Here is a 57,934-nt window from a genome sequence, read left to right on the forward strand (position 1 = left end):
AAGTTCAATTAAAGTGTCTTTTACGGCTACATCCCACTTTTCTGACCCAGAGACGTTTTTTTCGACCTCTTCCAAGCGCCGGGTGGCTTCTTCAACCTGGCTTGTGACGTCTTGCAATTTCTGGTTAATGTCAGCGGTTAAATTGTCTAGTTGGGCTTTCATGTCCATCTTAAAGGAAGCTCGAAAGTCGCTCAGCTCCTTTTTCATTTCGGTTTTCAGGTCGTCCATCTCTTTAGTCATGATTTCGCTCATTACCTTGCGTATAGAGCTGATAGTAGCTACTTCGCTCACTTCTTCAACGTCAGCGCTGGTTTCTGAGTTGGTTAAGCTAGCGGAGTTAGCCCCACAGCTAGCAGCTGCACCTTTTTCAGTTTTCTTCTCCGAGGGTCCTTTTGGCCCGGACTTTACCCTCTTTTGTTTATCCCCGTTCATTATTTATGTGTTTCCGATAGGAATTAACAAAGAGAGACCTCGAGTTTAGGGGATAATATAGGCTGATATCAGAGCATTCTTTTATGCGTCCATCTGGTAATTCGCGCCACCGGAAGTCCCTGTACACTTTATTTCTGATCTAAATAAAACACTTAAACCACTGACCAGGGTTTTCTTTTCTTTTGATAGATACATAATCAGCACCTTGTTGTTAAAGTAAGCAGAAGTTGACATCTTAAAGTTCCTCTCTTAAACTTGAGTAATGACTTGCAGTCTCGCCTGCTCTACAGAAAACAGGATATGGCTATCACTGCTCTTTGCGATAAGGGTCATGATGTGATGAATGCTGATGTTTTTTCCTTTTTTGGATTGACTTGCTACTGGTTCATATGAATTACGTAATCTGCTCAATAAAGAGGCTGCGTAGGGGTTGAGGAGTTGGAGTTGACACCAGACACTCTGAGTGCTGAACCACTGTCTCTCCCCATCGCGATGAAGCTGACTTCACTCTGAGTTCTTTGTGTCTTATTTTATGATAGAAAAATACTCATCACTTATTAATTACAACCACATACAAGCAATGCAAAGATTTACAAACGTCGTAAACCCACATGTTTTTCCTCAGTAGAACATAAACAACATCTGATGCTGAAACTGAGACATTCTACTATTTCATGGAAAATATGGTGTGTTTAACAAGTATTGTTAACTGGTAACAGTTAATATTTATTTTATTTAACCATTAATCCATTCATATTTTGACTGTACAAAACTAAAACATGTTTATTTATTTTTTCTTTCCCATCCAGAAACTGTGTCAAGGCAGCAGCTTCATGGTTCAGCCAGTCAGAAGGAAACCAGACATTTTTTATTTCTTCTTCTTTGTCCTGTCTGATCCTGTCCTGAGCAGTATGACTGAAGCAGCTCGCTTTCAGCTGCAGGACGTGTTCAGACACTATTCAGGTGTGCAGGTTACTAAATAATGTGAAGTGTGGACCTAAACTCCTTCACAATGATGTGAGAGACTGATGATGATGATTTCTTCATATGTAAAACCTCAGAGTTAAAAGATGGTTTTTGTTTAAGATATGAAAACCTGATCATTTCATTTATTGACCATCATGAACACAAACATGTTTCTGTGTTTCCAGATTTAACCACTAGGTGGCAGCAAACCACAATCCTCTCATCAGCATCATTGTGTAAGAAGACACCTCTGTATGGTGAAACTTTTCAGTGTGTTCATCATGTGGGTTCATATAATGATAACATGAAGCAGCAGGAGACATTAAAGCTCATACAAGAAGTTTTTATTCTACATGAAATGCTTCAAACCAGAAACTTTGTGAGACCACAGGATAAAAAGTCTGAATAAAAAAAAAACACTTTAGTTAAGGTTGTCATGGTGATCAGTGATGTTAGAAATGTGTTTATGAAAGTCTGAACCTCCATCTAAAGAGATGAATCTGGGAAAGTGTGAAGCTTCATTGTGAGTTTTAATCACATCTTTTCTACCACACCAGTTTTCCTTTGACACTGAGAAAATATGAGTTATAAAATATACAAGGACCCACCCCAACATCCATCCTTACCAAGCCTGCTTACCTTTTAGGTAATTATTCTCCAAACAAACCAACCAAACTGAACGCTGGAGGAAGGTTTGTCTGTTTCCTCTGTAATGACAAGAATTCACGGTTAACAATCAAGATCAGCTGATTTACTTACAGACGTGTTGACAGGTGAGGACAGTTCATCCATCCATCCGTCCGTCCATCCATCCATCCATCCAGCCAGCCAGCTGGAGTCTATCTCAGCAGTTAGCAGGTGAGAAGCAGGAAACAACCTGGACAGGTCTCCAGTCCATCACAGGACCAACACAGAGAGACAAACACTCACACACACTCCTTCAGAGGATTTACAGGGACCAGTTAACCCTTACATGCACGTCTTTGGATGGTGGGAGGAAGCCGGAGTGAAGCCACGCATACACAGAGAGAATATGTAATCTGATCTATCATTGATTTTCAGCTTGTCTAATCTTTTCATTTAAGAATGACTCCATAAGAGAAAAATAAAGGAATAAATTCACAACATTTACTAAACAAACAACTGACAACAGTGAACTGTCATGATTCGGATGTTTGGACTCAAAAAATACTCAGGTTCCCCAGGGATAGGTATATGATCTTTATTGTACAGAGATGAATAATGAGATTGTGCAATCCGGCTTTTCTCAGCTCAGGGGTCTGTGGACACACAAGATGGAAGTTAGGAGGCAGGCAGCTGATGAGAACTCTGAGAGAGATTGAGAGTTCACGTACCAGCAGTGGGAATCCAATGGGGCGCAGAGTGTTGAATCCAGGGGTTGGAGAAGGGCCGCCGGGAGGAAAACTGCGGGAGGAAAGCTGCTGAACAGAGGAGAGGTTAATGGAGGGATACAGGTTGCTGGAAGGAGCACCTGAATGAGCGGACCGCAGAGGCCGGGTGTGAATGGTCCGGTTGGGGGCAGATATATCAGTCCGTGATCCGAAATCCAATCCTGTTTGACAAGCCAGGGGTCAGAAAGCCAAGTAATCCAAATCAACAACTAAAGCAGAGTACCAGACAGGGAGCAGGCAGAATCAGAATCCAGGTCCAAAGTCAGATCAGCATCAGGAGGGCAGGCGGGATAATACAGGCAGGATACGTGCAGGGAAGAACCAAGACGATCTGGCACTGGAGGGATGTTGCAGGGCTGTATAAATAGTGCTTGGGACAGGTGAAGCGCATCAGCCCTAATCAAGAGCTGGTGGAGATGAGGCGTTCAGGGCGGCTGGAAAAACTGAGCCTCACACCACAGATCATGACAGTGAACAGCAGGTAATAAATCCACATGTGTAATGGTGGGTTTATTGGTTGTAACAAACTATTAAATCTGAAAGAATAACTTAAAAATAAGTAAATAAATCATTTGATAATAATTTATTGTTGAGGTGAACTTGATTTCTCTGCTGGTATTTCAACAGTTTGCTTTCTTTCAGTTGCTGAGCGCAGCGTTATCACAGGTAAAAAGCTGAAATATTTTAATTAAAAAGATGAATAACCTCTAGGAGATTTACATTTAAATCTGTAATTATTCTGCTTTGCAAAGGTTAAATAAAAACAGGGGTTGTAAGAATAAAAACTAATTATTCTGCTGGTTCGTAAGTTTCCACTTTATTTATTTCTATTAAAAGGAGCAAAACTAATGATTGACAGCAGATTAGATCCATGCAGAGTTAAATAGTTAAACCTTGATGCTGAACATGTTTGTCTTGTGTGATTTCATGTTTTTCCTTCAGTGTTATTAAAGCTCCTCTCTGCTGTTTCCTCTCAGCTACAATCTGATCCACAGTGTGGATTTCCTGAACCTGAGCTCACACAGAAGGAGGACCTGAGAGGTGGAGAGATAACATCATAAACACTGTGCTGCTTCTTAACAACAGTAACAAGATATGAAAAAAGAAAAATGGTGATTCTTATGTCTAACAGCTAATCAGGAGCAGTTTTATGCTCCGTCTCCTCACGTATTACATGTTGATAAACTGACTTGCTTTGATTCATTTTCACATTTAATTATCACATGTTCACAAGTAAAGGTAGAAAAATAAAGTTATTTTTATCTTTCATTTCTACATTAATCTACATATTATGTTCATAAGCTGTTATTTCTCTGGAGAATCATTAAAACTTTACTACTTTTCACTGAAAAAAAGAAAGCATAGGAAAGATGTCAGTTTGAATTATTTTTATTATTTAATTTTTGCAGTTAAATAAGGGTTAAATAAAAGAGAAACACACAAAAACAAAGAAACAAAATAAAAACATTTTAGACCAAAAACACTTGAATAAAATCTGGTTCTGTGTTGAGTTTGAAGTGTGAATGTCACAAAGATCAGCTGCTGGACTTTATTCTGCTACGTGTAATATGATCATATGAAAGTTTTCTACATGGTGAAAGTAAAAAGCATGGTTCAACAAGAAGAAGACATCTGTAACACATCTGTAAAACACAATCCCCAACGCGTCTGCAGTCAGTTAAACCTTTACAATCCTCTACTTACATACTTTGAATATTAAAACTTGTACAGAACGAAATTAATCCAGAAATTTAACAAGTTCTTCATGACGTTCAGAATAAAAGTGCTTCATGGAGATATTAAATACAAACTCCTGTGGTTTCAGTTCCTTCTCGTGTCTCAGTGTTATTAAAGCTCCTCTCTGCTGTTTCCTCTCAGCTACAACCTGATCCACAGTGTGGATTTCCTGGACCAGTCTTCTCATGTCTGGTCCTGATGCTTCACTTGTGTTGTTGTGGAGTCAGAAAGCAGGATCAGTCTGACCTTTGACCTACATGATGACACAGCTGTGAAGCTGGAGCACATGATGAGAGCTGATGTTCATTGGACGATCAGAATCAGGCTTCATGGACAGTATCCAACCGCTGGGAGTCTGTCTTCAATCACGTCGTGTTCTTCCATGTGACAGTCAAAGTAAATGTTCAGAAGAGTTTCTGAATCCCATCATCAGTCGGTGTTTCATGCTAACAAATAGTCTCAGACATCTGGAGCAGTTCTGAGGGTATTTTGTTCACCTGAGTCCAGAATGCAGCTGATTGGTGTTGGTGATTAGTTTCAGGAGCTCATAGGATTCTTAACTTCCACATTAGGGTGGACCATACTTTTTTTTTTTTTCTTTTTTCTTAATCAGTCAAGAGAGGTGTTTATATTGTGTACTTTGGTGTGTTAAACACAAATCTGAGTTTTTATGTTTTTAACTCTGATAACCTTAACCTACATCAATTTGCAGTTGATTTTATAATTTTTTTAATGTTATGCTATTCTTCTGGGAAAAAAAATATTTCATTTTGAAGTTAGGGCTTTTATATTGGTAACTTCAAGTCGGGATGGCAGCTGGAGTAGCCATCGTGTTGAGGAAATCTTGATTTTGAGGTGACTGGTGAGATTCCAAACATTGTCTATGCTAGTGTAATGTATGGCATAGGGCTGAGGCCAACTGCAGCTCTGATTGATGCAGGAATCATCACAGAAGACAATACAAGTAAAGTGATTGATAAGAACAAAGTCAAAAGAGCACAGGAGAAGTTGACGGTAGAGCTGGGAAAAGAGTTTGATAAAAAATGCAGGGAGGAGGGGGGTCTCCTGCATTTTCTTTAGTGGGTGGATTGACCTGACAAATGTGATGACGGAAGCTGGAGGCAGAGACCAATCTTTTCCTTCAAAGATCAAGGAAGAACACTATAGTGTTGTTAGTGAGCCTGGTGGCTACTACCTGTTCCACTTTACCCCAGAGAAAGCAACTAAAGAGGAGTCACATGCAGAGCAGATCGCTAAGGTCATGTTTGCCTGGCTGAAAGAGAGGGGTTTTGATAAGATCTTGTGGGCCGCTGGAGGAGACTTGACAAATGTCAACACTGGTGTGAAAGCTGGAATAATGAGGAAGCTGGAGCTGCAGCTGAGGAGAAAGCTAGTATGGTTGGTATGTAACCTGCTGTGAAGGCCGTGCTCTTCAATGGGTGGCGTGAACACTGCTCTAGGCCAGAGAGCCGTTGCTAAGGCAATGGACAGGGAGCAGAGGCCCTTATCTCGACAGATAACTCACACCTGCTGGAAACCCATCGCTTTTTGCTCTCAGTGAGTGAAGGAGGGAGAGAAGTTTTATTAAAGTTTGGATCTATGACTGTTATGGCACAAATGATGTGAGATGATGTTTTTAATCAAAAAAACTGAGTTTATGGCCTGATCAATACTCAGTTATGTTTTTCTATGTGTTATGCATTACCTATTCACATTTCATATATTCCTGTTTGCTTATTACTATTATTATTTGCTTATTATCCTTAGATTTTAGTGATGTTCATTAGGTTTTGGTTTTGATTAATAGAGCTACAGCTTAGTTGTTATTATTCTGTAGCTTACAGAGAGTGCATTCACAGATAAGATGCAAATAAGAGACAGAGTTTTTTACACTGCTGAGGAAGTGAAGAGAGGCCCAGAAGGTCTGGGAGACTAAGAAGGGAGTTACTCCTTATCTGCTTGCTCCAAAGCAAAGCGGAATTCCCCAGCAAACTCAGAGAATATTAACAAGCAGCCTTTGTGTAAAAACTGTGAGAATACATAGATAATGGGGCAGGGAAAAGTGTCTTCTTTCCTTCAGCTCTGATGCAACCCAGAAGGAGGGACCAACTTGCAGGATGCTCACGTATGCTTTTCTGCTGATGGAAAAATACTAAGTGGGTTGGTTCTGAGTTGTTTTCTGTCATGGAAAAATACTGAAGGGGTTGGTTTTTCTGCTAGTGGGAAGGTACCAGATGGGATGGTTTTTAAGTTATGTATATATACTGGTGATTTTGTGAAGAGAGAGGAATTGTCCGGAGATTTTGAAGAGACTTCTACAGATTTTCTACGGAGACTTAGTGGTTAGATTTTTACAGAACTTCATCCCTTTTGCTGGGATAGATTTTACCCGTTTGCCAAGGGAGATTTACTTATTATTGAAGAAAACTTAGACCGCGAAAGCGGAAAGCACTCCTTGTGAGAAAACTTTTACTTTATACTTATTTCTTATATTCTGCTTTTAGCCCTCACTGAAAGGGAAACCCCGAAAAGGGAATTTTATTATTTTTTCTTTCTTTTTATTTTTTCTGTATTGTACCAATAAAAGAAAACTTGAATAAAAGGGTTATAGTTAACTTCGGTTAACTTCCCAACCAAACTTATTTCTCTTATATTTGTCCACATCCACTGAGGAGAGGAGAGGACAACACAACGAGCAGGTGAGCCCCAGATTCCCCAATACCCGAAGAGACATAAGAATTCGCTAGGTTAATACTTCGATACCAGGTAGTGATCCTGTTAGGACGATAGTACGGTAGCTTCATACTCCTAGACCCAAAGGTTGGCTTATCTACCAGAATAACTCCTCAGGCCTATCTCCGCATGAGCGGACGATAATAATCAGGAATTCTAAAGGGGTAAAATTGCTTATTCTCGCGCCACAAGAATCGAGGTGGAAAGGTTCGCCCATCACTTCGCGACTGGAGTCTCACCGGTCGTTAAAGATCCAAGAGAGGAAACAACAGGACGTGAGCCTGAAAGGTCGGTCAAAGAACTGGCAATAGGGTAAATATTCGTCACCGGTTTCAACACTGCACACTGGTGAACTTCCCCTGCGCCTCATTATTCACCTTGATGGCCCTAATCTGTCAGCCAACACATTTTCCAGGCCAATAGGAAAGCTTCTTCTACAGACTTGGATATCAATCCAAACTTCAGCCAACAGACTTCTCAGGCTCTGGGTGTGAAAGCATGGACTTAAGGAAAAGAACCGGAAGAATCTGCAATTCATTTTGGAATTTAAAACTGGTGTGTATCATTCATGTTGGTTCAACGTGAAAGTCAATCATTCCTGTATCGAAGAGCCATGGGCACATTTTGTTTCAGCTGGACTGCCTCAAGTCTCAGAGGAAGGAGGAGCTGGACCATGTGATCCCAGCTGTGAGAAGATCTGCTTGGTATGTCCACCATGAAGCCATCCTCCAAACACTGCTTTGCTCTGAGGATCAGACAGAAGGGGCTAAGGGGTTGGAGAGAATCCTGGCCATCAGGGGAGATGGAGACCCAGACATTTAGATGGGGGACTCCTCTGTCAGGCACAGAATGACACCTGACTTTAACTGTGATGCTTCCAGCATTGGAGATTTGATCAGCTGGACGTTAAAAACTTCATCAACACCCCCATGGAGGTGCCCAATTGGCCTTGTCAAACACAAAGCATTGAGAGGGTTGTTAAAATATTAAAATGCTAAGTACTTCTCACAGGAAAAGAGGGATGGAGGCATCAGGGCACAGGAGACCAGCAGGAGGCTGATGTCCAAAAACGAGTCAAAGCAGGACTTGTGCAACCGGGTAAAGTTCAGGAATTAAAGAGATTGATCTTAGTAATTGTATCCAGTGATATACATGCAGTTCACCTGTTAATAAATATGTACATTTGATTTTGCTGTATCAATATGAGTGTTTTCCCTTATATCTTTTAATATCTTATAAAGGGGTTTGAAAGGGTAAAACTGACTATTTAGAAATACAGATTGATGTAGGTTAGAGTCATCCAAAAAATAAACTCATATTTGAATTCCTCATATAAAAAGACATCATTTAAACACCCTCATGTTAGGATTTCCTTTAGGAACCAAAGTATGCCGTCCCTACTAACACATACATAAAAACTACAATTAAAACTATAGATGGTAGAAGTAACAACAGGATTGTACCAAGTGATGTTTTATCCTTTGGTTTTTCTGCAGCTGCATGAAAACACACAAACAAAATCAAACTCTTTGATGTGTGAGTGTTTACAGGAAGATGAACATTTACACTGATGTAATAGTTGCAGAACTAATTAGGGAATTTATACGTTCGTTCATTTATACATTGACCAAGTTACAAACATTTCTAATGTCTGTAGTTACCATGGTAACAGCTTACTTACCTTCTACAGGTATCGGTCCATACGTTGTGCTTTCTTTGTGAGAGCTTGGGGTCACATTCAGAACAAAATTAACTGTGGAATAAAATCTGGATCAGTGTGACGACACAACAAGAACACACACCTCTGCTGGTTTAAACTGATAAAACCTGTTAACTTACACTCAGCCTGAAGCTCCCATCGCCTTAACTTCTTGTTATAATGAACCATTTCACATCTGTACCTTCCAGAGTCTTCAGCTGTGACTCTGGACAGATGAAGTGTGACTCGTCCTTCTCTGAGAGCGTCTCTGTCACACTGAACTCGTCCTGAAAACTGCTGATGCTGAAACTCTGGAAGCTCAACACCATCCATCAGTTCATAGAAAACTTTCTCAGGCTTTGAGAGAAGAACACAGTTGATGTTGGTGAGAAACATGTCTGTTTGGGTCTGACTGTCCCATCTGATGGTGATGTTGTCGTCCTCCTCTGCCTGATAGAAAGTTGTTTTCTTTCTTAACTCTCCTGCAGTGGACAGATAGAGGTCATGTATTAACTCGCGTTAAGAAATGACATTTCACTCTGTTTTCTAAGAGTTGTAGCTCTGATTTTTGTTTTGTTTCTATTAAGCAGTTAGAGAAGCTGATAAGTAACTTCAGTATAAATCCATTCAGATTCAATGTGAATTTATATTTTTCTTTTTTATCTTTTCATCCTGGTGGAACTTTCACATCCTTAAACCTCATAAACCTGAAGAGCGACGTCAGTATTTATAATCAAAGACGTATATTAACCAGTAATCTGGTTTTCATTGTTTTTCTGAAGCTGAGAGATAAAAAGTTTGTGAACAGTTGTGATTTTTAGCTTTTCAGAAAACTCTCTGGTTTTAGAAAAATGTGTTTTAACTCATGTAAATAGGAAAGAAAGAAAGAAAGAAAGAAAGAAAGAAAGAAAGAAAGAAAGAAAGAAAGAAAGAAAGAAAGAAAGAAAGAAAGAAAGCAGCAAAGTTCAAGAGCAGCAGCAACATTTGTGTTTTTTATGTAAAGAAAAGAAAAAAGGAAAACAGAAAATCCTAAATTTGCTTTGGGAAGAAGAAAATCTTTTAGGAAAAATGAGAAAGTTGGTTAACTCACCGGTAACGTTCAGTTGACATTTTTCAGAGCTGAAGCCGTAATCTGTCTTCACATCACACACATACAGACCAGAATCATTAGTTCTGAGTCTGGACACATGAAGTCTGATTCGTCCTTTTCTGAGGACGTCTTTGTCACTCTGGACTCGTCCTGCAAACTGTCCATCCTGAGACTCTGGTACCTCAACTCCATCATGGAGCCCTTTCAGAACAAGAAAGGGCAACAGCAAGAACACACAACTACAGAAAATACAGACATTAAAGCAACAGATCAAGAAGAGGAAGGAAACGTTTAGAAAAAGGTGTCAAATGTTGAAGTTAAGGTTGACAACAGACCTGTCAAAAAGTTTCCCAAGAACTAAAACTCTGAGAGAATTACTGAAGCACAAACTTCCCTCTGATTTCAGAAAGACCCTTGTTTCTCATAACACGCTTGTGCAGCATATTCAGGAAAAATAAAAGTCCTCAAGTAACATACATATTAGTACAGGCAATGTTTTTGTGCTTATATTGCTTAGTTATTTGGGTTGTCAGTTATATTGCAATGATACAGAAAAGCCACTGGTATGTAACTGCAGTTTTACCTGGTAAGTGGAACTTTGTAGGTGTTTCTGTTTGTTCTGGGAAATGAATGTTTTTGTTATTGAATGATTGCTCGCTGACTCTGGTGTGGAAATGTTTGTCTGCACTGGTTCTAGAGCGTTCAACAATCTGTGATTGTCCTGCAGATTGTACAGTGCTGCCATCTTCAGTAAAGGAAGATAAAAGTTATATTACTAGTCCAAAGAGATCTTTTACACTGCACACAGCCATCAAAATATCTCCTGTTAGCCAAAGCTAACAGTATCAAAGTGTTGTCTCAGCCAGGTTACTCAGAAAATACAGACTTGTTTCCATGGCCAGAAATGCTTTTAGTATCTCACACAAACTGTTCAACAAGACTGCCGACAACCAAAATGACAGGTTCACCTATCATAGGAAGGATAGTAAAAAGACTATAGAAACAATCTAAATCTTCTTAAGCTGAGATGACAACAGTCGAGCATCAGCAGGAAAAAAAATAAACAATTACAAAATTTAAAGAGAAGAAACAAAAGAGGTTCCTCTCTGACATTATGTTGAATTTGCATAAGAAACTGATGCTGGAGATGCCCCTAACATAACTTACCCCTAACATTAACAACAGAGAGACCTGTGTTTGTAAAGTGCATGAAAATACTCTAATGAAAGCAAACAGACTCAAGCAGCTTGGAATTATTAACTCACAGAGCTTGAACAAGGTGGCAGAAGACTTGTGCTGTGACTTACAAACAAAAGCTTTTATGTTCAGAGAATGTCTCTCATATATTAACAAGTCCGTTTCACACACCTCTAATAGATCCAGGACAGGACTTACATGGTGGTACCAGTGGCTCACAGTTTCCTCAGGGAAGAGTTTTCCAAACAGTGAAATCTATTCTCTGAAAAAGGGTGGAGACTTACATGTAGAGGTGTCGTGCAGAAACAAAGAGATATGTCTGAGGCACAATCCATAAAATATTCAGGTCCTGAAGTCAAAGCAGAAATTAAAAAACAGAAATCCAAACCAATAAAAACTGTACTCAGACGAAGGGTTCGGGGTCAAAACCAGGCAGGCAGTTTGAGTCCAGAAAACCAGAATCCCAGTCAGAAACAGACGGGGATCAGATTACACACTCATGTGTGCAGGGGGGCAGAGACAGAGAACAGGGTCAGGTTCAAAACAGGTCAGATAATAAAATGCTGGAAAGTTGCTAACTGACAGGCTGGTTTACAGACATGTTGGTGAGGCACTGGGATGACAGTCCTTCTTATAAGGAGAGAAACAGATGAAACAGATCAGTGGCTGACTGCTTCTCATTAGCATGCTAACATTTCAGCAGGAAATCTTCCTGCATCGAGACCTGATGAAGCAACTCAGTTTTACTCCACTCATCTCTCTGATCTGAAATAACACATTTATTTTGTGGAAAATTAAATCTTTGAAGTTTCTGATGGAGAGATAAATTTGGTTAATGTACATTTAATGTACGTTACATGTACACTAACATTTAACATTTAATGGTAACTTTCTTTAGTACAGTATTTAATAACATAAAAGGTAAAGAAACAACTAGTAATTAATGCTATTTACTGGTAAATATGATAGAAGGCTGCTTTATTATTTACCTCCAGATGTCTTTGATTTGCTGGATGATTTGGACTTTAATGGGAAAAACTATCTTGTTTTCTGAACTGCTGAACTTTTCTCCATATTTATTAAAAAGTAAAGATGTATTTAAAAAGGTTAATTTTAGATTCAGAACGAAATACCTCACTTTACTTATTTCATGTGAAAGACTCATTTTAGGATGATGAAAGACATTAATATGTTTCTGTAGAAAGAAATCTGCATTGACTAAATCAATGAGAAAAGAAGATTCTCAGTCCCCCGCTGTAGAATATAATATTATTCTAGGTTGTAATAGATAATAAATTAGGATTTTCTGTTCCTGTGTTTGTTCATGTTTTTACACCAAAACCAACAAATGTTTCTCTCATGTGTGAATGAAAACCTTGTGATGCTCATGGTGGTAAAACTTTGTCATTAAGAGTTACATTTTCTTTTTCAGCAGCAGCTTTTCAAGAAAAAGTTAAAGTGAATTTTCTGTGTGAACCAGATAAAATGTTGCAGTTAACCATGAAAACCTCAGCTGACACTTGGGAATCAAAGCTGATGTTCAACATCCCTCCACACACACCGAGCTTCATTTAACTTAAAGACTTTTCAGTAGTTAACAACACATGAATGTTCAGTTTCAGGAAAGTTTTACAGAAATTTCACAGTCCAGTTCTTTATGAAGTGACCTTGTAAATGGTGGAAAAAGAGCAGCTTCTATCACAGTTTTACCTCCATCTAGAAATCTGATGTCTTCTTTCTTCTCTTAAAAACAGTCATGAGTTTTTATTTTATATGTTTGGTCCTTTACAGCAGCTGCTGGTCAGGATCAACTTCAGAGACCAACTGAGAATCAACAACCAAACAATCGAGGAAGAATCAGCCTCTTTGCTGCACTGGGCCTGATAGCAGCAGCAGCAGCAGCAGCAGCAGCTCTGATGATCAAACTCATCTCAATCATTTGTTTTATTAAATCTACTGAGAAGATGACAAACTTCAGATCAGCTGTTTAACAGAAACCTGAAGGTCCATGATGCTGATTTTCATCCTGACAGACCTCTGACCTTTTCTCTTTTCTATCTTCACCCACTGAGACAAGCAACCAGGATGAGAGACAGAGAGATGACCCACATCTGATTAGAGACTGAGGAACTCGTGGCCTCTTCTCCACTGATGTATAAATGTAAAAATATTTGTAAAAGGTGGAAAAAGAAGAACCATCATCCCTGAGACTGCTGCAGGGTTTTAACTCAAGATGGAAACAAACTTGTCTTGGTGCTTCATGTGGTTTCAGCAGAGCAGATATGGATTTTAGACCAGAACCATTCAGTGTCTTGTACAGCAGCATGTGTCTAAATGACTCTCCCCTTTTTCCTCCTTTGTTTACAATGAAAAATGTTTTTCTGTCATTATCTCCCAGTACATGAACTCTGTATCTCTCTTTAGACTCGCTGATTCAGACTCCTACGAAGTAGCTGTGAAAAGTGAACATCCTGAAACTGCAGCTTCCAGTTCCTTACTGGAAATAAAACACTCCACCACTGTAATAACACATGGATCAGGTAGATGGCAGCAATGCAGCTTTAACAGAGTCCCATGTTGACTCAGACAGACTGCACACTCATCTGCTTCTAAAGCTTACATGTTGTGGGCATCATGATTATTATCCAGACTGGTGATGCCTTCTTTAAGCTGACGGAGTGACTGGTGTTCAGCTCTGATTCAGTCCAGATGAGTTAGTCTGAAGGAAACTGGAGCTTCAGTCTGACTGTTTTACCTTCAACCAGGAACCAGAGAAAACTGCTGCCATTTCACATCTCTGAAAAACTATTTTACCACTTTCAACGTTTCTCTCATTAAACTTTTATATGATCTATTCTACAAATGGATGTTTCTGACTGACTGGAGATGCATCCCTGTTCTTACAGCCTCTACTGGTTTTCTACCTAAACTATGAGAGCAGAAATCTGAATTTAAGGGACTAAATTCATTTTATATCAACCCAGTGACATAAGTGACTGGTCACAATAGTGACCATAAAAAATATTTTTGTTTACAGAGCTCTAAAAATGTTTCTGAGTGATTTTTCAACTCTGTTTCAGTCAATAATGAAATAATATAGTGTTTAGATTAAATGTGTGCAGTGTCACATGTTTAGAGTAAACTGTCACATGATCAGACCTGTTTACTTCCTGGTTGCACATTGAGGGGAAGATGGCTGCCTCAAACCTCACAAAGAAGAGGTTAGTAAAGTATGTTGAAATTAACATAGGACAAAGATTTTTGGTACACATGATCTTTAAAGTGTCTAGTAACAATATATGTTATTGCATTCACTCAGATTTGTTAGATGTGTGTGCAGAATGAGTAAACATGTCACAATAGTGACCGGTGGGATACTACATTGAATTTAGGTGCACAATTATTTATATATATAGAAAATTCTTGCCGTGCCTAACTTTTAACTTTTTTCTTTCTGTTAGATATACTTTGAGTGAGGTTCTTGATATGTTAGACATAAGTGATGGCCCAGACAAGGCATGCAACATAGCAGTTATCCCTCAAAATGAGAAAGATGCCATCCTAAGTGATTGTGATAGTGATGAGTCAGACATGGACTATGAGGGGGAGATAGGCCATTTGCCATACCGGATTTTGAATGCACTTGCTGAACTTATGGGCACAGATGATGACCTCCCCCAATCCACTAGCCCTCCCCAACCACCTGGCACAGTTTGTACTGAAGAGTCTAAGACCTCTGCAAGTCATACCAGGCAGCCACAAGAGCCAAGAGCAAAGCTACTAATGATCAAACATGAAGTTCAAGACAGGAAAATCAATGTTGATGAATTTACCCTACCCACCACTAATTCTCCACCACCCTCAGCTGAAGATGAGCCAGGGTCTTCTAGCCACCAGAGAGGCCAGTCTGGGAAACTTCTAAGGTCTTCTAGCAGCCAGAGGGCCAAAACCAAAGAAACACCAAGGTCCTCTAGCCACCAGAGAGGCCAGTCTGGGGAACTTCCAAGCTCCTCTAGCCATCAGAAGGGTCAATCAGAGGGGCCATTGGTGCAGCTTGAAGTAGTCAAGAATAAAGATAGAGTGTTCAAAAGATCAAAGAGGCCAGCCACTGCTAGCATTCCTGAACACAAAGCATACAGTCCAAATGCTGCTGAATGTATCAAACAAAGTTCTCCTGATCCAATGGGTGTTTTCCTACTAATGAATCGACCCACACTAAGAGAGATCACAGTTGAAATGTCCAACCTCTACTCAACCCAGACCAAAGACAAGCAACTAGATATGAGTATGGATGAGCTCCTTACATTCTATGGGATCCTTCTGGCATCTGGGTACAGCACTGTTCCAAGAAGACATATGCACTGGTCGCTCGACAGGGATGTACATAATGAAAGCATTTCAAATGCAATGTGGAGAAATCGGTTCAATGAAATAATGGCCTCACTACATTTTGTTAACAACACAAAGATCACTGAGGATCCATTTTTCAAGGTTAGACCCATCTTCACTGAGCTCAACAAGTCATACAAAGTCCTGCCATATCCAGAATGGCTGTCAGTGGATGAAAGCATGATACGATATTATGGTCGACATGGATGCAAGCAGTTCATAAAAGGCGAACCAATTCGTTTTGGTTATAAGATCTGGAGCCTTGCCTCATCCAGTGGGTACATGCATCATATGGAGCCATTTGCAGGACGCCATACGCTCCTACCAGAGACTGGGTTAGGCCAAGGGCCAAGTGTTGTTCTTGGTCTTGCAGAGCAAGGTGAGGTGCCACAAGGTTGTAAATTCTACCATGACAACCTCTTTACTTCCCTTGCACTCCCGGATGAGATAACTAAGAGAGGATATGGCAGCTGTGGGACAATGAGAGAAAACCGTCTCCTTGATGTTCCCTTCAAACCTAAGAGCGAATTCATGAAGTTACCCAGAGGAACCTCTGAAGTTCTAACACAAGGAGAAAAGCTGCTGGTCCGCTGGAAGGACAACAACATTGTCACTATAGCAACAAATATGGAGGAGAAGTATACTGACACAGTTGTCAAGCGATGGAACAAAGAGCGTCGTTCCTTTGACCAAGTCCGACAACCGCAAAGTATCAAGCAATATAATGAGCACATGGGAGGTGTAGACCTACATGACCAACAGGCCTCAAGATACAGTATCGCAATCAGGTCCATGACGTGGTGGTGGCCCATCTTTTCATGGACTCTCAACAGCGCACTTGTAAATAGCTATTACTTTTACAAGTTTGTTATGGGAGGTACCATTGACCTGCTGACCTTCTCACGGATAGTAGCGCAATCTCTTATGCAAAGGTTTGGCACAAAGCCACTAAGCCATGGAAGGAGATCTCTACTGACTGCCTCTGTTCAAGATCTGGCAAGATATGATCAAGACTCTCACTGGCCAACCAATACAGGGAATCGGTTCCTGAGGTGTCATTTTTGTGATAATTGCACCACCTATGCCTGTGAGAAATGCAATGCATCACTACACATTGAGTGCTTCAAGAAATATCACGGCAAGTAGAAAAAGCTTGAAAGGACTGTCAAGTAAAGAATACTCAGGTCATCGAATGGTGAAAAGGCGCAGTACAGCAGACTAGGTTCATTCAGTCATTGCTGTATGAAAGTGGGAAAGATAAAGGTTTATCGTTCATTGTTTTTGTTATGCATTTTTATGCAGGTCTCTACCGTTACCTTCATGTTCTATATTACTGCAGTTAGAGTATGACTGTTTATAGGTAAATATAGTTATACACAAATAAATCAAGCATTTTGTTCAAGAGCCGGTTCTTTATACATTTCTCTAATTTGCCATGGTATTTGTTAAAACTTGAATGTGTACTCTACAGAGGACATTGCACCTCGCATGTTTAATGTGAATGGATCGCATGAGCCTAATTCACATTATCAAGTGAATGTTGCACTAAAATGTTATAACATTGCAATTTATATTGTACAAAAGTACAATTTCAAATGTTGCACAAATGTAATGGTGTTGCAAGTTATATTAAAATAAAGAAACAATGTTGACATATTGTTATCTTTATCTTTAAGCAGAAAGCACCTCTACTTGAGAGTACCACACATTATCCCACTGTGACCTTGCATAAAACACACTTTTTCTTATATTTTTCAATGTTATTTTTTAAAACATATTGATTAGTTCAAAGGGCTACCACCAACACCTGATTTAAATAGTTTTATGTCTGGGAAAAATTTGGTATTAAATGGGTTAAGATCCTACATGAAACAAAAAGCTGCAGAAAGCTCCACTGATAGCAGCAGATTCTACATGGTGATCATCTAGAAAACATCTGCTGGGATTTATTTATGGAGACCAACAACAACAAAAAAGCATTCATCCCTTTTATTTGAGTTTTGATGAGACTGTTCCAGTTTTTGTCTCTACTTTCTGTCTTTTATCAGTCACACAGATCCAGAGCAGGACTGAGATCCTGAACTGAGCCGATGAGTTACATGAGAAACTGATCCAGAAGTGAAGGAGCTGCAGAAACACGGAGCTTCATAACAAACTGTAGATGTGACTTAAAGGCTGCTTCACTGTCATCCTGTAATTTATAATGATGACAAACAACAGGGCTGCAGGACGAGGACAAGTCAGTTTCAAAGGTGTGTTTAATAAGTTTTGTTAACCGGCAACAGTTATTATTTATTTATTTAACCATTAATCCATTCATATTTTGACTGTACAAAAAATAAAACGTGTAATCCCCCCCCCCATCCAGAAACTGTGTCAGGGCAGCAGCTTCATGGTTCAGTCAGTCAGAAGGAAACCAGACATTTTTTATTTCTTCTTCTTTTTCCTGTCTGATCCTGTCCTGAGCAGTATGACTGAAGCAGCTTGCTTTCAGCTGCAGGATGTGTTCAGACACGATTCAGGTGTGCAGGTTACTAAATAATGTGAAGTGTGGACCTAAACTCCTTCACAATGATGTGAGAGACTGATGATGATGATTTCTTCATATGTAAAACCTCAGAGTTAAAAGATGGTTTTTGTTTAAGAAACCTGATCATTTCATTTATTGACCATCATGAACACAAACATGTTTCTGTGTTTCCAGATTTAACCACTAGGTGGCAGCAAACCACAATCCTCTCATCAGCATCATTGTGTAAGAAGACACCTCTGTATGGTGAAACTTTTCAGTGTGTTCATCATGTGGGTTCATATAATGATAACATGAAGCAGCAGGAGACATTAAAGCTCATGCAAGAAGTTTTTATTCTACATGAAATGCTTCAAACCAGAAACTTTGTGAGACCACAGGATAAAAAGTCTGAATAAAAAAAAAACACTTTAGTTAAGGTTGTCATGGTGATCAGGGATGTTAGAAATGTGTTTATGAAAGTCTGAACCTCCATCTAAAGAGATGAATCTGGGAAAGTGTGAAGCTTCATTGTGAGTTTTAATCACATTTTCTCTACAGCACCAGTTTTCCTTTGACACTGAGAAAATATGAGTTATAAAATATACAAGAACCCACCCCAACATCCATCCTTACCAAGCCTGCTTACCTTTTAGGTAATTATTCTCCAAACAAACCAACCAAACTGAACGCTGGAGGAAGGTTTGTCTGTTTCCTCTGTAATGACAAGAATTCACGGTTAACAATCGAGATCAGCTGATTTACTTACAGACGTGTTTACAGGTGAGGAAAGTCCATCCATCCATCCGTCCATCCATCCATCCATCCATCCATCCAGCTGGAGTCTATCTCAGCAGTTAGCAGGTGAGAAGCAGGAAACACCCTGGACAGGTCTCCAGTCCATCACAGGACCAACACAGAGAGACAAACACTCACACACACTCCTCCAGAGGATTTACAGGGACCAGTTAACCCTTACATGCACGTCTTTGGATGGTGGGAGGAAGCCGGAGTGAAGCCACGCATACACAGAGAGAATATGTAATCTGATCTATCATTGATTTTCAGCTTGTCTAATCTTTTCATTTAAGAATGACTCCATAAGAGAAAAATAAAGGAATAAATTCACAACATTTACTAAACAATACAACTGACAACAAACAGTGAACAGCAGGTAATAAATCCACATGTGTAATGGTGGGTTTATCGGTTGTAACAAACTATTAAATCTGAAAGAATAACTTAAAAATAAGTAAATAAATCATTTGACAGAACAGTTTATTGTTGAGGTGAACCTGATTTCTCTGCTGGTATTTCAACAGTTTGCTTTCTTTCAGTTGCTGAGCACAGCGTTATCACAGGTAAAAAGCTGAAATATTTTAATTAAAAAAATCAATAACCTCTAAAAGATTTACATTTAAACCTGTAATTATTCTGCTTTGCAAAAGTTAAATAAAAACAGGGGTGGTAGAAGTGATAAACAAATCATTCTGCAGGTTCATGACTAAGTTTTCACTTAATTTATTTCTATTAAAAGGACCAAAACTAATGATTGACAGCAGATTAAATCCATGCAGAGTTAAATAGTTAAACCTTGATGCTGAACATGTTTGTCTTGTGTGATTTCATGTTTTTCCTTCAGTGTTATTAAAGCTCCTCTCTGCTGTTTCCTCTCAGCTACAATCTGATCCACAGTGTGGATTTCCTGAACCTGAGCTCACACAGAAGGAGGACCTGAGAGGTGGAGAGACAACATCATAAACACTGTGCTGCTTCTTAACAATAGTAACAAGATATTAAAAAAGAAAAATGGTGATTCTTATGTCTAACAGCTAATCAGGAGCAGTTTTATGCTCCGTCTCCTCACGTATTACATGTTGATAAACTGACTTGCTTTGATTCATTTTCACATTTAATTATCACATGTTCACAAGTAAAGGTAGAAAAATAAAGTTATTTTTATCTTTCATTTCTACATTAATCTACATATTATGTTCATAAGCTGTTATTTCTCTGGAGAATCATTAAAACTTTACTACTTTTCACTGAAAGGAATAAAGCAAAGGAAAGATGCTCCTTTCATTTATTTTTATTATTTCATTTTTGCAGTTAAATAAGGTGTTAAATAAAAGAGAAACACACAAAAACAAAGAAACAAAATAAAAACATTTTAGACCAAAAACACTTGAATAAAATCTGGTTCTGTGTTGAGTTTGAAGTGTGAATGTCACAAAGATCAGCTGCTGGACTTTATTCTGCTACGTGTAATATGATCATATGAAAGTCTTCTACATGGTGAAAGTAAAAAGCATGGTTCAACAAGAAGAAGACATCTGTAACACATCTGTAAAACACAATCCCCAACGCCTCTGCAGTCAGTTAAACCTTTACAATCCTCTACTTACATACTCTGAACATTAAAACTTGTACAGAAAGAAATTAATTCAGAAATTTAACAAGTTCTTCACAACGTTCAGAATAAAAGTGCTTCATGGAGATATTAAATACAAACTCCTGTGGTTCCAGTTCCTTCTCGTGTCTCAGTGTTATTAAAGCTCCTCTCTGCTGTTTCCTCTCAGCTACAACCTGATCCACAGTGTGGATTTCCTGGACCAGAGTCTTCTCATGTCTGGTCCTGATGCTTCACTTGTGTTGTTGTGGAGTCAGAAAGCAGGATCAGTCTGACCTTTGACCTACATGATGACACAGCTGTGAAGCTGGAGCACATGATGAGAGCTGATGTTCACTGTGATGAACCATCAGACTCTTCATGGACAGTCTCTGACAGCTGAGAGTCTGTCTTCAATCACGTCGTGTTCTTCCATGTGACAGTCAAAGTAAATGTTCAGAAGAGTTTCTGAATCCCATCATCAGTCGGTGTTTCATGCTAACAAATAGTCTCAGACATCTGGAGCAGTTCTGAGGGTATTTTGTTCACCTGAGTCCAGAATGCAGCTGATTGGTGTTGGTGATTGTATTCGAGAGCTCATAGGATTCTTCACTGCCAGATATATATAAACTACATTTATAACTATAGATGGTAGAAGTAACAACCAGATTGTACCAGGTGATGTTTTATCCTCTGGTTTTTCTGCAGCTGCATGAAAACAAACAAACAAAAACAAACTCTTAGATGTGTAAAGTGTTTACATGAAGATGAACATTTACACTAATGTAATAGTTGTAGAAGTAAATAAAGAATTTATCCGTTCATTCATTCATACATTGACCAAGTTACAAACATTTCTAATGTCTATAGTTACCATGGTAACAGCTTACTTACTTTTCCAGGTATCGGTCCAGACGTTGTGCTTTCTTTGTGAGATCTTGGGGTCACATTCAGAACAAAATTAACTGTGGAATGAAATCTGGATCAGTGTGACGACACAACAAGAACACACACCTCTGCTGGTTTAAACTGATAAAACCTGTTAACTTACACTCAGCCTGAAGCTCCCATCGACTTAACTTCTTGTTATGATTATTCATTTCACATCTGTAGTTTCCAGAGTCTTCAGCTGTGACTCTGGACAGATGAAGTGTGACTCGTCCTTCTCTGAGAGCGTCTCTGTCACACTGAACTCGTCCTGAAAACTGCTGATGCTGAGACTCTGGAAGCTCAACACCATCCATCAGTTCATAGAAAACTTTCTCAGGTTTTGAGAGAAGAAAACAGATGATGTTGGTGAGAAACATGTCTGTTTGGTTCTGTCTGTCCCATCTGATGGTGATGTTGTCGTCCTCCTCTGCCTGATAGAAAGTTGTTTTCTCTCTTAACTCTCCTGCAGTGGACAGATAGAGGTCATGTATTAACTCACATTAAGAGATGACGTTTCGCTCTGTTTTCAAAGAGTTGTAGTTCTGATTTTTGTTTTGTTGCTATAAGCAGTAAAAGAGGCTGAAGAGTAACTTCTGTATAAATCCATTCAGATTAAATGTGAATTAATATGTTTTACTTTTTAATCTTTTCATCCTGGTGGAACTTTCACATCCTTAAACCTCATAAACCTGAAGAGCAACGTCAGTTATTTACAATCAAAGACGTATTTTAACCTGTAATCTGGTTTTCATTGTTGTTTTTCAGAAGCTGAGAGATAAAAGGTTTGTAAACAGCTGCGATATATATATAACTCATTTAAACAAGACTGAGGTTTGAACAGAACCATGAGCAGATCTTTGACTGGTGGTTCTGGACTCTGGTTAACTGGTTCATGGCTGGTAGTTCTTAGAGAAGTGGGTATACTTGTATGTCCTGCACTAAACCACATGTTAGGATGGAATCATTATAAAGACACTCACCACAGACAGAGGAGGTCAGGTGGAGAAGCAAAAGGATCAAGGTCATTTTTGTCTGTAGGAAAAAGTAAAATGTTAAAAAAGGGGATTTTGGAGGGAATAGAGAAACATTTTAGTATTTCTGAGACATACAAACTCAGAATAACTCAGATAAAAACAGCAATTTAGCTAAGACCAAGAGTTAAACGCATCTAAATCCTATAACGTTATTGTGGCAATAATAATAATATTAATAATAATAATAATAATAATAAGAATAATTAATATTATTATTATTATTATAAACTGCACTTTAAATTCTTAACTGATCAAATCATATTTATATATTTATCTGTGAATTTAAGCAGGTTCCACTTTCTGGTTTATGCGCTCAATAAACTTTTTTTGTTGTTCCTTTTTGCATCAATTCTATTATATATTAGTATATTCATTCCCTTGTTTTACTCTGTTTAATTCAAAGCAGCGAGTTAACTTTACATTTTTAGTAGATTACCTGCAGTATTTCATGTAGTAACTTTGTGGTTTTCCTGCCAACTTGACAAGCTGATCATAATCTATCATGTCATTAAACTTTATGCCTTCTTCTTTTAACGTTAACTTATGAAGACCTCAAAACAACAAAACCACAGTTAAAATTCATGTTTTAAGCTGCAACACCTGTGATGACTATCATGGTTTATTGTGTGTTATGGTTTATTGTGAGAGGGCACTATTATCATTGTTTCTTGTGGTTTGTGATGTGCTAAAAATCCTGATAAATGCTGTGAAAATGTCAATATTTAAGTTATTATTGACAAAAAAGACTTTATACTTGGTAAGTATTTAACTTCATAAATTGTTTTTTAACTTTAAAAGCTTTGATTTGTGTTAAATGCTCACATTTTTATTTTTATTGTCCTAATTTACATAAATTTTATCTATATTGTATGAACAACACTGAATGTGACGCAGTGAAAACAAGTTTCCTGTTTCTCTGAAAATATCAGCTGGAATATATTTGTGTCACAAGAGGGCGCCAGTTTATAATTAAACTAAAGAGAAGCAAACCTGAGAAGCAGAAACACTTTGACATAAACTAATTTATTTATTTAGTCATGAGAAACTGTAAAAATAATTACCAGCTGGATTTATTAAATTCTATGTAACTCAGAATGATGCCAAAGATTAATTCAGTCTGAACTTTAAACTATTTTCTAAGAGGAGACGATGTATTATTGTATCAAAGATGTAGATATGGTTAAATATGGACAAATAAATTAAATTACTTGTATGTAAATAGTTAATCTGTTTATGTTCTAATGAGTTCAGTCAAGTTATACTTTTCAGTCTGTTACTGGAGACAGATGTGTGAATGTAAATGTAAATACTCTGGAAACTTAAAAAGTGACGAACAAGCAAAAGAAAGCAAAATAAAAAAAACCAAACAAATAAAACAGATGAAATATCACATGTAATAAACACTGATCATGAGAAGAACGGGTGAGCTAAAAATGAAAGTAAATTATTGAAACAACAAGTCCAACCACACCGTCTTCAAAACATATCCTGTCTGCAAAAGAAGAGGAAGATAAAACAGTTTTGATAAAACAGCAAACTTTCTCCGATTAGAGCAAAACAGCAGATGTTTCTGAACATGACAAAAGAAGGTAAATATATTTATATGGTCAGCATAGACTTTGTCCTACTGTTAGCTTACTATGTTATTAACTGTAATTTAATCCCACTACACTGTGAGAATGTTAAGCTTTAAAAACCACAACAGAGAAAACGTGCAGAGTTAAAAACACGTCAGGCTTTAATGAGACATAAAGATACTCACTGTCTTTTCTTTCAGGTCCAACACTGCTGTAGTTTAGACACCAGGAGAAGATGCTCCATAAAAACTGCTGAAGAAACACACTTTCTGTTCTTGGGAAGGTTTCTGTCTCTCTGCCATCTTAATTGCACCCAGTTGCACAAATGAAGCGTTGCTCCACTTTGTTTACAAATTCAAGCATGTAGACTGGTCTGAGCAGAAACATAAAGACACGCCTACATCCTGAAACACTCTTAATGTAAACACAATGTTAACACACTCAATGCTTTAATGGAGACGTTGATGGAGGTTCTGATTTTATATTTAATTTTCAGTCTGTTTTTGTGTTTCATGAGTTTGTCTGATGAAACTATCTGACTGCAGGAACATCCTTATGTTAACCAGCATCCAGTGTGTGTGTTTGTGGTGTTTAAGCAGCTGAATCTCATGTTCATCATGTTGCAAACAGACACAGAGGAGGAAGTGTTTTTCTAAACTAACTTCCATCTTCAGACTGTGTTAATCAGTAAATAGAAAATTTAGTTTCACACCATTAAACTAATCTTTAACCAGTTTCATTTTTAACCAAACTAGTTTTTCTTCTTGATGCTGTGAATCAACAGCTTATTCTCCATATCAGTATTTTATCAGAATTACCACTAATGATACTTTGATGTGCTTGTTTCTACATATTTTATCATGTAACTCTGTATTTCTGTACTGAAATGTGAGTCAGTGAAGCCTGAGTCTGATCCTCCATCACAGTGAACATCAGGTCTCATCATGTTCCAGCTTCCCAGATGTGTCATCATGTAGGTCAAAGTTCAGACTGATATTAAAACGTGTTTCCTGCTTTCTGACTCCTCAATAACACAAGTGAAGCATCAGGAACAAACATGAGAAGCCTCCAGTTCAGGAAATCCACACTGTGGACCAGATTGTAGCTGAAGCAGCAGAGAGAAGCTCTCTGGAGAGGATGTGTTTTACACAAGTTTTATTCACTTTGGTTTAGTTTTCATCTAAACATATTGATTATATGATCAGTGACAACATGATCAGAAGAAAATCTAAGAAGAGTTGATATTCCAGTCACTGGTTTCTGTGAGCAGGTTTAAAGCTTTACTGCAGGAACTCTGCACATCTGCAGTGAAAGGAGCTTTTTAAAGCTGTCAATCATTTCAGTTCAACAAGCTACATAAATCTGATCCATTAATAAATAAAGTAAGAAAACATAAAAGAAGATAAAATGCTAAAAACATACTGATGTTGACATGTTAGAGATAAAAATAGGAGACAGATAACAGAGTCAGGAGGAATTTAGCTGCTGTGTGTAACATAACAGCAGAATATAAATGTGTGTTGGTAAATGTAACAAATGGTAATTAGATAACGTCTCATTTACAGAGACTACAGGTCCTCAACTCAGCATATATCTGTCTGCAAGGAGACGTGTACACTCTTAGAAACATGAAACAGCACTTTCAGTTTGTGAGCAGCTTTAAGTTCAATGAGGAGACAGAGAGAGAAAGAGAGTCAGAAAGAGAGTGGTGGGGGAAATCCCCCACCATTGATGCAGGTTGAGCAGCTGTGGTGGTGCTGAGATCTGTTGTGTAACATCATCAAATGGATAACTGACTGGATCATTTGAAAGCTGAATGTATGCATGAAGCAGAGGCATAGAAGAAAAAAAAACATCACTAATAAAATCCTTGTTTCTCTTCCTCATCACAGCATTTTATTTATAACATTTTAGCCGTTGTTAAATGAGTATTTCCTTATATGTAAGAAATGGTTAAAACATTTTAAACATTTGCTGCTCGCTGGCTCGTGAGTTCTCTATGAACTGACCTTGTAAATGGGAGAAAAGGAGCAGTATCTATCACAGTTTTACCCTCATCTATAAATCTGCTTCAGCCAGTTCTTAAAACAAAACAATAAGACGTTCACTGCAATGAAGCATGTTGACTGGGTATTTACAGAGCTGTAGTGTAGAGACTATAGACTTTTCTAGTAAATGCTGCCCTCTACTGGTGAAATTTAGCTACTTTTAGTTCAAAGTAAACTATTGGGCGCTGAAGCCACCCCGCCCCTCCTCCCAGTATAAAAACGGAGAGGTGGGGTGTGTCTGGTCTGGCGGAGGCCACCCCGCCCATAGATATCTACAATAAAGTCTTTATTGTAGATATCTATAGTTGAGACATCTAGTATTTACTGTGTGCCTACAGGTCAGTCTAAACAATCTGTCACTGTGGATAAAACTAAAGAACTAATTGTTGACTTCAGTCGGTCTCTACACAGTCATACTCCACTATACATTAACACCTTTCCAGTTCCAGATCGTCCAGAATACAACGTTTTGGGGCGTGCACACTGCAGACAACCTCACATGTACAGAAAACACCAAATACATTACAAAGAAAGCCCAGCAGCAGCTGTACTTTCTAAGGAGTCTGCAGAAAGCCCGCTTCCCAACCTCCATTCTGATAACCTTCTGCAGAGGGACCATTGAGAGCATCCTCAGCTGTTCCATAACAGTATGGTTTTTTCTTTCCATCTTTCACACAACGGTAGAAAAACACCAAGTGTGCATGTGGTGTGAATGAATGATGGATTCACTATAAACTGCTTTGGGTACTTTGAAAAGAGCAAAATAAATATAATTCATTATTAAATAAATGTTGATTCATTTATCAATTAGAAGACAAGTAAGTGAAGAAAAATGTCTGTATCCAGACAGGGATCTGGATAATCTGATCATCTAACATATAACCACCTTTTTTTTCTTTATTCTATTTAATGAAAACTAGCAGATGGCCTGTGGAGGTGTTTTCTAATGTTTTGGACATGGCTGCACTGAATGCAGGGTCCTCTACCGGAGCTGCATCGATGCCAGAAGGACCCGACGTGTGTTCATTATTTAGCTGTACGAGCAACACAACACACTCTAGAAAGGTTCCTGTTTGGTGGAATATTCCTGAGTTTTATTCATCTTTTAAACCTTTTCTTAAAATAACTAAGAGAAAAGAGCATAACTGTCCTTCATTAAGTAATTAATATATAATTACTGATAATCTCCTGATAATCATTTAAAAGAAAATCAGTGTTGACCAGAGAAAAAGGAGCTTATGTGAGCAGTAAAATCTTTGTGAAGCAGGAGAGTTGATTGTATCAGATGATGAAAGCAGAGAAGCAGCTGATCACAGTTTACTGAGATGACTGGTGTTACTGGTTGGTGTGCTGAAGGTCAGCATTGATTGATTGATTGATTGATTGATTGATTGATTGATTGATTGATTGATTGATTGATTGATTGATTGATTGATTGATTTGAACAAAAGACAAAAAATGGAAAACAAAAGAAATATGCAAAAGAAGAAACGTTAAATAAGTCTGAGTGGGAAGAAGCCAACTCTTATTTCCATATATATGTTTTAATATTATGGGATGATCATGTTGTTATATGATGATTTAAATAAGTTTATACATGGACGTTGCTTGTGTTTGTCCTCCAGCTCATTCCACAGTTTTTCCCACATACAGACACAAAAACTCTTCTCTGGGTGTTGAGTGGTAGTAACGCTGACTAACTTCATACATGATCTGTGCTGTATGATGAAGAACCAGGTCCTGCAGTTTAAGTAACTTTGATTGTAAAAACAGAGAACTTGTGTGATGAAGAAACACAGCTTTGTGTTTGATAGGGACGACACTTTTCTGCAACACTGACAGTCAATAAAGATAATTTTTATAATTGTTTCCCCAGATCTCTGTTCAGTAGGTGAAATATGGAAGAACTAATGAGTAACACAGAATATGAAGTGAACTGTAATTTAAAAGTTGCTTTATTTTATTTATGGTTGCCGTTTTTCTTGCTACTTGGTTTTGTATGTGTCTAATGTTTGGCTTCCAGTGAATCATAAAACATTAAGTCTCCAAATGAATAATAATCTTCATATTTCTACTCACATGAACTGACATATTATCTGAAGTGGTTTAAAACAGAGCTGGAGCCACATTTAATAAAGAAAGTGTAGAAAAGCAGCTCCATTAGAAGCTTCATTCAGCTGGAGACCCGACACTTTAATAAACAGGCTGAAGCATCCAGAGTCCAATAAAATACACACATTTACAAACACAAAGTAAAATAAAATAACCTCGAAAAATAATAAAAACTGATAAAACCTGAAAAATATCTAATTAGATTCCAGGTGTGTACAGATGCTTTAAGAAGATAAACCTGAGTTCCTCTAACGATGAATAAAAACTGGATCTTTACATCAACACATTTTCATCTGAATGAAATCACACTGATCATTTATTGATCAGCTGGTGACGCGTCCTGCAGCCCTGTTGTTTGTCATCATTATAAATTACAGGAAGACAGTGAAGCAGCCTTTAAGTCACATCTACAGTTTGTTATGAAGCTCTGTGTTTCTGCAGCTCCTTCACATCTGGATCAGTTTCTCATGTAACTCATCAGCTCAGTTCAGGATCTCAGTCCTGCTCTGGATCTGTGTGACTGATAAAAGACAGAAAGTAGAGACAAAACCTGGAACAGTCTCATCAGAACTTAAATAAAAGGGACAAATGCTTTTTTGTTGTTGTTGGTCTCCACAAATAAATCCCAGCAGATGTTTTCTAGATGATCACCATGTAACTACAGAATCTGCTGCCATCAGCGGAGCTTTCTGCAGCTTTTTCTTCCATGTAGGATCTTAAAGACCCTCACTTATGTTTTTCTCCAGTCAGTCAGAAACATCACAATTTGTAGAATAGATCATATAAAAGTTTAATGAGAGAAACGTTGAAAGTGGTAAAATAGTTTTTCAGAGATGTGAAATGGCAGCAGTTTTCTCTGGTTCCTGGTTGAAGGTAAAACAGTCAGACTGAAGCTCCAGTTTCCTTCAGACTAACTCATCTGGACTGAATCAGAGCTGAACACCAGTCACTCCGTCAGCTTAAAGAAGGCATCACCAGTCTGGATAATAATCATGATGCCCACAACATGTGAGCTTTACAAGATGAACCCACACAAATGTCACGTCAGGTCTGAAAAGAAGACGATCACATGTTGCATCAGGTCTAAATGAGGTCCTGATGAGGCTCGTTCAACCAAAACTATAGAAACAAAACATACATAGTTTCTCAGTAGTGAATTTTATTCTTCAAAATTCAGAAACTCGTCAAAAAATATTTTGTCGTTTCACTGAAGGCTTCTAACATTTCCTCTCCAAAAGACCATCATGTCTGAGAGCAGACTCAGGACCAGTTCTGTGGCACCACCTTTGGATCCTGTGTTGTTTTCTGAGATATGAGATGGAGCAACATATCCTGATGACACCTGATAAAAACTGAGACCGTTGAGGAAACGGTAACTACCGCTACAGAAACTGCAAGTGCAGTTGTAGCAAGAGTGGCTGGCCTGGATCTTAGCGTCTCTCTCTCTCTTTCCCCGCCGCCACCCTCCCCTGGCCCTCCCCCTGCTTGTAGCCATTGAAAACAACTGCACAAAACTGACGTTACTCCATCTGCGATCGACTTGTTTTGCCTCACGTCAGGTCCCGGATGTGTGGCACAAAAGTTTGAATTTCAGATCTGAATTTTTCAAATACAAAAGTTTCAACTTTACCACAATACACATTAAAAAAAAACAAAGATTCAATATCAAATATGGTCATTTGGATTCAGTTTTTTGAAGCAATTATTCAAACAGGCATATTCAGATTCAAATTGAATGATTCAAATTCAAATATAAAGAATTCAGATTCGCTCCCCAGTGGCACAAAGCTTATCCCAGAGTTTAGTTAAGAAACATGGGCTGTTGCTTTTCCCTCTATTACAATGATTAGCTTAATGTATTTCTATAAATGCAGTTAGAATGGCAGTTGCACAGTGATACTGTATATTGCTTGGTCGCTTCAGTTAGCTCTGTAGTTAGCTTGCTAGCAGTAGCAGGGACAATTTAGTTAATAAGTCAATGGGGACGAGGAATCGTGATTCACGAGTCAGTAAGGTGATTCTCGAGTGTTGAACGATTCGTTCATGACTTGCACAACACTACTCTGAGCCAAGTTCAAAAGCAGGCAAATTGCCACACTATTTTATATTGTTTATTTGATGTTTTTATAGGTTGGACGGCTCCGTCAAGCTTAATGTAACCACTTCGTCATGCAAAATAGATCAGAAAAACAATTTTTTTAAAGAAAATAAAATGATATTTCAGATTGAAATCAGATATGCTGAGTCAGCTAGCTTACCATGTAGTAACTGGCAGCCATTTTATGTTGAAATTTACCACCCTGTCACATTTTTCATTGTGAATGGGTAGTATTTATTTAATTTAACTTAAATTATGTTGTAAATTAATATGTATTATTGGTCGTTGTATGCATATTGTCTGTGATGGGGTGGTACAAGAATGATTCCCGGCTCTGACTAAATATAGATAATATTATTATTACAGGTCAAATTAAAATATTTTATACCTGAGGTGGGAAAATATGTCTTTTTGGAGGTTTACCCTATCTTTTATATTGTGCATTTCTTAAAAAAATGTTTGCCTTTGATGAAATTTTTTAATAAAAAATGAAAATGGCACCTGTTTCATAGAATGACTCATTTACATATCTGAGGCTAAATGTAGGTACAGGCATGTTACTTGAATGTAACAAATTCAAAAAGAGCTCATATTTTCCAGTTTGTTTATAAATTTAGTGTAAATTAACAGTATAAACTGACCACAGAGACATGATTTGAGGATGAGGAGCAGCAGCCTCCTGCAGATCATCTTCTCCCTGTGAGAGGAGACAGAGGTGAAGAGTCATGAACACATGAGGTCAAAGTTCAGTCATTCCAGGTAGAAGAAGGAAAATCTCCAGTCTGACTTCATTCAGTCATTCCAGCATCTGATCCTGTTCATCATCCTGTTTATTTCACATCAAAGAACTTTCTGACTGAACTACATGAACTACAACCACTGAACTAGAAGCTGTCAGCTAAGGTCATTAGCTTCCTTAGGGCAGCTAAGGAAGCTAAATGAGGGCAGCTAAGCAAGGAAGAGTACTCGTTCTCCAACTGGGAAGTTGGATGATCGATTCCAGGCTTCCCCCGACTACATGTGTCATAGGGCAATACACCCAATCCTAAATTGCCTCCTGATGCGCCTATCATACCCCTATCACAATCATATAGGGGGGTGTGTCAATGTGAGAGGTAAAGTGTTTTGATCAGTCAGGCTGACTGGAAAAGTGTTATTTAAGTACAATTCCATTTATTTTTTTTCAAGTAGAACATGAAAACATGTACTTGCCTGTTTCGTATGGATGGCTACCAACGCTTTACATCTTCTAATGACAGCTTTGTTCCGGCTCCTTTTACAAAGGTAAAAGTGTGATGGCTTTCATGTCTTTGCTGAAGGAGGTCCGCAGTTTTCTGCTGATTGTAACCCAGTGGAAGAAATGTATTTTTTTATTATATGTGTACTTTTATTTATTTAATTTTGTTATAAAAGTATTCTGTGGTTTATACGGGTCAGTGAAAGCAACTGCACATGAATAGTGTTTTATTGGCTGTGTTTCTGAGGGATTATGAACATATATTGATGCTGAGCGGCTGCAGCAGCCTCCTTTAATGTCTCCAGTTCACTTTCCTCTATAAACTGTGTTGTGTTTCTATAGTTTTGGTTGAATGAGTCTCATCAGGACCTCATTTAGACCTGATGCAACATGTGATCGTCTTCTTTTCAGACCTGACGTGACATTTGTGTGGGTTCATCTTGTAAAGCTCACATGTTGTGGGCATCATGATTATTATCCAGACTGGTGATGCCTTCTTTAAGCTGACGGAGTGACTGGTGTTCAGCTCTGATTCAGTCCAGATGAGTTAGTCTGAAGGAAACTGGAGCTTCAGTCTGACTGTTTTACCTTCAACCAGGAACCAGAGAAAACTGCTGCCATTTCACATCTCTGAAAAACTATTTAACCACTTTCAACGTTTCTCTCATTAAACTTTTATATGGTCTGTTCTACAAATGGATGTTTCTGACTGGAGAAAAACATAAGTGAGGGTCTTTAAGATCCTAGCCTCTACTGGTTTTCTACCTTAACTGTGAGAGCTGAAATCTGATTATAAGGGACTAAATTCATTTTATATCAGCTCAGTAACATAAGTGAGGGTCTTTAAGATCCTACATGGAACAAGAAGCTGCAGAAAGCTCCACTGATAGCAGCAGATTCTGTAGTTACATGGTGATCATCTAGAAAACATCTGCTGGGATTTATTTGTGGAGACCAACAACAACAACAACAAAGCATTTGTCCCTTTTATTTAAGTTCTGATGAGACTGTTCCAGTTTTTGTCTCTACTTTCTGTCTTTTATCAGTCACACAGATCCAGAGCAGGACTGAGGTCCTGAACTGAGCTGATGAGTTACATGAGAAACTGATCCAGATGTGAAGGAGCTGCAGAAACACGGAGCTTCATAACAAACTGTAGATGTGACTTAAAGGCTGCTTCACTGTCATAGAATAGAATAGAATAGAATGCCTTTTATTGTCATTATACACATGTACAACGAGATTAAGCCATCCCCAGTGTCAGTGCAGAGAGAGCAGTATAGAAATAAATAATAAATAAAAGATCTAAGGTATAAAATATTTACAGAAATAAAACAGATGTGCACACTCTAGTTATTTGCAGATATAAGTATGATGTCTATGTCTGAAAAAATAAAATATATTGCACGTTCAAAGTATTATTGCACGGATCATGATATGTTGTACATGTCATGTGACAGAATGTATTGCACATATGTTGTTAGTGTCCAGCGTATTTCAGATTTGAAGTCCTACAGGAGTTCAGGGCAGTTATTGCTTTTGGAAAGAAACTGTTTTTGAGTCTGTTTGTTTTAGTCCTGATGCACCTGTAGCGCCTCCCAGAGGGCAGCAGGGCAAACAGATCAGAGCCAGGGTGGGAGCTGTCATTTATGATGTTTCTAGCTCTGCTGAGGCAGCGGGAGGTGTAAATGTCCGTCAGGGAGGGGAGAGGGCAGCCAATGATCTTCTGTGCTGTCTTTACCACTCTCTGTAGCCTCTCCTTGTCTGCTACAGTGCAGCTGCCGTACCATACTGTGATGCAGTATGTCAGCAGGCTCTCAATGGATGAGCGGTAGAAGGTCAGCAGCAGGTTGGAGTTCAGTTGGTGCCTCCTGAGGACTCTCAGGAAGTGTAGCCGCTGCTGAGCCTTCTTGGTGATTGACGTGATGTTCTCTGACCAGGAGATGTCGGCCGAGATGATGACGCCAAGAAACCTGATGGTGTGGACCCTCTCCACACACTCGCCATTTATGTAGAGGGGGGCTGGGTCTGTGCTGAACCTCCTGAAGTCGATGATGATCTCCCTGGTTTTCTTGGTGTTGAGAGCGAGGTTGTTCTCAGAACACCAAGCAGCCAGCTTCAGGATCTCCTCCCTGTAGGCAGCCTCATCACCCCCGGAGATGAGTCCGACCACTGTAGTGTCGTCAGCGAACTTGACGATGAGGTTGTCATTGTGGGCCGGCCTGCAGTCATGGGTGTAGAGGCAGTACAGGAGGGGGCTCAGCACACAGCCCTGTGGGGAGCCGATGCTCAGCGTGCTGGTGGAGGAGAGGTGGGGACCTAGTCTCACAGTCTGGGGTCGGTCTGTTAGGAAGTCCTTTATCCAGGCACATGTGAGAGGGGGGAGGCCAACAGTGTCCAGTTTTGTGCATAATCTGTCCGGGATTATTGTGTTGAACGCAGAACTGTAATCCACAAAGAGCATCCGGACGTAGCTCTGCTGCTGCTCCAGGTGGTTCAGCGCAGAGTGAAGAGCTACAGCTATGGCGTCCTCAGTGGATCTGTTCGCGCGGTATGCGAACTGGTGGGAGTCGAAGTCTGGGGGGAGATGGTCCTTGATGTGCTGAAGAACAAGTCTCTCAAAGCACTTCATGATTACCGGAGTGAGGGCCACCGGTCGGTAATCGTTCAGGCTGGTGATGGGAGATTTCTTCGGCACCGGGACAATTGTGGAGGATTTGAGGCAGTGTGGGATGACTGCCTGAGCCAGGGAGAGGTTGAAGATCCTGGTAAGGGTGGGGGCGAGCTGGTGGGCGCACGCTCTGAGCACCTTGCCAGGTACTCCGTCTGGGCCAGTAGCCTTCTTGGTGTTCACCGCCAGGAGCACCCGTCTGACATCGTGCTCCTGGATGGTGAGTGGGGTGGTGCGGGAGCCAGATGGGGGTGTCGGTGTGGGTGGGGGTGGGGGCATGGTTGGAGCAGATGCATGCTGCTGAGAGTCGAACCGGGCAAAGAAGCAGTTTAGCTCCTCTGCCAGTGTTGCGCTCTGATCTGCTGTCGACACATCACAACCTCTGAAGTTAGTGATGTCCTGTATGCCCCGCCACACCTCCCGAGTGTTGTTGCTGGACAGGTGGGACTCTATGCGCATCCTGTGGTCCGCCTTGGCTCTTTTTATGCCTCTTTTCAGGTCAGCACGAGCAGCACTATACAGTGCTCTGTCCCCTGACCTGAAGGCAGCGTCCCGGGCTCTGAGGAGTGCGCGGACCTGGCTGGTCATCCAGGGTTTCTGGTTAGGGAAAGCCCTGATGGTTTTGTCCACAGTCACATTCCTGATGCAGAACTGAATATAGTCCAGTACCGTTCTGTATCGTCCTGTAATTTATAATGATGACAAACAACAGGGCTGCAGGACGCATCACCAGCTGATTTATATACAATAAACTCTATTTGCAGACACATATCCATAAAACACACATACAGAAAAAATAGTAAGAAAAGAGAAAAAACATGATTCATGCACATTAAAACACATAGACTGTTAAAACTAGCACCAGAGCAACAGAGGCCCAGATCTACCATACAAGACAAGACCCCAGGTGTAGACTGTGCAAAGAGGCCCCTGAGACAATCCAGCACATAACTGCAAGATGCTGGCAGGGAAAGCTTACAAGGAGCGTCATAACCAAGTGGCTGGTATAGTGTACAGGAACATCTGTGCGGAGTACAGACTGGAAGCCCCAAAGTCAAGATGGGAAACACCTCCGAAGCTGGTAGAGAATAACCAAGCTAAGATCCTGTGGGACTTCCAGATCCAGACCGACAAAATGGTAATGGCAAACCAGCTGGACATTGTGGTGATGGACAAACAGCAGAGGAAAGCCGTTGTGGTTGACATCGCAATACCAAGCGATTGCAACATCAGGATAAAGGAACATGAGAAACTGGAGAAATACCAAGGCCTGAAAGAAGAACTTGAGAAGGCCTGGAAAGTGAAGGCAACAGTGGTGCCCATGGTTATCGGAGCCCTCGGGGCAGTAGCCCCCAAACTGGAAGAGTGGCAGCAGATCCCAGGACAAACTTCAGACATCTCGGCCCAGAAGAGTACAGTCCTAGGAACAGCCAAGATACTGCACAGAACCCTCAAGTTCCCAGGCCTCTGGTAGAGGACTATGGCGTTTATTCAGTTCCAAAAGCAGCGCGCTTGAAAACCGCCCGCGCGCATAAAAACAATGCAAGCGCACGGGTATCACCGCGCGTGAGTGCGTGATATGAGCGAGTAAATTAGTACCTGCGAGTTCAAACACACGTCGCGAGGAGGCATTTCTGCATTGCGAGGGAATAACACAGTATTTGCAAGCAGAGAATCACCCTCGTGAGAGCTCATCAATCCACTGTGTTCACATATGTGGACCAATGTCCACGCAGCAGTGACCTGCTCGCTCTCAGTTCTGTCACTGCACGATCGGCTCAACAGTCCTCCCTAGCTCGACTGCTGGAGTTTTGAGACTCTGGAGGCGGAGACTTTGGCTGATGTGCTTTATCCTCTGATTGGTCAGTTTTCGGTCTCTCTCCTCTCCAACAGAGCCTTCGATATACTCAGAGTTGCGACATCCGTTGACTTGGCTGTAAGAGCGGTCACGTGGATCATGGAGCTTCCAGTAGTCCCAAACAAACCCCGAGCTGCTGGACTCAACTACGGAACAGACAGCAGCGATCGGATTACTACGGAAGCGTATTGCATTCACTTGAAAAAAAGAAAAAAAGCTTTGTTTTTCTGAATTAACGAGATAAGTTTTCCAAAAAAAAAAAAAAACTTTGTTTTTCTGAATTAACGAGATAAGTTTTAAAAAAAAAAAAGCTTTGTTTTTCTGAATTAACGAGATAAGTTTTTCCAAAAAAAAAAAAAAAAGCTGTGTTTTTTTTAATTAACGAGATTAAAAAAAAAAAAAAAAAAAAAAAAGAGAGAGAGAAGAATCTGGAAAGGAAACCTTCCATGCCATGAGCAGCGCCATGAGTAGTGCCCAACCAGAGTCATGTGTAGGAAGTACCGAGTCGACAACAAGTCCAAGGTATGTAAATAACACTTTTAGCCTTTCTCCCTTTATGGTAGAGTTAGAACTCAGCTGTAAAGTTAGCAGAGACGGCTAGCCAAATTTTGAGCATGGTTTTGTTGCTAAGCGAATGCTTGTTAGCCAGCATAGTGATGGTGGTCATTTGTACGCATTTTCCGTTTTTGTCGTATCATGCCAAGTTGTTACAGTCATGCAAAAGTGGTACGAATGAACTTCCAGTAGTACTGTAATAGGGGTGTAACCATAGGCATATTGTCTATGGGTGTAACCGTACATGCCTCTGTATTTGGATTTGTCTATACGGAACTTTGGTTTAGAATGGAGGCGTACAGAGTTCCAACACGGAACAGTAACAGCCTTGCACATATTGGCTGTGTCCTCATACTGGTGTTATTCCCAACATGTAGTGGTCACTCCATTTTCCAGGGTTGTCCAAATTTCCATAGAGAAAAAAGTAGTACACTCAAAATTACTTGGAAAAGTAGTGAGCATCGATGATAATTAGACGGGTCAAAATAGATCACAATACATTGCGGGCAGGAACTCTAAACATCGCAAGAAGGAGGCAAAGAAATTGATTGAACAAAATTAAAATAAAATTGAATAAACAACAAAGAAAGAATGAAAAACAACATAAAGAAATATTTTCACACAGAAGCCTGGATTGGATTGGAAACGATATCTTGGCATGAGTTGCGGTTGCCGTGGTGACAGCTGGTAGTCACGTGATCTGCGGCAAGGAAAAAAATAGCCAGCTTCGTGTCCGAATCGCAAACAGAATGAGGGAACTTTATAGTCTGCTATATAGTGCAACACTATGTAGTGAATGAGAGTAGTCTGGACATTCTGACACAGCAATTGAGTGCAGCCCTGCCTCTGGCTAGCGGACCTTATGGTTAGTCCTGCAACTGCAAAGAATATATTAAACAGTAAATTCATCAGATTACTTACATTTACATTTTTTCTTCATAGGGGACCAGCCATGACTACGTTTAATTCATTCGTCCCACAAGATGATGACTTTTGGGAATTCCTTAAGAATCGAGGGATCCCTCAGGAAAAAATTCATAAAATGCAGCAGGATCATGTAAGCGAATGCATTTTTATTCCTGCAACATTTTTGAGATCTGAAATCCATCTCTGCTTTTATATTTCAGTCAATTTCAGAAGATTTTGCCAGTCTGTAACATGTACCTCAAAAGATTACACTTAAAATTAGAAAAAAGATTATACATGTATATATTTCACATATTACATTTAGCACTGTCTTCTCCTAGACCTATGGTAACTTGCATCCGTAATATATTAATTTTTTTCAGATTGACAGCTCCGTTGCTGGAGAATTAGATGATGCTGCCATGGCTGCTTACATTCCAACTTATGGGGATAGGATTGCCACAAGGTGTTTTTGTATGGATCAACAGAGAAGAGGTGAACATGACCAAAGAAGACTTTCTCTGTTTGAAAAGCTTAGAAGAAAGATGGCCACAAAGACCAACAAAGACAACAGTCAAGATGCTGAGGAGGAGAATACCTTGCAGCCAACAAAAAAATATCTAAGGAATAATAAAAGAGCCTTGAAGATGACAAGAAAAATAGAGATAGGATGGATTCATGAAAAGAGACAAGTTAGAAAACGCTGTGGTGGAGGAACCAGAGTTCTTGATATTTCCAAAAGTGCCACCAAAACTGATATTCTGTCACATGCTAAAAAACTCTTTTTCCCTAATGATAAGTCATCTAAGGGAACATGGGAGGAGTTCAGTCATGATATTGTTGACTTCCAAGAAGGACATCTTGATGACAGTGTTAGTGTGGGAGAGCTTTATGAGACACACAAGCTGGGGATTATAAGGTTTTACTTGCTCACAATGAACCTGGCCAGTGAAGATGAAATGTTCACAGAAAACGAGGGCACAGCTGACCTGCAGACAAATGACCAACAGGAAAACACAGACAAAAGGCAAAAAACACGCCCAATAGAAAATGTTGAGCAGGAGACACAGAAAACACCAGACAGTGAACCACCGATACATGTCTTAGAATATGATGAGCAATGTGCCACATCAATGTCAGTTTTTGTCTCTACTCCGCCCAATCAGATTATTGATCTCACTACTTTGTGTAATACATCAGAAGTTGTTTTCGGTCCCTCAACAAATGGACCATTTATTGGGGAACTTGATGATACACTGTTACTTGAGCCTATACTCCCCATAGAAAATGGTCAGATAAACTCTAATGCCTTTACTTCAACTCCTGTTCGTTCCGAGATAGAGTCTGCTGCCTCACAGAGTTCTACCAATGACACTCTGCATGTGACTGTGAAACTCCACAGAGTTACTCTCTTAGATGAACTGATTACCCAGTTTAAGGATGAAACCATAATGAGCTGCTCTGTTAAATACAGTTTCATTGATGAAAGGGGGGCAGATGCTGATGGCGTGTCCAGAGATGTGTATGCAGCTTTCTGGACAGAATTTCTAGACTGCGCTGCAGAAGGTGCTGATGTACGGGTCCCATCACTATCTCCCAGATGGCAACAGGAAGAATGGAAATCTGTCGGAAGGATATTGGCCAAAGGATTGAAAGATCATGGATATTTTCCTTCTCGACTGGCTCAAGCCTTTACAGCAGCAGTCACATTCGGTGAACACTCCGTCTCACCTGATTTACTTTTTGACTCACTGATGTTGTATCTCAGTCATTCTGAGCGGGACCTCTTGTCAGCTGCTTTGCAAAATGGTGTTGTGGGTGATGAAGAAGAAGAACTTCTTGAGCTGATGGATCGCATGGGAGTAAGAACAATACCAACTCAAGAAAACTTGAAAGCTGTGCTTCTTCAAGTAGCCCACAAGCAGATTATCCAGCAACCAAAATATGCACTAGACAATATTGCAGAAGTTGCAGGACCAACTTTCAAGCAGATCTTCTCCAATGTGTTGGATATACAGAAGATGTATGAGGATCTCAAACCAACAACACGAAAAGTGTTGAAATTAATAACAGCCTCTCCAACCTCTCCAGCAGAGAACCAGAGTTTACGATTTTTTCATCAGTACATACGAGGATTGGATGAAATGGGACTGCGGAAGCTGTTGAGATTCGTCACAGGATCTGACGTCATTTGCATTAAAGAAATCCAAATCATATTCACCTCTTTGGAAGGGCTGGCACGCAGGCCAATTGCACATACGTGTGGCCCAACTGTAGAACTGCCATCAACTTACAACAGCTTTCCAGAGCTCCGAGTTGAAATGGAGGCTGTCCTGTCGAGCAACACATATGCCATGGACATTGTATAACACCCCCCCCCCCCCCTCTCCCCCCCAACCGAGGATCCACAGGAACAGCACATGTATAGGTAATATGAGTACCTCAGTGGTGAATGATGAGAACATGATTTTATTTTACCCCAAGATTTTGAGTTGTTCATATATCTATAAAGTTATAAACAGAAATTAACTACCACCTCATGAACATTATGTTTTTGCACTTGAAACACCACCCAAAAAATATCGATACTGGTAAGTATTTGAGTTTATGATTTTGAATTTAACTGTTAATGCAGTTTAGTGAACATTGTTAGCTGTTCTTAAAATGTATATTAAAAGATACATTGTTGCTTGTCTTGATTATCCAATGTTATTGTCAAGAAGCCTTTTGTATACCTTGTATTGGAGTTTTAACAATTAAGTTGAATACTGTTTATACATTATTAATGCAATCACATGCAAATACCTGAAGACGTTTTTGTAACATTGCAGTTTGATTGCTGACAACTTTTTGAACAGTTCATTAAATTTAACAGAACTTAGAAAAATTATAAATTGCTTTCTTTTCTTGATAAATTAAATCAACTTAATTTGAAAACCATTTGTTTCAGTTAAAACTGATACATTTTGGACATAAAAAGAAATGTTCCGTCAGAAATATATTTAATGTAATATTTTGACGACTTCATCCTTGTCTTTCATGTTCGTGTTGGTTGAATCAGCTCTGACAGAGGCTTATAATTTAAGGAGTCTGCTTATTTTTCTCCTCTACAATAAAAGCCACTGTTCAAACTTAAGTGTGCATTTATTTGAGATAACACCACAGAGGGAGCTGATTTCTGAAATACCAAATACATTTATATGGATATATGCTGCCAGTTATTTTCCCAAAGGAAATGAGCACGATTTTCCTCATTTAGTCAGATATAGATTGATCAACGTCATATGTCCAAAGAATGACGTCAGTTGACTGTCAGAATACAATTAATGACCAGGTTTTTTTTATTAATTTCTTTTCCTTATTGCATGGACATATTCCAAGATAACAGAGCCATTATTTACCTGACTCAAGTAGTGAAATAGTTAAGGGAGCACAAACTAAGGCATACTTGACTCATAGATAAGCATAGGCAGGATGAAATATTAGAACACTGGCCTTTGACATCCAGAGTTGCTAATCCCTGCCAATCAGCTGGTTTTCACAGAATCAATACAAAATCTGGGTGAAAAATTGAATAAAGATCTGGACCAATTTGAACGTGTATTATGCTTAACCAAAATCTGTAATAGTGAATGTGTACGATACTCAAAACTCAATATATAATTGGTATGCATGTACTGTGGCTGTTTGTATTGATTAAAGTTCACGTATGTGTGCACATTTAAAATGATGTAAGCACAAATTGCATCTGAATATAATTTCTTTTAATGATATATCTACTGACAGACCACCATCATTTAGCAGTATGACAGATGTATTTAGGCCACAACGACATTATGCCTATTTATAATTTACATTTATTGTAATGTACTGCTGTAATGTACTGCTGTTTAAAATGGGATCAAATTATTTTTGTCCATCCAGATATACTGTATATGACCATATGCTGAAACTAATTATCTCGTTTTCAATTTCTAAACATGAAATATTGCAACACTCAAAATCTCATTTATATACAAGAGAAACCCAACTACAGGCAAATTAAGGAAATTCACAACAAAATTTTATGAGTTATACCTTCAAGCCCTTATTCTGGACCGATGCACATTGTGCTGTTAATGATTTCATCCTGTAGAACAGCTTGTGACAATTAAATATGGGCTTGTATATAAGCACGCAAGAATTTGTAAAGTTCAATGGCCTCCTCAGGTGAGGTGGATGGATGGAGGCTGTTCTCTGCCATTGCCATACAGCAGATGTCAAAAATGGTATCATCACAGGGATATGGTCTCCTCTGAAGGCATTCTTCTCTGCAAGCCTGTATCTTTTCATGGGATACTTCTTTGATGTATTCCCTGGCACCAAATAGTTCTGGAAAGGTATACATCATCATTGGACGTCCTCCTGGAGACACTGCATTTCTGCACGGGCGAATCCTGTGAGTGTTCCAAACTTGAACAACGTCCTGCAGTTCTTTCTAGATATTAAGACCATGGAAACAATAATGTTAGTTCACACATTTGCATTTCCTGCTTATCATGTAGCCTATATGCAACAAACAAAACATAGAGCTATTCAACCAATCTCAACCTTAAAACACCTAACAATTCAACTGTACAATGCAACAAATTAATAGTTAAAAAGTAAGTTTTGATGACATTGCTTTCTTTTTCATTATTTTTCAAGGATTCATACACAAGTAATGTGTATTACTAAATATATTATTCAATTCTACTCCACAAGCTTAAGTGCATTCTTATTGTACAGGGTGGGAAAACTTGAAAAGAATTATAATTTAGTTACACATTATAAAAACACATTTCTTTCTTACCTCTATCATTTCAAGACATGTAAACTGTATGAGATTTTTGTCAAGGAAGTCACCGGAGAAGTAGTCGGAGTCTTTCAGATCTTGAAACGTATTCATCCAAAACTGTGCATGTTGCTTCCTTAAAAAGCCCCACCAGTTCTCGATCCGTTGGTTGTGATTGCTTGAACCATACAGGTAGCATCTTTTTGAAAATTCATCTAAATGATCATGTCTCGTGAACTTCTGCATCTGCTCCACATAACAATTCTCTGTCCCCAGGTCGGACCGTATCCGGGTGGCAGTCCCATTCTTTGACAGCACCTCATCAGTAAAGTAACCAGCAATTACCCTGGGATCGCTGTTGGTGCTATATGCATGTAGCCAAATCACCATTCGTGAAAATCCGTCTATTGCACCATTGATGCAGATTCCATATGGTTTGAGTTTGTCGTAAGAATCCACATGCCAAAAAAAGTTCGGGCCTGGGTTCTGATACATAGTCGCCGAAGACGGTTCCGGTGTCTCAGCTGCACTCCACAGGGATCCAATATTTTTAGCAATCTCCTGATTGTCTCCTGTGTCACCACGTAGCCTGCCTGAATGCATTTCATATGCATCAATTTATATCCGTGGAGCATACCATATCTAACCAACTGATCTTGAAGAAACGTGGCCACGTCCAGAATATCCGATGGGGCTTTACGTCTGAATAAGCGCAAAGTCCTCAAGTATCTTCGCAAAGTAGACAAACTAATAATGATCCCATCTACATAACTAAGAGACAAAAGTATTTCCCAATGTCTCAATCCCAAAACAAAGTAAAAGTGAATTAAACTCAACAAACGGGACATGTTGGCTCCTCGTTGTAAGAAACAAAACCAGATTAAGCCTGTTAATAATGCCAACGGACACATAACATCTAGTTGAAATAAGTTTGTTTTTTTATTTTTTTTATCTCGTTAATTCAGAAAAACAGAGTTTGTTTTTTTTTTTTTTTTGAAAACTTATCTCGTTAATTCAGAAAAACAAAGTTTTTTTTTTTTGAAAACTTATCTCGTTAATTTAGAAAAACAAAGTTTTTTTTTTTTTTGAAAACTTATCTCGGTAATTTAGAAAAACAAAGTTTTTTTTTTTTTTTGAAAACTTATCTCGTTAATTCAGAAAAACAAAGTTTTTTTTTTTTGAAAACTTATCTCGTTAATTTAGAAAAACAAAGTTTTTTTTTTTTTTTGAAAACTTATCTCGTTAATTTAGAAAAACAAAGTTGTTTTTTTTTGAAAACTTATCTCGTTAATTTAGAAAAACAAAGTTTTTTATTTTTTTGAAAACTTATCTCGTTAATTCAGAAAAACAAAGTTTTTTGTTTTTTGAAAACTTATCTCGTTAATTTAGAAAAACAAAGTTTTTTTTTTTTTTGAAAACTTATCTCGTTAATTTAGAAAAACAAAGTTTTTTTTTTTTTTTTGGGAAAACTTATCTCGTTAATTTAGAAAAACAAAGTTTTTTTTTTTTTTTGAAAACTTATCTCGTTAATTCAGAAAAACAAAGTTTTTTTTTTTGAAAACTTATCTCGTTAATTTAGAAAAACAAAGTTTTTTTTTTTGAAAACTTATCTCGTTAATTTAGAAAAACAAAGTTTTTTTTTTTTTTTTTGAAAACTTATCTCGTTAATTCAGAAAAACAAAGTTTTTTTTTTTTTTTTTGGGAAAACTTATCTCGTTGATTCAGAAAAACAAAGCTTTTTTTTTTTTTTTCAAGTGAATGCAATACGCTTCCGTAGATTACTGAGGGTGAAAACTAAATATTATTATAAATTAAACTGCTACTAGTTATTGGTACACAGTACCCAAAAAATGTGGTGCAATGCAAAAATCCTACAATAAAGTGTGGTTTTGTTTTTTTTTTAGTTTTTCAGTAAGATGCTAAATTAATATTATAATTTTAAAAGGCAGTTTTTTTGTTTGTTTTTTTTAGCAGATTTTACATGGAGAAGGGTTTTGTTTAAACCGGCGATTTAAACACAATAAATCCCAAGTGGGAAATAAGAATATAAACAACTGTAGCTTAACATGCTTTATTTACCAGCTAAACAGCACCTGTGCAGCGAATTTCAAATGGCTTTAAGTTGGTTAAACTAGCTTTAGTTTTGCATATAACTAATAAGTATTCACGTTATATCTAATTGCACGTTTTTTCCAATGCATGTTAAACATTCAATTGTTATACCTTAAAAAAATGCCATGTTTGATATGTGCATCATAACACATATCTTCAACTATGCTTTCATTTGTCAATAGCTGAGATGTCGCCTGCTTGAACGGCTTCTGCATAAAATACAAAGTGGATTCAGCACAACACCACTGAATCTTGATTATCTGGAGTTTTTATGCTGCCAGTAGCTGTACGTCCTGGACACCCTATCCAGTTATGTACAAATACCCGTCGTCATCACAGAAGCTAATTTAGCCATTACAGTCATTTAAAAAAATATATTTATTCAGGAGCAGTTTGTCATTTTTCCTTCCCCAAGGTTTATTTTTATCATTTCATTATGCACACTGAAACTAATTTATTTACTTTATTGCTTTGCCCTGTTGTCTTATGTCATTAAAAAGTTTGTTTTTTGAAAGGTTTCACTTGTTTTCTTGTCCTGTGGTGCCAGTCCCACCAGTAGGTCAGGTGAGTTTTTATACTCGGTGAGACATTTCATTTTACATTCAAAGCAAAGCAACTTTATTTGTACAGCACAATTCAAAAACATGCTGATTCAAAGGGCTTTACAAAGACATTAAAAACATAAGATTATATAAAGCTTAATTTAAAAAATAGATAAAAAGGTAAGAACACAAACTAAGATCACGTTTTTTATTATTATTATTTTTTATTTTTTTTATCCTTAAGAGAGACAGTGCAAATTTGGTCTTTTAAATACAAACCATAGAAATGCAGCTGAGAGACAGAGTCCTGTCTGAAGGGGATCTTCGGTGTTGTCTGCATTGTCTTTGACTTTAAATCAATACTGCTGGAACATTACATGCTACCACACGTTTCTGTTTCTGTTAAAAATGATTAATGCTATAAGTTCCGTATGTTTATTCATGATTGTTGGACCTCCAGATTAAACACTACGTGGTCTCTAGTGTAAACGAAATGGTCCTTGATCTGAAAACTGATTAGGAAACATCGCTGGTTTGGAAAACCGTCCGGTTTCCATGGTACCTCTGACTAAGCCGTAGCTGATTGTACATCACTTTAGATAAGCATCTGCAAAGTACCCATAAAGTACACACACACACACACATATATATATATATATATAATAAGCGGTCAAGATAATGGATAGATGGACTGTGATCCCCGTGCGCGTGCATTTTTTTTATGCGCGCGCACGGTTTTCAAGCGCGCTGCTTTTGGAACTGAATAAACGCCCGACCCGAGCTGATAAGAGACCGCCCACGGAGGGCGAGGGGACAATTATTTCTTAGTAGAAGGCGAGGGAAACAATGATGAAATGAAAGCCACAACAACAACAAAAGCACAAAAACAAAAAAAAACAGCTGCTAGGAAAATCTTCCAGAAGACAAAGACTTTTTCTCCACTTGCTGTTTTTGTTGCCTCAGGTTCATGCTGATTCCCCACTTCTGTAAAACAAATTCATACGAATCATTTGCATGAAGTAAAAACAGTTTGATAAAAAAAATGAAAACAGTACTTCAGAGTTTAGAAACACTCCATTTTGTTTCTTTACAAACATGTAAAAACATTTTTCAAAAGTCTAGATTTAAATGAAGCAGCCAAAAGAAACTGAGCAGAAACATTATTAATCTTGTGTGTGGTAAGATGTTGCATATCTACTAGTCTGTTCTGGAGAGGACAGTTTGCTTTGCAGCCAATGTGGAGAACTTTGTTTTGTATATTAGGCTGTGTTTTTTATTTATTTATTGAATTTATTATTTGTTTATTTTCTTTAGGACTTGTGTTAAAATCTGAGGCCTTATATCTTATTTTGGCAAGAACTATAGAACATTGTGTAGGTTCCTGAACTTTCATCTAGCAGCAAAAATCTCTGAGAGACTGAAGTCAAACCCTTTTGTGTGTCTGATTTACTACAAACCCTATAAACAAAATTCTACAAAGTTTGAATGACGTAACTCACCCGTGACGTTGAGATTACATTTTTTAGATCCGTAGCCGTAATCTGTCTTCACTTTACACACATACAGACCAGAATCATCAGTTCTGAGTCTGGACACATGAAGTCTGATTCGTCCTTCTCTGAGGACGTCTTTGTCACTCTGGACTCGTCCTGCAAACTGTCCATCCTGAGATTCTGGTACCTCAACTCCATCATGGACATAATACAAGGTTAAGATTCTGTGATCAGTTATCAGGTTACAGATGATAAACAGGAACCTCCAGGAGACGTCAGGTTTGGTGGTGAAGGTCCACTCCAGAGTGATGTTGTGGTTCTCCTCTGCCTGATAGGAGCTCTGTGTCACATTCACTACAAATGTTGCTGCTGAGGAGACAGAGAGAGAAAGAGAGGAGCAGACACACTGAGAACTGGAACATGGAGGCTTTAAACTACATCTAGAGGTTTCTGAACATCTTCATCTCTGTGATGTCAGAGCTCTGATTGATGCTCTTTGCATTAAACTGACTGTTCTCTAAAACAAAACAGAATACAGACAAGATGATTGTAAAAGTCAATTAGTCTACTGCTATATAAGACAGGAAATGATGTGTATAAGTGTGTGTTAGGCCAGAAAAGGAAACTGGTCTTGACTTGAATTGGAGGGGCTGAGCCGTTGCTTAAAGCCACTGAAATGTTTAGATCCTGAACTTTTGGCTGACACGCTTTGCCGGGAACACGCCGTCATCACACAGCATGCTGTTTATTTTATGTTTTTCATTGAAAAGAAAAGAAAAATAAATCGGTTTTTAAGTGCAACGATCAGCGTCTGGACATTTATTCGTGCCATCTACACCAGACAGAAGCATGTCAGCCAAAAGTTCCAGATTTAAATATTCCAGTGGCTTTAAGCAATGACTTACCCCTTCAACGTCAGTAATAAATCCATCAAAACTTCAAGTGAAGACCATAAAATGTATTTATGTCTAAGTTAATGGGTAAACTGACCACAGGCAGATGAGATGAGGATGATGAGGAGCAGCATTGTGCAGATCATCTTCTCCCTGTTAGAGGAGACAGAGGTGAAGAGTCATGAACACATGAGGTCAAAGTTCAGTCATTCCAGGTAGAAGAAGGAAAATCTCCAGTCTGACTTCATTCAGTCATTCCAGCATCTGATCCTGTTCATCATCCTGTTTATTTCACATCAAAGAACTTTCTGACTGAACTACATGAACTACAACCACTGAAAAAATAAGATAAGCCCTAAAATGGGAAATTTCTTTGCCACCACACATCTCATACATAGACAATGACGAAAAACATGAAATAGACCTTTAAATATGTAAATATACAAAAAAACTACAGGTTGTCATTAAAAAATCTGACAGCTACAGGAACAAAAAACCTTCTGAAGCGTTCAGTAGAACACCGAGGCATAAAAAGACGGTCACTAAAAGTAGAAGTATGTATAGGATGGTTTTCAATGAATAAAATTGTTTTTAATTTGGACCCAGTTCTTTTTGCCAGGGTGAGGTCCAGAGAGTCAGGGGTGATGCCAATCACAGCCCTAGCTTTTTTAATCAACTTGTTAATTCTGTTTTTGTCATCTGCACAAATGCTGCTTTTTTTGTTGAATTTCATTTTTTTCCTCTGCTTTTTTTTTTTTAACAACAATCACATGGAGACCTTTGCTCTGTAATACAAGAAGAGTTCTAGTGGCTAAATCTGTTATTCTAAGTAGAGGAAAATAAGAAATACTTCATTATTTATTGATTTTTCCAGTTTTTCCAGTAAGTACGATCCTCAGGTCTGCTGCACCATCTGTTAAAAAAATGTTAAAGCAAAAACATTACTGATGTTGTAAAAGACAAAATTCTGGTTTTGAGGTACACCACAACAAGATAACCCCCAATTTCCACCAGTGTGTGTGCTGCGCCACGGCCTCCACAGCTATGACCATTTTAGTCAATGGCTTTGTCCACACTGGTCACACCGCTGTGTGTGTCAGAAGCATCTCAAATGCTTTGTTCCGGCTTTCGCTAAAAATAAGTGGAGACTATATTTTGACAGAGCTTATGTCCAAAACGCGTCAAACTCAGCAGTTAAGACAGGGGCAGACAGGAAATCAGATGGAGGAGCCGTGTAGAAGCTTCCGGTAATATTCAAAATAAATGCCCCGTGTAGATTTGCCCTCGCTGAACCATGTAAACATTATGTCATTAATCGGTCAGGGTGTATAAGTCTTTTTTTTTCATTATGGAAGCCGAGACGTTTATCCTGGAAGTGGAAAATCACAAGATTCTTCAATTCTCCTGTGATTTCATGATCCCACGGATCAGGCGGACTGCACTCGCGGTTGCTTCACACCTGATACGCTCCCGGTGTGGACTGACGAGGTCGGATCAAAACCACAGCGCAGACGTAACGCGGCGCACACGCACCCGGTGTAAAGTGGGGGTCAGAGGAGTATTCCACAATAAACACATTATAACAGTGGTTCTCAAACCTTTTTCAACGTTGTACTCTCTGTAGAATAAATTTTGATCTTCAGTTGGTTGGACCAGAAAAATAACATAATAACCTATAAATAATGAAAACTCTACAATTCAGAAATTTATTATTCTTTTGCTAAAAAGGAAAAAGAGCCAGAGCTCACTGATAGATTTACAGCTTTATTGTGCAAACTTAGGGGACTAACATTTCAACATTTTCTCTCTTTATCAGCACGACAACTCTGATGAAAACACAAACGTTTGGACACTTTCTTTGTAAACAGAAGGCAGCATTACGCATATGACTTGGTGAAAAAGAGGTAAAGATACATGCCTAAAAAAGTAGTTGCATTCAGTCCACTTTGATTTGGTGAAGAAGATCAGCTGCATTTCTGTTCAGTGTTTGTTGATTTATAAAGCAATAACATAAATATAAACACACAAAAAGAAACCTATATCTATATGCTGAACTGGTGAGCTTGTCATGCTCTGAGCATGAAATGTGATTTTTTTTTCTGTTTGTCTGTGAATTTATATTTATATTTCTGCATTTTCTAGCTTTACTGGACCCCCATACCCAAAACTCCTGAACGGCTTCATCTGTAAGTCATCAAAGTCATCAGTCCGAAACATGAAACTCGCCTTCAGTTCGTGGTTTTAATGTGTTTGTGCAAAAACTACGGAGGAAGTGAGGGAGTTGAAACCTCTAACCAGGAAACGTTTGAATGCCTTTGCCTTCTCCACGACTACAGAGCCAATTCGAGTTAATAAAGGAAGGAGAGTGTCTCTATGGCTCAGTATAAACTTATAAAGATTTAGCAGCTGTAAATAAATGTTGGTAAATAATGTTAGTTTGTAAATTACTATTGTCAACCTGCCAAAATAAATAAATAAGTAAATAAATCTGCCTGAAAAATTCATGTTTGCGACAAGAAAAGTATTTGCGTGGTTGTAAAAAGATTTGTATTTGTGGAAAATAACAAAAGTTCTTTTACAAACACAAATCTTTTTAACAACCATGCAAAGCCTGCACATTCGCAAACTTAAAATTTTCAAGCAGACTTTTTTTGCAGGATGAAAAACTTGATTTACAGATAAAAACTCTGAAATTATTTGCAAACATTCCTTTACAGCTGCTACTGGGCTTAATATAACATCTTTATGAGCCATAAACAAAGAAAATCCTGGACAATTTTTAAATTCTAACCAGGCGCAGTTTTAAGCTCTCAAACAGATGATATGTCCGGGTAAAAGAAGACGTTTGGACAGATAATCTGGTATGTCAACCACCAGTGGAGGATGTCTTCCTTGTTTTTTTTTTTTTTTTTTTTTGCTTGATTGTAAACAAACAAACAAACAAACAAACAAACCACCAAATAAATAAATAAATGGTTAAAGACTTAGAATCGTTTGGCAACCATAAACTAGAAAAGCAGAGCAGTCAGGGCAACATGACATGAGGAAAACATCTGACAGAGACTGAGAAACACACTGCCGCCATCATTCAGCATTTCTATCAAAATGTTAAAGTTAAACTTACTGTATAAAACAAGCTGTGTTTCATTTTCTCTCATTATCAGTACGACGACTCTGATGAAAACACAAACGTTTGGACACTTTCTTTGTAAACAGAAGGCAGCATTACGCATATGACTTGGTGAAAAAGAGGTAAAGATACATGCCTAAAAAAGTAGTTGCATTCAGTCCACTTTGATTTGGTGAAGAAGATCAGCTGCATTTCTGTTCAGTGTTTGTTGATTTATAAAGCAAAAACATAAATATAAACACACAAAAAGAAACCTATATCTATATGCTGAACTGGTGAGCTTGTCATGCTCTGAGCATGAAATGTGATTTTTTTTTCTGTTTGTCTGTGAATTTATATTTATATTTCTGCATTTTCTAGCTTTACTGGACCCCCATACCCAAAACTCCTGAACGGCTTCATCTGTAAGTCATCAAAGTCATCAGTCCGAAACATGAAACTCGCCTTCAGTTCGTGGTTTTAATGTGTTTGTGCAAAAACTACGGAGGAAGTGAGGGAGTTGAAACCTCTAACCAGGAAACGTTTGAATGCCTTTGCCTTCTCCACGACTACAGAGCCAATTCGAGTTAATAAAGGAAGGAGAGTGACTCTATGGCTCAGTATAAACTTATAAAGATTTAGCAGCTGTAAATAAATGTTGGTAAATAATGTTAGTTTGTAAATTACTATTGTCAACCTGCCAAAATAAATAAATAAGTAAATAAATCTGCCTGAAAAATTCATGTTTGCGACAAGAAAAGTATTTGCGTGGTTGTAAAAAGATTTGTATTTGTGGAAAATAACAAAAGTTCTTTTACAAACACAAATCTTTTTAACAACCATGCAAAGCCTGCACATTCGCAAACTTAAATTTTTCAAGCAGATTTTTTTTTGCAGGATGAAAAACTTGATTTACAGATAAAAACTCTGAAATTATTTGCAAACATTCCTTTACAGCTGCTACTGGGCTTAATATAACATCTTTATGAGCCATAAACAAAGAAAATCCTGGACAATTTTTAAATTCCACCCGGACGCAGTTTTAAGCTCTCAAACAGATGATATGTCCGGGTAAAAGAAGACGTTTGGACAGATAATCTGGTATGTCAACCACCAGTGGAGGATGTCTTCCTTGTTTTTTTTTTTTTTTTTTTTGCTTGATTGTAAACAAACAAACAAACAAACAAACCACCAAATAAATAAATAAATGGTTAAAGACTTAGAATCGTTTGGCAACCATAAACTAGAAAAGCAGAGCAGTCAGGGCAACATGACATGAGGAAAACATCTGACAGAGACTGAGAAACACACTGCCGCCATCATTCAGCATTTCTATCAAAATGTTAAAGTTAAACTTACTGTATAAAACAAGCTGGGTTTCATTTTCTCTCCTTGCTGCTCTTGGCGGGTGACATGTTGTTTCTCTGCTGAAGTTCTGGTACTAAAAACCTTCACTTTCATCCGGCTCTGTATTATGTGGGGGTTTCTGTGCAGACCCGGCGGCATGGGCGGGCATTGGGGGGCCGTGCCCGCCCATGGACTCAGCTATGCCCGCCCTGGACTAAAAGCAGTTTTTCGTTATTTTATTTGGGTCTGGGTTTTGTTTTTTTTAATCGGAGTATCCATCTTCCTTTCAAACTACCTATCTTGATGTGTCAATCTTACAATCCAACCAATGAACAAAGGCAACATGTTAGCCAATTACAAACGGAGGGGGGCGGGTCATTAGGTCAAACGATTAAGCTCACCGGTCCGGTTGCTGTGAGATTAGCTGCTTTTTGCCGTCGTCGGCATGAACATACTACATACTCTATTGTGGTTAAAGTGGTTAAATCTTTGCTCCATCCTTTCTCACACATACCTCACAGATACTCCATTGATAGTCCTGGTCAATTTAACTTGCATTACTTGTAGGCAGAAGGGTCATGCTGCTTAGTTCTGCTCCTTGTGCTCCCTAGCTGCTGTAGCTACCTTCCCCAGCTTGAATGTTTGATCCAGTGTTCAGATTTAGCTTATTTTTAAAAGAGAAGTGAAGCTATGGTGCTGCTCTCTGTATGACCCAGCCCCTGTTGCTGTTCTTGAGTTTTGAGTTAATTAAATGGACCCAGCACTACACTATGGTATTTTGTTTTTATATATATATATATATATATATATATATATATATATATATATATATATATATATATATATATAATGTTTTTATTTTAGGTTGAACTTTCCTTTTTCTAGTGGGAGAAAATGATTTCTTAATACTGTAGGAGTAGCCGCAGAGCCACTGTTCATCCTAAGGCATATAAAATGTAGGTTGAAAAAGTATGTCCCCCGGAATAAATGTGATGCCCCCCCTCTAATTTGTTTCTGCAGCCGGGTCTGTTTCTGTGCAGCATCATCACAGACCGTTAATGAAGAGGAAATGTTCAGTTACTGATCACTTCACTACACCTGCTCTTTTATAGCCTTCTAAAGCGAGGCAACGTCAACATAGCCTGATCTATAACGTATTATTACTTCATATAACATAAAATCAGTTTCTTTTATCTTCCCACACCCAGACTACAGCAACAGCCTTTTTTACACGTCTCACCAAAAACTATTAGTTGGTTGCTGATATAAAACTCAGCTGCTAAACTTTTAACAATCAGTCGTCTTTTAAATATTCTTTCGTTTATTCATTAACTACCGCTTAGTCCATTACAGGTCGTGGCTAACCTGGAGCTTATCCCAACATTTAACAGGTGAGAGGCAGGGTACACCCTAGACGGGTCACCAGTCCATCGCAGGGCCAACGCAGATAGGGACAAACAACCATTCACACACACACTTAAAGAAAGAAAGCTTATTTTTTGTTGCCTCTGTGCACCTGTGTACCAGAGCAGTTTCTTCCACCAGAGCTGATGTCACAGAGCAGATCCGCCATGTTGGTGAGTATCATTCAGATTATTTGTAAATGAGACTGTTAAACAAATAAAAACAATATGCACATGCAATTTGTTTACTTCAGAAGATATTTAACCCGTAAATACATAATGCATCATAATTTTATACACACTGCTTATGTATTGTGTCACCATCTGGTATAACCTAAGTGGTCTTCTGCCCCCTGGTGGGTCTTTTTAAAACTGCAACCATTCTGACATCACATACATGTAGTAATAAACTGTACAACCATTTTGTTAAAGAGCCTAAAAACACTTGAAATAATAAAAAAAATCTGGTCATTATTTCTTAGTTCAGGCAATAAAACTGTGAAATTTGACTTGATGAATGTATCATACATGTAGTGAAATGTATGTTTCAGGTTTTGTATTTTTTATGTATATTTTTATTTTTACTATCATGCTACACCAGTTCTTTTAGTCTTTTGTGGCTCCATTTGCAGGTATGTTGGAACCTGTTTTTCTTTAAAAGTCACCTCCTCCCTCCCCCCCAGGTCGTACGTTCCTGGGTCGTCCCAATGAAATGAAATGAAATGAAAAATACTTTATTAATCCCAAAGGGAAATTCAATATTGTAGTAGTAGTAATTTTTTAGTAAAACAATCACATTAATTAATTAAGGGCTTTGTTCTTCAGCCTGATAGCTGCTGGAAGGAAGGATCTTCTGTATCTCTCTGTCTTGCATCGGACTTGAACAAGCCTCCCACTGAACACACTCTGTTGTTTCGTCACGGCGTTGTGTAGAGGGTGTGAAGGATCTTCCATTATCTTCGTCAGCTTGTACAGAATTCTTTTTTTGATGATCAACTCCAGCGGCTCCAGAGTTACTCCAAGCACAGAACCAGCTTTCTTGATCAGTTTGTTAATTCTTTTCAAGTCTCTGGTTCTGATGCCGCTGCCCCAGCAGATTGCTGCAAAGCTGATTGCACTTTCAACAACAGACCTGTAGAACATTTGCAACATTTTGGTGCAGACGTTAAAAGATCTCAGCTTCCTTAAGAAGTAGAGTCTGCTCTGACCTTTCTTGTAAATGTACTCAGTGTTGCTTTTCCACTCAAGTCTGTTGTCCAGCTGAACTCCAAGGTACTTGTATTCCTCCACCACCTCCACCTCCTCTCCCATGATGGAAACACTTCTATGTGTGTTCTTGTTCCTCCTGAAGTCAACAATCATCTCCTTTGTTTTCTTGGTATTCAAGATGAGATGATTGTCACCGCACCATTTCACAAACTGACCGACCAGTTCTCTGTACTCTGCTTCTTGTCCATCACTGATACACCCAACAACTGCTGAGTCATCAGAGTATTTCTGCAGATGACAGAACTCAGAGTTGTACTGGAAGTCTGAGGTGTACAGCGTGAATAGAAATGGTGAAAGTACAGTCCCTTGTGGTGTTCCAGTGCAGCTGACCACCATCTCAGACACACAACCTTTCAGTCTCACAAACTGTGGTCTGTTTGTGAGGTAGTCGTAAATCCAGGTGGTTGTGGAGGGATCCACCTGGAATTTCTGCAGCTTCTCACACAGCAGAGCAGGCTGAATCGTATTAAAAGCACTTGAGAAATCAAAGAACATGACCCTCAAAGTGCTGCCTGACTGGTCCAGATGAGAGTGGGCTCTCTGAAGCAGATATATGATGGCATCTTCAACCCCAAGCCCATTACGGTATGCAAACTGTAATGGGTCCTGAAAGGTGTTCACCTGCTTGCTGAGGTGAGCCAGTAAGAGTCTCTCCAGGACTTTCATGACGTGAGATGTCAGGGCGACTGGTCTGTAGTCTTTTGGTTCAGCTGGTTGTGGTTTTTTAGGCACTGGAACAAGGCAGGATGTTTTCCACAGCACCGGGATTCTTCTCTGGCTCAGGCTGGTGTTGAACAGGTGCTGGAGAATCGGACATAGCTGTTTTGAGCAGGTCTTGAGAACTCTGGGACTGACACCATCTGGACCTGCAGCCTTGTTCTGGTTCAGTTTCACCAGTTGTTGCATGACTTGGTTACAGGAGACAGACAGAGTGGAGGTGGAGGCAGAGGAGGTTTCAGGAAGTCCTGATGTGGAGGGAGATGAGGTTGTGTCCAGGTCTTTGACTGAGCTGCAGGGTGACAGAGTGGAGGTGTGACAGGAAAGCTGTGGGCTCATGGAGGGTGTGTGGCTAGTTGGGGTTGAAGCAGGAGGTGAGCTAAACCTATTGAAGAACATGTTCAGTTCATTCGCTCTGTCCAGACCTCCATCAGTCTGATCCTCCTTTATCCCGAAGCCAGTGATCTTCTTCATTCCTGACCACACATCCCTCACATTGTTTTTCTGAAGCTTACTTTCCAACTTCTTCCTGTAGTCCTCCTTGCACTTCTTCATTTGTGTTTTAAGTTGTTTTTGTGTGGACTTCAATAACTCCCTGTCTCCATCCCTAAAAGCTTTCTTTTTGATGTTCAGCAGCTTTTTCAGGTCACTGGTGATCCAGGGTTTGTTATTGGGGAAGCACCTCACTGTTCTTGTTGGAACGGTGCTGTCCACACAGAAGTTAATATAATCTGTCACACACTCAGTCAAGGCATTGATGTCATCTCCATGAGGTTCACATAGGACGTTCCAGTCTGTAGCCTCGAAGCATCCTCTCAGAGCATCTTCAGCTTCATTAGACCAGGTTCTAATAGCCTTTCTAATGACTGGTTGTTGCTGAACGATGGGCTTGTAGGAGGAGGAGAGAAGAACTAGGTTATGGTCTGATCTTCCTAAAGGTGGCAGGGCAAAGGAGCTGTATGCATTTTTAATATTTGCATAAAATAAGTCCAACGTTTTGTTTTCTCTGGTGGAGCAGCTGACAAACTGTTGGAAAGTTGGTAGAGTTGCAGAGAGGGAGATGTTGTTAAAATCTCCAGAGATCGCCACAAATGCGTTTGGATGTTGTGTTTGAAGCCTGGCCACTACAGAGTTAATGACATCACAGGCTGCGTCTGGAGCGGTACCAGGTAATATATATACCGCTACCAGAATAACGAAAACAACAAGATGTACTTTGGTTCAGCAGCTCGACCTGAACACACTGAGCACACCGACCTCCTCAGCACCACCTCCCAGGATCCCATTGCAGTGGCAGCCACATCCCTGCCCTCCTCCCATCCATCACTCCATCTTCACCCCTGCAGGGTTCACGTCTTCATCCTGGGAGGACGACAGCGACGGCTCGCCTCCACAGCCGGGTGCCGGCCAATAACAAACACACCCCAGCGTGGAGAAAGAAACCATTTCAACCAGAAAGAAACTGGAAACATGGACTCTTCTGAACTTTCCCCCACAAATTAGCATTAATATACTAAAATATTTACAGAATCATCACTTTTAGTGTTCTTCATGAAATAGCTTAAAATCACAGACTGTGGAGCTCTGAGCAGCAGCTTGAGGTCGGCCGGTTTTAATTTCAACAGTAAGAAAGAAGCACGAGTTTAACTAGTTTTTCAGAGGTCATCCTAAAATATCACAGAATAAAAAAACAGGAAGCAGAATCATGTGTGAAGCGTGTTTTCAGCTGCTTCCAGTATGATCGCACTGCTGAACAAAGTCAGCATTTTTACGGAACCATACCTGTGGTGTAACAAGTTAACATACCAGTTTCATCAGCACAGGGCGTGACTGGAAGTAATGAATTACCAACAAATATTAAGCGTAAACTAACCTTCACTTAGGTAAACTCAGATGTACCAAGTGTCAGTGAATGCAGCATGTAATGCACTTTAATATATTGTTCAACATCAACGCTGAAAAATGTCATTGGCTGTTTTTCCAAATTTATCATCTGATGACCGTTTAAGTTGTAACAAACAGCTAATTATTTACCAAATCTAGGCCTTACACACACACACACACACACGCACACATACACACACACACACACACACACACACACACACACACACACACACACACACACACACACACACACACACACACACACACACACACACACACATATATATATATTCTCATTAGTGCTGCCCTTTTCCTGAAGAGTGCCCCTCTGCCTTGTCCCCTCATCAAAACCTTTCTAGACCCGCCTCTGCATATAAATCCTTTCTATCACTTGTCAACCACCTGGTCAGAGAAGGTTATGACCAAACATCTTCAGAGGTCTTGTGGTTTATTCAGATCCAGCTTTGCAAACCTAAACTGTGCTACCATGTTCTTCTTTAAGAGGTTTTCTCTGCAATCCTTCCAAACAAGCCGTACTTGTTCAGTATTTTTCTAATTGGACTGTCATGAACTTTAACATTTAACTTGCTAACTGAGGCCTGGAGAGTCTTAGATGTAGTTCTTGGGTTTTTTACAGTTTCTCTCATTATTGCACCGTCTGGCCTTGGGGTGAACTTGCTGGGAACTCCACTCATGGGAAGATTGAATGTTTTCAGCTGGTTAGGACAGCATGATGCAGCAACTCAACCAGCTGAGACCTCAACCTACCA

At 39.0% G+C, this 57,934-nt stretch overlaps 2 long non-coding RNA genes across 2 annotated transcripts; both read left to right on the plus strand.

The window, feature by feature from the left end:
- The first annotated feature begins 18,733 nt into the window (after positions 1-18,733).
- On the plus strand, positions 18,734-19,954 carry LOC121639842. The gene is made up of 3 exons (XR_006010260.1): positions 18,734-19,028; positions 19,502-19,525; positions 19,842-19,954. It is a non-coding gene; the product is annotated as an uncharacterized LOC121639842 (long non-coding RNA).
- A 10,119-nt stretch (positions 19,955-30,073) lies between these two features.
- Positions 30,074-37,224, plus strand: LOC121639836. Its single transcript, XR_006010255.1, has 3 exons — positions 30,074-30,147; positions 34,649-34,656; positions 37,215-37,224. It is a non-coding gene; the product is annotated as an uncharacterized LOC121639836 (long non-coding RNA).
- The last annotated feature ends 20,710 nt before the right edge of the window (positions 37,225-57,934 follow it).

This window comes from Melanotaenia boesemani, chromosome 5 (assembly GCF_017639745.1).
Source record: "Melanotaenia boesemani isolate fMelBoe1 chromosome 5, fMelBoe1.pri, whole genome shotgun sequence".
NCBI classification, from domain to species: Eukaryota; Metazoa; Chordata; class Actinopteri; order Atheriniformes; family Melanotaeniidae; genus Melanotaenia; species Melanotaenia boesemani.